A 72,089-nucleotide genomic window follows, 5' to 3' on the forward strand; every position below is an offset into this window, starting at 1 on the left:
CGATTGGACCTAGGGTTAGGGTTATGTTGAGGGCTAGGGTTAGAGAGACGGTTAGGGTTACGATTGGACCTAGGGTTAGGGTTATGTTGAGGGCCAGGGTTAGAGATCCGCTTAGTATTACGATTGGACCTAGGGTTAGGGTTATGTTGAGGCCTAGGGTTAGAGATCCGGTTAGGGTTACGATTGGACCTAGGGTTAGGGTTATGTTGAGGGCTAGGGTTAGAGATCCGGTTAGAGTTACGATTGGACCTAGGGTAGGGTTATGTTGAGGGCTAGGGTTAGAGAGACGGTTAGGGTTACGATTGGACCTAGGGTTAGGGTTAGTTGAGGTCTAGGGTTAGAGATCCGGTTAGGGTTACGATTGGACCTAGGGTTAGGGTTATGTTGAGGGCTAGGGTTAGAGATCCAGTTAGGGTTACGATTGGACCTAGGGTTAGGGTTATGTTGAGGGCTAGGGATAGAGAGACGGTTAGGGTTACGATTGGACCTAGGGTTAGGGTTATGTTGAGGGCCAGGGTTAGAGATCAGCTTAGTATTACGATTGGACCTAGGGTTAGGGTTATGTTGAGGCCTAGGGTTAGAGATCCGGTTAGGGTTACGATTGGACCTAGGGTTAGGGTTATGTTGAGGGCTAGGGTTAGAGATCAGGTTAGTATTACGATTGGACCTAGGGTTAGGGTTATGTTGAGGGCTAGGGTTACAGATCCGGTTAGGGTTACGAATGGACCTAGGGTAGGGTTATGTTGAGGGCTAGGGTTAGAGATCCGGTTAGGGTTACGATTGGACCTAGGGTTAGGGTTATGTTGAGGGCTAGGGTTAGAGATCCGGTTAGGGTTGCGATTGGACCTAGGGTAGGGTTATGTTGAGGGCTAGGGTTAGAGAGACGGTTAGGGTTACGATTGGACCTAGGGTTAGGGTTATGTTGAGGTCTAGGGTTAGAGATCCGGTTAGGGTTATGATTGGACCTAGGGTTAGGGTTATGTTGAGGGCTAGGGTTAGAGATCCGGTTAGGGTTACGATTGGACCTAGGGTTAGGGTTATGTTGAGGGCTAGGGTTAGAGAGACGGTTAGGGTTACGATTGGACCTAGGGTTAGGGTTATGTTGAGGGCCAGGGTTAGAGATCAGCTTAGTATTACGATTGGACCTAGGGTTAGGGTTATGTTGAGGCCTAGGGTTAGAGATCCGGTTAGGGTTACGATTGGACCTAGGGTTAGGGTTATGTTGAGGGCTAGGGTTAGAGATCCGGTTAGGGTTGCAATTGGACCTAGGGTTAAGGTTATATTGAGGGCTAGTGTTAGAGAGACGGTTAGGGTTACGATTGGACCTAGGGTTAGGGTTATGTTGATGCCTAAGGTTAGAGATCAGGTTAGTATTACGATTGGACCTAGGGTTAGGGTTATGTTGAGGGCTAGGGTTACAGATCCGGTTAGGGTTACGATTGGACCTAGGGTAGGGTTATGTTGAGGGCTAGGGTTAGAGATCCGGTTAGGGTTACGATTGGACCTAGGGTTAGGGTTATGTTGAGGGCTAGGGTTAGAGATCCGGTTAGGGTTACGATTGGACCTAGGGTTAGGGTTATGTTGAGGGATAGGGTTAGAGATCCGGTTAGGGTTACGATTGGACCTAGGGTTAGGGTTATGTTGAGGGCTAGGGATAGAGAGACGGTTAGGGTTACGATTGGACCTAGTGTTAGGGTTATGTTGAGGGCCAGGGTTAGAGATCAGCTTAGTATTACGATTGGACCTAGGGTTAGGGTTATGTTGAGGGCTAGGGTTAGAGATCCGTTTAGGGTTAAGAATGTACCTAGGGTTATAGTGATGTTGAGGGCTAGGATATTCCAGCAGTGAAAACACACATTTCCATAAAGACTTTGAAGCAGCAAGCAAAAGCCTAGTGGCTGAGTGTTCTTTCAGAGAGAAACATGCATTTCATCCTTCTGGAGTGAATTTTCATGCTGGAGTTCATATGCATTTTATACTGTGCAGAATGTAGCTACCTGCTGGGGGTTGTGTCATAGAAGCACCTTTTCTCCAGGAGTTTATTGGAACATTCATTGTTTGACTAAGTTATTTAGGGTTGGTTTTGGAAGTTCTTTCAACCTTGGCCAAATCCCGCTTCGTACGCAAGTTTTTAATAGCGCTGTTTCCAAGTGTCCACAAAGAGCTGCTGCTTGAAACTGTCCACATGCACATCTCGTATACTGGTGTGCTCGTTTCACTACCTGGATTTTGGTTTCCTCTTCTTTCTTTGAAATGACAAGTCTTCATTCAGCATTCTACACACACCTTGTACCAGCTTCAGTTTGAAGCATGTTGGTGCTCTCAAAACGCTGTGTAACCTATGTAGAGTGTGTTACTCTCCAGCACTGAATACACAACTTAGAGCTCCTTTCACCACAGACACGCAAACACATCTTTTTGTGAAAGTCCTACTTCAGGTCCCTTGGGAATGTAAGGGTTTCATGGAGAACATGAAGTCAATCATGCTTTTGCACTCTACTACCAATAGAAATGACCTCTTGCACATGCCTGACTGAGTTTCACTGCAAAATGCCCTTGTTTTCTGGTTTCTTGAATGTTCTCAACACATTAGGAGAAAGAGCGTGTTTGAGCAAGATCGATGCAGTGTGCGTTTCCCTAGATTTCAAGTGATTTGGGAAATATAATCCTTATTTTTCCACATTGTGAAAGAAACATGAGGCTTGCAAGAGATTGAAAAAATGCATCCCAAAACGTACTCCAGCGGTGAAAGCACACGTTTCTACAAAGACTTTGAAGTAGCAAGTAAAAGCCAATGGCTGAGTGTTCTTTCAGAGAGAAACATACACATTTCATCCTTCTGGAGTGAATTTTCAGCCTGGAATTCATATGCATTTGTACCGTGCAGAATGTAACTACCTGCTCGGGGGTTGTGTCATAGAAGCAACTTTCCTGCAGGAGCTTATTGGAACATTCATTGTTTGGCTAACTTCTTTGGGTTGGTTTTGGAAGGTCTTTCAACTTTAGCCAAATCCGCTTTCTTACGAAATTTTTTCACAGCCTTGTTTCCAAGAGCCCACAAAGAACTGCTGCTTAAAACTCTCCACATGCACATCTCCCATACTGGTGTGCTCGTTTCACTACCTGGATTTTGGTTTCCTCTTCTTTCTTTGAAATTACAAGCCCTCTTTCTGCATGCTACACACACCTTGTAGCAGTTTCAGTTTGCAGCATATTGGTGCTCTTAAAACGCTGAGTAACCTGTGTAGAGTGTGTCAATCTCCAGCACTGAATACACAACTTAGAGCTCCTTTCACCACAGACACGCAAACACATCTTTTTGTAAAAGTCCTACTTCTTTACTCTTGGAAATGTAAGGGTTTCATCGAGAACTTGAAGTCAATCATGCTTTTGCACTCTGCAACCAATAGGAATGAACTCTTGTACATACCCGTCTGAATTTCAGTGCAAAATGCCCTTCTTTTCTGGTTTGTTGAAAGTTCACAACACATTAGGAGATAGAGCGTGTTTGAAGAAGACTGATGCAGTGTGCGTTTTCCTGGATTTCTAGTGATTTGGGAAACATAATCCGTGTTTTCCCACATTGTCTAAGAAACAACATGAGGCTTGCAAGAGATTGAAACAATGCATCCTAAAACTTATTCCAGCAGTGAAAACACACGTTTCTACAAAGACTTGGAAGGAGCAAGCAAAAGAATAGTGGCTGAGTGTCCTTTCAGAGAGAAACACATGCATTTCATCCTTCTGGAGTGAGTTTTCTTGCTGGAATTCATATGCATTTTGTACTGTGCAGAATGTAGCTACCTGCTCGGGGGTTGTGTCATAGATGCACCTTTCCTGCAGGAGCTTATTGGAACTTTCATTGTTTGGCTAAGTTATTTAGGGTTGGTTTTGGAAGGTCTTTCAACTTTGACCAAATGCGCTTTGTACGAAAGTTTTTCACAGCCCTGTTTCCAAGTGTCCACAAAGAGCTGCTGCTTGAAAGTGTCCACATGCACATCTCCCATACTGGTGTGCTCGTTTCACTACCTGGATTTTGGTTTCCTCTTCTTTCTTTGAAATGACAAGTCTTCATTCAGCATGCTACACACACCTTGTAGCAGTTTCAGTTTGAAGCATGTTGGTGCTCTCAAAACGCTGTGTATCCTGTGTAGAGTGTGTCACTCTACAGCACTGAATACACAACTTAGAGCTCCTTTCAACACAGACACGCAAACACGTCTTTTTGGGAAAGTCCTAACTCAGGTAAGTTGGAAATGTAATGGTTTCATCGAAAACATGAAGACAATCATGCTTTTGAACTCTGCAACCGAAAGAAATGGCTTTTTGTACATGCCATTCTGAATTTCACTGCAAAATGCCCTTCTTTTCTGGTTTGTTGAAAGTTCAAAACACTTTAGGAGATAGAACGTGTTTGAAGAAGACTGATGCAGTGTGGGTTTTCCTGGATTTCAAGTGATTCGGGATACATACTCCTTGTTTTTCGACATTGTCTAAGAAACAACATGAGGCTTGCAAGAGATTGAAAAAATGCATCCTAAAACTTATGCCTGCAGTGAAAACACACGTTTCTACAAAGACTTGGAAGGAGCAAGCAAAAGAATAGTGGCTGAGAGTTCTTTCAGAGAGAAACACACGTATTTCATCCTTCTGTAGAGACGGTTAGGGTTACGATTGGACCTAGGGTTAGGGTTATGTTGAGGTCTACGGTTAGAGATCCGGTTAGGGTTACGATTGGACCTAGGGTTAGGGTTACGTTGAGGGCTAGTGTTAGAGAGAAGGGTTAGGGTTTCGTTTGGACCTAGGGTTAGGGTTATGTTGAGGGCCAGGGTTAGAGATCAGCTTAGTATTACGATTGGACCTAGGGTTAGGGTTATGTTGAGGGCTAGGGTTAGAGAGAAGGGTTAGGGTTACGATTGGACCTAGGGTTAGGGTTATGTTGAGGGCTAGGGTTAGAGAGACGGTTAGGGTTACGATTGGACCTAGGGTTAGGGTTATGTTGAGGGCCAGGGTTAGAGATCAGCTTAGTATTACGATTGGACCTAGGGTTAGGGTTATGTTGAGGGCCAGGGTGAGAGATCCGGTTAGGGTTACGATTGGACCTAGGGTTAGGGTTATGTTGAGGGCTAGGGTTAGAGATCCGTTTAGGGTTAAGAATGTACCTAGGGTTATAGTGATGTTGAGGGCTAGGATATTCCAGCAGTGAAAACACACATTTCCATAAAGACTTTGAAGCAGCAAGCAAAAGCCTAGTGGCTGAGTGTTCTTTCAGAGAGAAACATGCATTTCATCCTTCTGGAGTGAATTTTCATGCTGGAGTTCATATGCATTTTATACTGTGCAGAATGTAGCTACCTGCTGGGGGTTGTGTCATAGAAGCACCTTTTCTGCAGGAGTTTATTGGAACATTCATTGTTTGACTAAGTTATTTAGGGTTGGTTTTGGAAGTTCTTTCAACCTTGGCCAAATCCCGCTTCGTACGCAAGTTTTTAATAGCGCTGTTTCCAAGTGTCCACAAAGAGCTGCTGCTTGAAACTGTCCACGTGCACATCTCGTATACTGGTGTGCTCGTTTCACTACCTGGATTTTGGTTTCCTCTTCTTTCTTTGAAATGACAAGTCTTCATTCAGCATTCTACACACACCTTGTACCAGCTTCAGTTTGAAGCATGTTGGTGCTCTCAAAACGCTGTGTAACCTATGTAGAGTGTGTTACTCTCCAGCACTGAATACACAACTTAGAGCTCCTTTCACCACAGACACGCAAACACATCTTTTTGTGAAAGTCCTACTTCAGGTCCCTTGGGAATGTAAGGGTTTCATGGAGAACATGAAGTCAATCATGCTTTTGCACTCTACTACCAATAGAAATGACCTCTTGTACATGCCTGACTGAGTTTCACTGCAAAATGCCCTTGTTTTCTGGTTTCTTGAATGTTCTCAACACATTAGGAGAAAGAGCGTGTTTGAGCAAGATCGATGCAGTGTGCGTTTCCCTAGATTTCAAGTGATTTGGGAAATATAATCCTTATTTTTCCACATTGTGAAAGAAACATGAGGCTTGCAAGAGATTGAAAAAATGCATCCCAAAACGTACTCCAGCGGTGAAAGCACACGTTTCTACAAAGACTTTGAAGTAGCAAGTAAAAGCCAATGGCTGAGTGTTCTTTCAGAGAGAAACATACACATTTCATCCTTCTGGAGTGAATTTTCAGCCTGGAATTCATATGCATTTGTACCGTGCAGAATGTAACTACCTGCTCGGGGGTTGTGTCATAGAAGCAACTTTCCTGCAGGAGCTTATTGGAACATTCATTGTTTGGCTAACTTCTTTGGGTTGGTTTTGGAAGGTCTTTCAACTTTAGCCAAATCCGCTTTCTTACGAAATTTTTTCACAGCCTTGTTTCCAAGAGCCCACAAAGAACTGCTGCTTAAAACTCTCCACATGCACATCTCCCATACTGGTGTGCTCGTTTCACTACCTGGATTTTGGTTTCCTCTTCTTTCTTTGAAATTACAAGCCCTCTTTCTGCATGCTACACACACCTTGTAGCAGTTTCAGTTTGCAGCATATTGGTGCTCTTAAAACGCTGAGTAACCTGTGTAGAGTGTGTCAATCTCCAGCACTGAATACACAACTTAGAGCTCCTTTCACCACAGACACGCAAACACATCTTTTTGTAAAAGTCCTACTTCTTTACTCTTGGAAATGTAAGGGTTTCATCGAGAACTTGAAGTCAATCATGCTTTTGCACTCTGCAACCAATAGGAATGAACTCTTGTACATACCCGTCTGAATTTCAGTGCAAAATGCCCTTCTTTTCTGGTTTGTTGAAAGTTCACAACACATTAGGAGATAGAGCGTGTTTGAAGAAGACTGATGCAGTGTGCGTTTTCCTGGATTTCTAGTGATTTGGGAAACATAATCCGTGTTTTCCCACATTGTCTAAGAAACAACATGAGGCTTGCAAGAGATTGAAACAATGCATCCTAAAACTTATTCCAGCAGTGAAAACACACGTTTCTACAAAGACTTGGAAGGAGCAAGCAAAAGAATAGTGGCTGAGTGTCCTTTCAGAGAGAAACACATGCATTTCATCCTTCTGGAGTGAGTTTTCTTGCTGGAATTCATATGCATTTTGTACTGTGCAGAATGTAGCTACCTGCTCGGGGGTTGTGTCATAGATGCACCTTTCCTGCAGGAGCTTATTGGAACTTTCATTGTTTGGCTAAGTTATTTAGGGTTGGTTTTGGAAGGTCTTTCAACTTTGGCCAAATGCGCTTTGTACGAAAGTTTTTCACAGCCCTGTTTCCAAGTGTCCACAAAGAGCTGCTGCTTGAAAGTGTCCACATGCACATCTCCCATACTGGTGTGCTCGTTTCACTACCTGGATTTTGGTTTCCTCTTCTTTCTTTGAAATGACAAGTCTTCATTCAGCATGCTACACACACCTTGTAGCAGTTTCAGTTTGAAGCATGTTGGTGCTCTCAAAACGCTGTGTATCCTGTGTAGAGTGTGTCACTCTACAGCACTGAATACACAACTTAGAGCTCCTTTCAACACAGACACGCAAACACGTCTTTTTGGGAAAGTCCTAACTCAGGTAAGTTGGAAATGTAATGGTTTCATCGAAAACATGAAGACAATCATGCTTTTGAACTCTGCAACCGAAAGAAATGGCTTTTTGTACATGCCATTCTGAATTTCACTGCAAAATGCCCTTCTTTTCTGGTTTGTTGAAAGTTCAAAACACTTTAGGAGATAGAACGTGTTTGAAGAAGACTGATGCAGTGTGCGTTTTCCTGGATTTCAAGTGATTCGGGATACATACTCCTTGTTTTTCGACATTGTCTAAGAAACAACATGAGGCTTGCAAGAGATTGAAAAAATGCATCCTAAAACTTATGCCTGCAGTGAAAACACACGTTTCTACAAAGACTTGGAAGGAGCAAGCAAAAGAATAGTGGCTGAGAGTTCTTTCAGAGAGAAACACACGTATTTCATCCTTCTGTAGAGACGGTTAGGGTTACGATTGGACCTAGGGTTAGGGTTATGTTGAGGTCTAGGTTTAGAGATCCGGTTAGGGTTACGATTGGACCTAGGGTTAGGGTTACGTTGAGGGCTAGTGTTAGAGAGAAGGGTTAGGGTTTCGTTTGGACCTAGGGTTAGGGTTATGTTGAGGGCCAGGGTTAGAGATCAGCTTAGTATTACGATTGGACCTAGGGTTAGGGTTATGTTGAGGGCTAGGGTTAGAGAGAAGGGTTAGGGTTACGTTTGGACCTAGGGTTAGGGTTATGTTGAGGGCTAGGGTTAGAGATCCGGTTAGGGTTACGATTGGACCTAGGGTTAGGGTTATGTTGAGGGCTAGGGTTAGAGAGACGGTTAGGGTTACGATTGGACCTAGGGTTAGGGTTATGTTGAGGGCCAGGGTTAGAGATCAGCTTAGTATTACGATTGGACCTAGGGTTAGGGTTATGTTGAGGGCCAGGGTGAGAGATCCGGTTAGGGTTACGATTGGACCTAGGGTTAGGGTTATGTTGAGGGCTAGGGTTAGAGATCCGTTTAGGGTTAAGAATGTACCTAGGGTTATAGTGATGTTGAGGGCTAGGATATTCCAGCAGTGAAAACACACATTTCCATAAAGACTTTGAAGCAGCAAGCAAAAGCCTAGTGGCTGAGTGTTCTTTCAGAGAGAAACATGCATTTCATCCTTCTGGAGTGAATTTTCATGCTGGAGTTCATATGCATTTTATACTGTGCAGAATGTAGCTACCTGCTGGGGGTTGTGTCATAGAAGCACCTTTTCTGCAGGAGTTTATTGGAACATTCATTGTTTGACTAAGTTATTTAGGGTTGGTTTTGGAAGTTCTTTCAACCTTGGCCAAATCCCGCTTCGTACGCAAGTTTTTAATAGCGCTGTTTCCAAGTGTCCACAAAGAGCTGCTGCTTGAAACTGTCCACATGCACATCTCGTATACTGGTGTGCTCGTTTCACTACCTGGATTTTGGTTTCCTCTTCTTTCTTTGAAATGACAAGTCTTCATTCAGCATTCTACACACACCTTGTACCAGCTTCAGTTTGAAGCATGTTGGTGCTCTCAAAACGCTGTGTAACCTATGTAGAGTGTGTTACTCTCCAGCACTGAATACACAACTTAGAGCTCCTTTCACCACAGACACGCAAACACATCTTTTTGTGAAAGTCCTACTTCAGGTCCCTTGGGAATGTAAGGGTTTCATGGAGAACATGAAGTCAATCATGCTTTTGCACTCTACTACCAATAGAAATGACCTCTTGTACATGCCTGACTGAGTTTCACTGCAAAATGCCCTTGTTTTCTGGTTTCTTGAATGTTCTCAACACATTAGGAGAAAGAGCGTGTTTGAGCAAGATCGATGCAGTGTGCGTTTCCCTAGATTTCAAGTGATTTGGGAAATATAATCCTTATTTTTCCACATTGTGAAAGAAACATGAGGCTTGCAAGAGATTGAAAAAATGCATCCCAAAACGTACTCCAGCGGTGAAAGCACACGTTTCTACAAAGACTTTGAAGTAGCAAGTAAAAGCCAATGGCTGAGTGTTCTTTCAGAGAGAAACATACACATTTCATCCTTCTGGAGTGAATTTTCAGCCTGGAATTCATATGCATTTGTACCGTGCAGAATGTAACTACCTGCTCGGGGGTTGTGTCATAGAAGCAACTTTCCTGCAGGAGCTTATTGGAACATTCATTGTTTGGCTAACTTCTTTGGGTTGGTTTTGGAAGGTCTTTCAACTTTAGCCAAATCCGCTTTCTTACGAAATTTTTTCACAGCCTTGTTTCCAAGAGCCCACAAAGAACTGCTGCTTAAAACTCTCCACATGCACATCTCCCATACTGGTGTGCTCGTTTCACTACCTGGATTTTGGTTTCCTCTTCTTTCTTTGAAATTACAAGCCCTCTTTCTGCATGCTACACACACCTTGTAGCAGTTTCAGTTTGCAGCATATTGGTGCTCTTAAAACGCTGAGTAACCTGTGTAGAGTGTGTCAATCTCCAGCACTGAATACACAACTTAGAGCTCCTTTCACCACAGACACGCAAACACATCTTTTTGTAAAAGTCCTACTTCTTTACTCTTGGAAATGTAAGGGTTTCATCGAGAACTTGAAGTCAATCATGCTTTTGCACTCTGCAACCAATAGGAATGAACTCTTGTACATACCCGTCTGAATTTCAGTGCAAAATGCCCTTCTTTTCTGGTTTGTTGAAAGTTCACAACACATTAGGAGATAGAGCGTGTTTGAAGAAGACTGATGCAGTGTGCGTTTTCCTGGATTTCTAGTGATTTGGGAAACATAATCCGTGTTTTCCCACATTGTCTAAGAAACAACATGAGGCTTGCAAGAGATTGAAACAATGCATCCTAAAACTTATTCCAGCAGTGAAAACACACGTTTCTACAAAGACTTGGAAGGAGCAAGCAAAAGAATAGTGGCTGAGTGTCCTTTCAGAGAGAAACACATGCATTTCATCCTTCTGGAGTGAGTTTTCTTGCTGGAATTCATATGCATTTTGTACTGTGCAGAATGTAGCTACCTGCTCGGGGGTTGTGTCATAGATGCACCTTTCCTGCAGGAGCTTATTGGAACTTTCATTGTTTGGCTAAGTTATTTAGGGTTGGTTTTGGAAGGTCTTTCAACTTTGGCCAAATGCGCTTTGTACGAAAGTTTTTCACAGCCCTGTTTCCAAGTGTCCACAAAGAGCTGCTGCTTGAAAGTGTCCACATGCACATCTCCCATACTGGTGTGCTCGTTTCACTACCTGGATTTTGGTTTCCTCTTCTTTCTTTGAAATGACAAGTCTTCATTCAGCATGCTACACACACCTTGTAGCAGTTTCAGTTTGAAGCATGTTGGTGCTCTCAAAACGCTGTGTATCCTGTGTAGAGTGTGTCACTCTACAGCACTGAATACACAACTTAGAGCTCCTTTCAACACAGACACGCAAACACGTCTTTTTGGGAAAGTCCTAACTCAGGTAAATTGGAAATGTAATGGTTTCATCGAAAACATGAAGACAATCATGCTTTTGAACTCTGCAACCGAAAGAAATGGCTTTTTGTACATGCCATTCTGAATTTCACTGCAAAATGCCCTTCTTTTCTGGTTTGTTGAAAGTTCAAAACACTTTAGGAGATAGAACGTGTTTGAAGAAGACTGATGCAGTGTGCGTTTTCCTGGATTTCAAGTGATTCGGGATACATACTCCTTGTTTTTCGACATTGTCTAAGAAACAACATGAGGCTTGCAAGAGATTGAAAAAATGCATCCTAAAACGTATGCCTGCAGTGAAAACACACGTTTCTACAAAGACTTGGAGGAGCAAGCAAAAGAATAGTGGCTGAGAGTTCTTTCAGAGAGAAACACACGTATTTCATCCTTCTGTAGAGACGATTAGGGTTACGATTGGACCTAGGGTTAGGGTTATGTTGAGGTCTAGGTTTAGAGATCCGGTTAGGGTTACGATTGGACCTAGGGTTAGGGTTATGTTGAGGGCTAGTGTTAGAGAGAAGGGTTAGGGTTATGTTTGGACCTAGGGTTAGGGTTATGTTGAGGGCCAGGGTTAGAGATCAGCTTAGTATTACGATTGGACCTAGGGTTAGGGTTATGTTGAGGGCTAGGGTTAGAGAGAAGGGTTAGGGTTACGTTTGGACCTAGGGTTAGGGTTATGTTGAGGGCTAGGGTTAGAGATCCGGTTAGGGTTACGATTGGACCTAGGGTTAGGGTTATGTTGAGGGCTAGGGTTAGAGAGACGGTTAGGGTTACGATTGGACCTAGGGTTATGGTTATGTTGAGGGCCAGGGTTAGAGATCAGCTTAGTATTACGATTGGACCTAGGGTTAGGGTTATGTTGAGGGCCAGGGTGAGAGATCCGGTTAGGGTTACGATTGGACCTAGGGTTAGGGTTATGTTGAGGGCTAGGGTTAGAGATCCGTTTAGGGTTAAGAATGTACCTAGGGTTATAGTGATGTTGAGGGCTAGGATATTCCAGCAGTGAAAACACACATTTCCATAAAGACTTTGAAGCAGCAAGCAAAAGCCTAGTGGCTGAGTGTTCTTTCAGAGAGAAACATGCATTTCATCCTTCTGGAGTGAATTTTCATGCTGGAGTTCATATGCATTTTATACTGTGCAGAATGTAGCTACCTGCTGGGGGTTGTGTCATAGAAGCACCTTTTCTGCAGGAGTTTATTGGAACATTCATTGTTTGACTAAGTTATTTAGGGTTGGTTTTGGAAGTTCTTTCAACCTTGGCCAAATCCCGCTTCGTACGCAAGTTTTTAATAGCGCTGTTTCCAAGTGTCCACAAAGAGCTGCTGCTTGAAACTGTCCACATGCACATCTCGTATACTGGTGTGCTCGTTTCACTACCTGGATTTTGGTTTCCTCTTCTTTCTTTGAAATGACAAGTCTTCATTCAGCATTCTACACACACCTTGTACCAGCTTCAGTTTGAAGCATGTTGGTGCTCTCAAAACGCTGTGTAACCTATGTAGAGTGTGTTACTCTCCAGCACTGAATACACAACTTAGAGCTCCTTTCACCACAGACACGCAAACACATCTTTTTGTGAAAGTCCTACTTCAGGTCCCTTGGGAATGTAAGGGTTTCCTGGAGAACATGAAGTCAATCATGCTTTTGCACTCTACTACCAATAGAAATGACCTCTTGTACATGCCTGACTGAGTTTCACTGCAAAATGCCCTTGTTTTCTGGTTTCTTGAATGTTCTCAACACATTAGGAGAAAGAGCGTGTTTGAGCAAGATCGATGCAGTGTGCGTTTCCCTAGATTTCAAGTGATTTGGGAAATATAATCCTTATTTTTCCACATTGTGAAAGAAACATGAGGCTTGCAAGAGATTGAAAAAATGCATCCCAAAACGTACTCCAGCGGTGAAAGCACACGTTTCTACAAAGACTTTGAAGTAGCAAGTAAAAGCCAATGGCTGAGTGTTCTTTCAGAGAGAAACATACACATTTCATCCTTCTGGAGTGAATTTTCAGCCTGGAATTCATATGCATTTGTACCGTGCAGAATGTAACTACCTGCTCGGGGGTTGTGTCATAGAAGCAACTTTCCTGCAGGAGCTTATTGGAACATTCATTGTTTGGCTAACTTCTTTGGGTTGGTTTTGGAAGGTCTTTCAACTTTAGCCAAATCCGCTTTCTTACGAAATTTTTTCACAGCCTTGTTTCCAAGAGCCCACAAAGAACTGCTGCTTAAAACTCTCCACATGCACATCTCCCATACTGGTGTGCTCGTTTCACTACCTGGATTTTGGTTTCCTCTTCTTTCTTTGAAATTACAAGCCCTCTTTCTGCATGCTACACACACCTTGTAGCAGTTTCAGTTTGCAGCATATTGGTGCTCTTAAAACGCTGAGTAACCTGTGTAGAGTGTGTAAATCTCCAGCACTGAATACACAACTTAGAGCTCCTTTCACCACAGACACGCAAACACATCTTTTTGTAAAAGTCCTACTTCTTTACTCTTGGAAATGTAAGGGTTTCATCGAGAACTTGAAGTCAATCATGCTTTTGCACTCTGCAACCAATAGGAATGAACTCTTGTACATACCCGTCTGAATTTCAGTGCAAAATGCCCTTCTTTTCTGGTTTGTTGAAAGTTCACAACACATTAGGAGATAGAGCGTGTTTGAAGAAGACTGATGCAGTGTGCGTTTTCCTGGATTTCTAGTGATTTGGGAAACATAATCCGTGTTTTCCCACATTGTCTAAGAAACAACATGAGGCTTGCAAGAGATTGAAACAATGCATCCTAAAACTTATTCCAGCAGTGAAAACACACGTTTCTACAAAGACTTGGAAGGAGCAAGCAAAAGAATAGTGGCTGAGTGTCCTTTCAGAGAGAAACACATGCATTTCATCCTTCTGGAGTGAGTTTTCTTGCTGGAATTCATATGCATTTTGTACTGTGCAGAATGTAGCTACCTGCTCGGGGGTTGTGTCATAGATGCACCTTTCCTGCAGGAGCTTATTGGAACTTTCATTGTTTGGCTAAGTTATTTAGGGTTGGTTTTGGAAGGTCTTTCAACTTTGGCCAAATCCGCTTTGTACGAAAGTTTTTCACAGCCCTGTTTCCAAGTGTCCACAAAGAGCTGCTGCTTGAAAGTGTCCACATGCACATCTCCCATACTGGTGTGCTCGTTTCACTACCTGGATTTTGGTTTCCTCTTCTTTCTTTGAAATGACAAGTCTTCATTCAGCATGCTACACACACCTTGTAGCAGTTTCAGTTTGAAGCATGTTGGTGCTCTCAAAACGCTGTGTATCCTGTGTAGAGTGTGTCACTCTACAGCACTGAATACACAACTTAGAGCTCCTTTCAACACAGACACGCAAACACGTCTTTTTGGGAAAGTCCTAACTCAGGTAAGTTGGAAATGTAATGGTTTCATCGAAAACATGAAGACAATCATGCTTTTGAACTCTGCAACCGAAAGAAATGGCTTTTTGTACATGCCATTCTGAATTTCACTGCAAAATGCCCTTCTTTTCTGGTTTGTTGAAAGTTCAAAACACTTTAGGAGATAGAACGTGTTTGAAGAAGACTGATGCAGTGTGGGTTTTCCTGGATTTCAAGTGATTCGGGATACATACTCCTTGTTTTTCGACATTGTCTAAGAAACAACATGAGGCTTGCAAGAGATTGAAAAAATGCATCCTAAAACTTATGCCTGCAGTGAAAACACACGTTTCTACAAAGACTTGGAAGGAGCAAGCAAAAGAATAGTGGCTGAGAGTTCTTTCAGAGAGAAACACACGTATTTCATCCTTCTGTAGAGACGGTTAGGGTTACGATTGGACCTAGGGTTAGGGTTATGTTGAGGTCTACGGTTAGAGATCCGGTTAGGGTTACGATTGGACCTAGGGTTAGGGTTACGTTGAGGGCTAGTGTTAGAGAGAAGGGTTAGGGTTACGTTTGGACCTAGGGTTAGGGTTATGTTGAGGGCCAGGGTTAGAGATCAGCTTAGTATTACGATTGGACCTAGGGTTAGGGTTATGTTGAGGGCTAGGGTTAGAGAGAAGGGTTAGGGTTACGTTTGGACCTAGGGTTAGGGTTATGTTGAGGGCTAGGGTTAGAGATCCGGTTAGGGTTACGATTGGAACTAGGGTTAGGGTTATGTTGAGGGCTAGGGTTAGAGATCCGGTTAGGGTTACGATTGGACCTAGGGTTAGGGTTATGTTGAGGGCCAGGGTTAGAGATCAGCTTAGTATTACGATTGGACCTAGGGTTAGGGTTATGTTGAGGGCCAGGGTAAGAGATCCGGTTAGGGTTACGATTGGACCTAGGGTTAGGGTTATGTTGAGGGCTAGGGTTAGAGATCCGTTTAGGGTTAAGAATGTACCTAGGGTTATAGTGATGTTGAGGGCTAGGATATTCCAGCAGTGAAAACACACATTTCCATAAAGACTTTGAAGCAGCAAGCAAAAGCCTAGTGGCTGAGTGTTCTTTCAGAGAGAAACATGCATTTCATCCTTCTGGAGTGAATTTTCATGCTGGAGTTCATATGCATTTTATACTGTGCAGAATGTAGCTACCTGCTGGGGGTTGTGTCATAGAAGCACCTTTTCTGCAGGAGTTTATTGGAACATTCATTGTTTGACTAAGTTATTTAGGGTTGGTTTTGGAAGTTCTTTCAACCTTGGCCAAATCCCGCTTCGTACGCAAGTTTTTAATAGCGCTGTTTCCAAGTGTCCACAAAGAGCTGCTGCTTGAAACTGTCCACATGCACATCTCGTATACTGGTGTGCTCGTTTCACTACCTGGATTTTGGTTTCCTCTTCTTTCTTTGAAATGACAAGTCTTCATTCAGCATTCTACACACACCTTGTACCAGCTTCAGTTTGAAGCATGTTGGTGCTCTCAAAACGCTGTGTAACCTATGTAGAGTGTGTTACTCTCCAGCACTGAATACACAACTTAGAGCTCCTTTCACCACAGACACGCAAACACATCTTTTTGTGAAAGTCCTACTTCAGGTCCCTTGGGAATGTAAGGGTTTCCTGGAGAACATGAAGTCAATCATGCTTTTGCACTCTACTACCAATAGAAATGACCTCTTGTACATGCCTGACTGAGTTTCACTGCAAAATGCCCTTGTTTTCTGGTTTCTTGAATGTTCTCAACACATTAGGAGAAAGAGCGTGTTTGAGCAAGATCGATGCAGTGTGCGTTTCCCTAGATTTCAAGTGATTTGGGAAATATAATCCTTATTTTTCCACATTGTGAAAGAAACATGAGGCTTGCAAGAGATTGAAAAAATGCATCCCAAAACGTACTCCAGCGGTGAAAGCACACGTTTCTACAAAGACTTTGAAGTAGCAAGTAAAAGCCAATGGCTGAGTGTTCTTTCAGAGAGAAACATACACATTTCATCCTTCTGGAGTGAATTTTCAGCCTGGAATTCATATGCATTTGTACCGTGCAGAATGTAACTACCTGCTCGGGGGTTGTGTCATAGAAGCAACTTTCCTGCAGGAGCTTATTGGAACATTCATTGTTTGGCTAACTTCTTTGGGTTGGTTTTGGAAGGTCTTTCAACTTTAGCCAAATCCGCTTTCTTACGAAATTTTTTCACAGCCTTGTTTCCAAGAGCCCACAAAGAACTGCTGCTTAAAACTCTCCACATGCACATCTCCCATACTGGTGTGCTCGTTTCACTACCTGGATTTTGGTTTCCTCTTCTTTCTTTGAAATTACAAGCCCTCTTTCTGCATGCTACACACACCTTGTAGCAGTTTCAGTTTGCAGCATATTGGTGCTCTTAAAACGCTGAGTAACCTGTGTAGAGTGTGTCAATCTCCAGCACTGAATACACAACTTAGAGCTCCTTTCACCACAGACACGCAAACACATCTTTTTGTAAAAGTCCTACTTCTTTACTCTTGGAAATGTAAGGGTTTCATCGAGAACTTGAAGTCAATCATGCTTTTGCACTCTGCAACCAATAGGAATGAACTCTTGTACATACCCGTCTGAATTTCAGTGCAAAATGCCCTTCTTTTCTGGTTTGTTGAAAGTTCACAACACATTAGGAGATAGAGCGTGTTTGAAGAAGACTGATGCAGTGTGCGTTTTCCTGGATTTCTAGTGATTTGGGAAACATAATCCGTGTTTTCCCACATTGTCTAAGAAACAACATGAGGCTTGCAAGAGATTGAAACAATGCATCCTAAAACTTATTCCAGCAGTGAAAACACACGTTTCTACAAAGACTTGGAAGGAGCAAGCAAAAGAATAGTGGCTGAGTGTCCTTTCAGAGAGAAACACATGCATTTCATCCTTCTGGAGTGAGTTTTCTTGCTGGAATTCATATGCATTTTGTACTGTGCAGAATGTAGCTACCTGCTCGGGGGTTGTGTCATAGATGCACCTTTCCTGCAGGAGCTTATTGGAACTTTCATTGTTTGGCTAAGTTATTTAGGGTTGGTTTTGGAAGGTCTTTCAACTTTGGCCAAATCCGCTTTGTACGAAAGTTTTTCACAGCCCTGTTTCCAAGTGTCCACAAAGAGCTGCTGCTTGAAAGTGTCCACATGCACATCTCCCATACTGGTGTGCTCGTTTCACTACCTGGATTTTGGTTTCCTCTTCTTTCTTTGAAATGACAAGTCTTCATTCAGCATGCTACACACACCTTGTAGCAGTTTCAGTTTGAAGCATGTTGGTGCTCTCAAAACGCTGTGTATCCTGTGTAGAGTGTGTCACTCTACAGCACTGAATACACAACTTAGAGCTCCTTTCAACACAGACACGCAAACACGTCTTTTTGGGAAAGTCCTAACTCAGGTAAATTGGAAATGTAATGGTTTCATCGAAAACATGAAGACAATCATGCTTTTGAACTCTGCAACCGAAAGAAATGGCTTTTTGTACATGCCATTCTGAATTTCACTGCAAAATGCCCTTCTTTTCTGGTTTGTTGAAAGTTCAAAACACTTTAGGAGATAGAACGTGTTTGAAGAAGACTGATGCAGTGTGCGTTTTCCTGGATTTCAAGTGATTCGGGATACATACTCCTTGTTTTTCGACATTGTCTAAGAAACAACATGAGGCTTGCAAGAGATTGAAAAAATGCATCCTAAAACGTATGCCTGGAGTGAAAACACACGTTTCTACAAAGACTTGGAGGAGCAAGCAAAAGAATAGTGGCTGAGAGTTCTTTCAGAGAGAAACACACGTATTTCATCCTTCTGTAGAGACGATTAGGGTTACGATTGGACCTAGGGTTAGGGTTATGTTGAGGTCTAGGTTTAGAGATCCGGTTAGGGTTACGATTGGACCTAGGGTTAGGGTTATGTTGAGGGCTAGTGTTAGAGAGAAGGGTTAGGGTTACGTTTGGACCTAGGGTTAGGGTTATGTTGAGGGCCAATGTTAGAGATCAGCTTAGTATTACGATTGGACCTAGGGTTAGGGTTATGTTGAGGGCTAGGGTTAGAGAGAAGGGTTAGGGTTACGATTGGACCTAGGGTTAGGGTTATGTTGAGGTCTAGGGTTAGAGATCCGGTCAGGGTTACGATTGGACCTAGGGTTAGGGTTATGTTGAGGGCTAGGGTTAGAGAGACGGTTAGGGTTACGATTGGACCTAGGGTTAGGGTTATGTTGAGGGCCAGGGTTAGAGATCCGCTTAGTATTACGATTGGACCTAGGGTTAGGGTTATGTTGAGGCCTAGGGTTAGAGATCCGGTTAGGGTTACGATTGGACCTAGGGTTAGGGTTATGTTGAGGGCTAGGGTTAGAGATCCGGTTAGGGTTACGATTGGACCTAGGGTAGGGTTATGTTGAGGGCTAGGGTTAGAGAGACGGTTAGGGTTACGATTGCACCTAGGGTTAGGGTTATGTTGAGGTCTAGGGTTAGAGATCCGGTTAGGGTTACGATTGGACCTAGGGTTAGGGTTATGTTGAGGGCTAGGGTTAGAGATCCAGTTAGGGTTACGATTGGACCTAGGGTTAGGGTTATGTTGAGGGCTAGGGATAGAGAGACGGTTAGGGTTACGATTGGACCTATGGTTAGGGTTATGTTGAGGGCCAGGGTTAGAGATCAGCTTAGTATTACGATTGGACCTAGGGTTAGGGTTATGTAGAGGCCTAGGGTTAGAGATCCGGTTAGGGTTACGATTGGACCTAGGGTTAGGGTTATGTTGAGGGCTAGGGTTAGAGATCAGGTTAGTATTACGATTGGACCTAGGGTTAGGGTTATGTTGAGGGCTAGGGTTACAGATCCGGTTAGGGTTACGAATGGACCTTGGGTAGGGTTATGTTGAGGGCTAGGGTTAGAGATCCGGTTAGGGTTACGATTGGACCTAGGGTTAGGGTTATGTTGAGGGCTAGGGTTAGAGATCCGTTTAGGGTTACGTTTGGACCTAGGGTAGGGTTATGTTGAGGGCTAGGGTTAGAGAGACGGTTAGGGTTACGATTGGACCTAGGGTTAGGGTTATGTTGAGGTCTAGGGTTAGAGATCCGGTTAGGGTTACGATTGGACCTAGGGTTAGGGTTATGTTGAGGGCTAGGGTTAGAGATCCGGTTAGGGTTACGATTGGACCTAGGGTTAGGGTTATGTTGAGGGCTAGGGATAGAGAGACGGTTAGGGTTACGATTGGACCTAGGGTTAGGGTTATGTTGAGGGCCAGGGTTAGAGATCAGCTTAGTATTACGATTGGACCTAGGGTTAGGGTTATGTTGAGGCCTAGGGTTAGAGATCCGGTTAGGGTTACGATTGGACCTAGGGTTAGGGTTATGTTGAGGGCTAGGGTTAGAGATCCGGTTAGGGTTACAATTGGACCTAGGGTTAGGGTTATATTGAGGGCTAGTGTTAGAGAGACGGTTAGGGTTACGATTGGACCTAGGGTTAGGGTTATGTTGATGCCTAAGGTTAGAGATCAGGTTAGTATTACGGTTGGACCTAGGGTTAGGGTTATGTTGAGGGCTAGGGTTACAGATCCGGTTAGGGTTACGATTGGACCTAGGGTAGGGTTATGTTGAGGGCTAGGGTTAGAGATCCGGTTAGGGTTACGATTGGAACTAGGGTTAGGGTTATGTTGAGGGCTAGGGTTAGAGATCCGGTTAGGGTTACGATTGGACCTAGGGTTAGGGTTATGTTGAGGGCTAGGGATAGAGAGACGGTTAGGGTTACGATTGGACCTAGGGTTAGGGTTATGTTGAGGGCCAGGGTTAGAGATCAGCTTAGTATTACGATTGGACCTAGGGTTAGGGTTATGTTGAGGGCTAGGGTTAGAGATCCTTTTAGGGTTAAGAATGTACCTAGGGTTATAGTGATGTTGAGGGCTAGGATATTCCAGCAGTGAAAACACACATTTCCATAAAGACTCTGAAGCAGCAAGCAAAAGCCTAGTGGCTGAGTGTTCTTTCAGAGAGAAACATGCATTTCATCCTTCTGGAGTGAATTTTCATGCTGGAGTTCATATGCATTTTATACTGTGCAGAATGTAGCTACCTGCTGGGGGTTGTGTCATAGAAGCACCTTTTCTGCAGGAGTTTATTGGAACATTCATTGTTTGACTAAGTTATTTAGGGTTGGTTTTGGAAGGTCTTTCAACCTTGGCCAAATCCCGCTTCGTACGCAAGTTTTTAATAGCGCTGTTTCCAAGTGTCCACAAAGAGCTGCTGCTTGAAACTGTCCACATGCACATCTCGTATACTGGTGTGCTCGTTTCACTACCTGGATTTTGGTTTCCTCTTCTTTCTTTGAAATGACAAGTCTTCATTCAGCATTCTACACACACCTTGTACCAGCTTCAGTTTGAAGCATGTTGGTGCTCTCAAAACGCTGTGTAACCTATGTAGAGTGTGTTACTCTCCAGCACTGAATACACAACTTAGAGCTCCTTTCACCACAGACACGCAAACACATCTTTTTGTGAAAGTCCTACTTCAGGTCCCTTGGGAATGTAAGGGTTTCATGGAGAACATGAAGTCAATCATGCTTTTGCACTCTACTACCAATAGAAATGACCTCTTGTACATGCCTGACTGAGTTTCACTGCAAAATGCCCTTGTTTTCTGGTTTCTTGAATGTTCTCAACACATTAGGAGAAAGAGCGTGTTTGAGCAAGATCGATGCAGTGTGCGTTTCCCTAGATTTCAAGTGATTTGGGAAATATAATCCTTATTTTTCCACATTGTGAAAGAAACATGAGGCTTGCAAGAGATTGAAAAAATGCATCCCAAAACGTACTCCAGCGGTGAAAGCACACGTTTCTACAAAGACTTTGAAGTAGCAAGTAAAAGCCAATGGCTGAGTGTTCCTTCAGAGAGAAACATACACATTTCATCCTTCTGGAGTGAATTTTCAGCCTGGAATTCATATGCATTTGTACCGTGCAGAATGTAACTACCTGCTCGGGGGTTGTGTCATAGAAGCAACTTTCCTGCAGGAGCTTATTGGAACATTCATTGTTTGGCTAACTTCTTTGGGTTGGTTTTGGAAGGTCTTTCAACTTTAGCCAAATCCGCTTTCTTACGAAATTTTTTCACAGCCTTGTTTCCAAGAGCCCACAAAGAACTGCTGCTTAAAACTCTCCACATGCACATCTCCCATACTGGTGTGCTCGTTTCACTACCTGGATTTTGGTTTCCTCTTCTTTCTTTGAAATTACAAGCCCTCTTTCTGCATGCTACACACACCTTGTAGCAGTTTCAGTTTGCAGCATATTGGTGCTCTTAAAACGTGAGTAACCTGTGTAGAGTGTGTCAATCTCCAGCACTGAATACACAACTTAGAGCTCCTTTCACCACAGACACGCAAACACATCTTTTTGTAAAAGTCCTACTTCTTTACTCTTGGAAATGTAAGGGTTTCATCGAGAACTTGAAGTCAATCATGCTTTTGCACTCTGCAACCAATAGGAATGAACTCTTGTACATACCCGTCTGAATTTCAGTGCAAAATGCCCTTCTTTTCTGGTTTGTTGAAAGTTCACAACACATTAGGAGATAGAGCGTGTTTGAAGAAGACTGATGCAGTGTGCGTTTTCCTGGATTTCTAGTGATTTGGGAAACATAATCCGTGTTTTCCCACATTGTCTAAGAAACAACATGAGGCTTGCAAGAGATTGAAACAATGCATCCTAAAACTTATTCCAGCAGTGAAAACACACGTTTCTACAAAGACTTGGAAGGAGCAAGCAAAAGAATAGTGGCTGAGTGTCCTTTCAGAGAGAAACACATGCATTTCATCCTTCTGGAGTGAGTTTTCTTGCTGGAATTCATATGCATTTTGTACTGTGCAGAATGTAGCTACCTGCTCGGGTGTTCTGTCATAGATGCACCTTTCCTGCAGGAGCTTATTGGAACTTTCATTGTTTGGCTAAGTTATTTAGGGTTGGTTTTGGAAGGTCTTTCAACTTTGGCCAAATCCGCTTTGTACGAAAGTTTTTCACAGCCCTGTTTCCAAGTGTCCACAAAGAGCTGCTGCTTGAAAGTGTCCACATGCACATCTCCCATACTGGTGTGCTCGTTTCACTACCTGGATTTTGGTTTCCTCTTCTTTCTTTGAAATGACAAGTCTTCATTCAGCATGCTACACACACCTTGTAGCAGTTTCAGTTTGAAGCATGTTGGTGCTCTCAAAACGCTGTGTATCCTGTGTAGAGTGTGTCACTCTACAGCACTGAATACACAACTTAGAGCTCCTTTCAACACAGACACGCAAACACGTCTTTTTGGGAAAGTCCTAACTCAGGTAAATTGGAAATGTAATGGTTTCATCGAAAACATGAAGACAATCATGCTTTTGAACTCTGCAACCGAAAGAAATGGCTTTTTGTACATGCCATTCTGAATTTCACTGCAAAATGCCCTTCTTTTCTGGTTTGTTGAAAGTTCAAAACACTTTAGGAGATAGAACGTGTTTGAAGAAGACTGATGCAGTGTGCGTTTTCCTGGATTTCAAGTGATTCGGGATACATACTCCTTGTTTTTCGACATTGTCTAAGAAACAACATGAGGCTTGCAAGAGATTGAAAAAATGCATCCTAAAACTTATGCCTGCAGTGAAAACACACGTTTCTACAAAGACTTGGAAGGAGCAAGCAAAAGAATAGTGGCTGACAGTTCTTTCAGAGAGAAACACACGTATTTCATCCTTCTGTAGAGACGGTTAGGGTTACGATTGGACCTAGGGTTAGGGTTATGTTGAGGTCTAGGGTTAGAGATCCGGTTAGGGTTACGATTGGACCTAGGGTTAGGGTTATGTTGAGGGCTAGGGTTAGAGAGAAGGGTTAGGGTTACGTTTGGACCTAGGGTTAGGGTTATGTTGAGGGCCAATGTTAGAGATCAGCTTAGTATTACGATTGGACCTAGGGTTAGGGTTATGTTGAGGGCTAGGGTTAGAGAGAAGGGTTAGGGTTACGATTGGACCTAGGGTTAGGGTTATGTTGAGGTCTAGGGTTAGAGATCCGGTCAGGGTTACGATTGGACCTAGGGTTAGGGTTATGTTGAGGGCTAGGGTTAGAGAGACGGTTAGGGTTACGATTGGACCTAGGGTTAGGGTTATGTTGAGGGCCAGGGTTAGAGATCAGCTTAGTATTACGATTGGACCTAGGGTTAGGGTTATGTTGAGGCCTAGGGTTAGAGATCGGGTTAGGGTTACGATTGGACCTAGGGTTAGGGTTATGTTGAGGGCTAGGGTTAGAGATCCGGTTAGGGTTACGATTGGACCTAGGGTAGGGTTATGTTGAGGGCTAGGGTTAGAGAGACGGTTAGGGTTACGATTGGACCTAGGGTTAGGGTTATGTTGAGGTCTAGGGTTAGAGATCCGGTTAGGGTTACGATTGGACCTAGGGTTAAGGTTATGTTGAGGGCTAGGGTTAGAGATCCGGTTAGGGTTACGATTGGACCTAGGGTTAGGGTTATGTTGAGGGCTAGGGATAGAGAGACGTTTAGGGTTACGATTGGACCTAGGGTTAGGGTTATGTTGAGGGCCAGGGTTAGAGATCAGCTTAGTATTACGATTGGACCTAGGGTTAGGGTTATGTTGAGGCCTAGGGTTAGAGATCCGGTTAGGGTTACGATTGGACCTAGGGTTAGGGTTATGTTGAGGGCTAGGGTTAGAGATCAGGTTAGTATTACGATTGGACCTAGGGTTAGGGTTATGTTGAGGGCTAGGGTTACAGATCCGGTTAGGGTTACGATTGGACCTAGGGTAGGGTTATGTTGAGGGCTAGGGTTAGAGATCCGGTTAGGGTTACAATTGGACCTAGGGTTAGGGTTATGTTGAGGGCTAGGGTTAGAGATCCGGTTAGGGTTACGATTGGACCTAGGGTAGGGTTATGTTGAGGGCTAGGGTTAGAGAGATGGTTAGGGTTACGATTGGACCTAGGGTTAGGGTTATGTTGAGGTCTAGGGTTAGAGATCCGGTTAGGGTTACGATTGGACCTAGGGTTAGGGTTATGTTGAGGGCCAGGGTTAGAGATCAGCTTAGTATTACGATTGGACCTAGGGTTAGGGTTATGTTGAGGCCTAGGGTTAGAGATCCGGTTAGGGTTACGATTGGACCTAGGGTTAGGGTTATGTTGAGGGCTAGGGTTAGAGAGACGGTTAGGGTTACGATTGGACCTAGCGTTAGGGTTATGTTGAGGTCTAGGGTTAGAGATCCGGTTAGGGTTACGATTGGACCTAGGGTTAAGGTTATGTTGAGGGCTAGGGTTAGAGATCCGGTTAGGGTTACGATTGGACCTAGGGTTAGGGTTATGTTGAGGGCTAGGGATAGAGAGACGGTTAGGGTTACGATTGGACCTAGGGTTAGGGTTATGTTGAGGGCCAGGGTTAGAGATCAGCTTAGAATTACGATTTGACCTAGGGTTAGGGTTATGTTGAGGCCTAGGGTTAGAGATCCGGTTAGGGTTACGATTGGACCTAGGGTTAGGGTTATGTTGAGGGCTAGGGTTAGAGATCAGGTTAGTATTACGATTGGACCTAGGGTTAGGGTTATGTTGAGGGCTAGGGTTACAGATCCGGTTAGGGTTACGATTGGACCTAGGGTAGGGTTATGTTGAGGGCTAGGGTTAGAGATCCGGTTAGGGTTACAATTGGACCTAGGGTTAGGGTTATGTTGAGGGCTAGGGTTAGAGATCCGGTTAGGGTTACGATTGGACCTAGGGTAGGGTCATGTTGAGGGCTAGGGTTAGAGAGATGGTTAGGGTTACGATTGGACCTAGGGTTAGGGTTATGTTGAGGTCTAGGGTTAGAGATCCGGTTAGGGTTACGATTGGACCTAGGGTTAGGGTTATGTTGAGGGCCAGGGTTAGAGATCAGCTTAGTATTACGATTGGACCTAGGGTTAGGGTTATGTTGAGGCCTAGGGTTAGAGATCCGGTTAGGGTTACGATTGGACCTAGGGTTAGGGTTATGTTGAGGGCTAGGGTTAGAGATCCGGTTAGGGTTACAATTGGACCTAGGGTTAGGGTTATATTGAGGGCTAGGGTTAGAGAGACGGTTAGGGTTACGATTGGACCTAGGGTTAGGGTTATGTTGATGCCTAAGGTTAGAGATCAGGTTAGTATTACAATTGGACCTAGGGTTAGGGTTATGTTGAGGGCTAGGGTTACAGATCCGGTTAGGATTACGATTGGACCTAGGGTAGGGTTATGTTGAGGGCTAGGGTTAGAGATCCGGTTAGGGTTATGATTGGACCTAGGGTTAGGGTTATGTTGAGGGCTAGGGTTAGAGATCCGGTTAGGGTTACGATTGGACCTAGGGTTAGGGTTATGTTGAGGCCTAGGGTTAGAGATCCGGTTAGGGTTACGATTGGACCTAGGGTTAGGGTTATGTTGAGGGCCAGGGTTAGAGATCAGCTTAGTATTACGATTGGACCTAGGGTTAGGGTTTTGTTGAGGGCTAGGGTTAGAGATCCGTTTAGGGTTAAGAATGTACCTAGGGTTATAGTGATGTTGAGGGCTAGGATATTCCAGCAGTGAAAACACACATTTCCATAAAGACTTTGAAGCAGCAATCAAAAGCCTAGTGGCTGAGTGTTCTTTCAGAGAGAAACATGCATTTCATCCTTCTGGAGTGAATTTTCATGCTGGAGTTCATATGCATTTTATACTGTGCAGAATGTAGCTACCTGCTGGGGGTTGTGTCATAGAAGCACCTTTTCTGCAGGAGTTTATTGGAACATTCATTGTTTGACTAAGTTATTTAGGGTTGGTTTTGGAAGGTCTTTCAACCTTGGCCAAATCCCGCTTCGTACGCAAGTTTTTAATAGCGCTGTTTCCAAGTGTCCACAAAGAGCTGCTGCTTGAAACTGTCCACATGCACATCTCGTATACTGGTGTGCTCGTTTCACTACCTGGATTTTGGTTTCCTCTTCTTTCTTTGAAATGACAAGTCTTCATTCAGCATTCTACACACACCTTGTACCAGCTTCAGTTTGAAGCATGTTGGTGCTCTCAAAACGCTGTGTAACCTATGTAGAGTGTGTTACTCTCCAGCACTGAATACACAACTTAGAGCTCTTTCACCACAGACACGCAAACACATCTTTTTGTGAAAGTCCTACTTCAGGTCCCTTGGGAATGTAAGGGTTTCATGGAGAACATGAAGTCAATCATGCTTTTGCACTCTACTACCAATAGAAATGACCTCTTGTACATGCCTGACTGAGTTTCACTGCAAAATGCCCTTGTTTTCTGGTTTCTTGAATGTTCTCAACACATTAGGAGAAAGAGCGTGTTTGAGCAAGATCGATGCAGTGTGCGTTTCCCTAGATTTCAAGTGATTTGGGAAATATAATCCTTATTTTTCCACATTGTGAAAGAAACATGAGGCTTGCAAGAGATTGAAAAAATGCATCCCAAAACGTACTCCAGCGGTGAAAGCACACGTTTCTACAAAGACTTTGAAGTAGCAAGTAAAAGCCAATGGCTGAGTGTTCCTTCAGAGAGAAACATACACATTTCATCCTTCTGGAGTGAATTTTCAGCCTGGAATTCATATGCATTTGTACCGTGCAGAATGTAACTACCTGCTCGGGGGTTGTGTCATAGAAGCAACTTTCCTGCAGGAGCTTATTGGAACATTCATTGTTTGGCTAACTTCTTTGGGTTGGTTTTGGAAGGTCTTTCAACTTTAGCCAAATCCGCTTTCTTACGAAATTTTTTCACAGCCTTGTTTCCAAGAGCCCACAAAGAACTGCTGCTTAAAACTCTCCACATGCACATCTCCCATACTGGTGTGCTCGTTTCACTACCTGGATTTTGGTTTCCTCTTCTTTCTTTGAAATTACAAGCCCTCTTTCTGCATGCTACACACACCTTGTAGCAGTTTCAGTTTGCAGCATATTGGTGCTCTTAAAACGTGAGTAACCTGTGTAGAGTGTGTCAATCTCCAGCACTGAATACACAACTTAGAGCTCCTTTCACCACAGACACGCAAACACATCTTTTTGTAAAAGTCCTACTTCTTTACTCTTGGAAATGTAAGGGTTTCATCGAGAACTTGAAGTCAATCATGCTTTTGCACTCTGCAACCAATAGGAATGAACTCTTGTACATACCCGTCTGAATTTCAGTGCAAAATGCCCTTCTTTTCTGGTTTGTTGAAAGTTCACAACACATTAGGAGATAGAGCGTGTTTGAAGAAGACTGATGCAGTGTGCGTTTTCCTGGATTTCTAGTGATTTGGGAAACATAATCCGTGTTTTCCCACATTGTCTAAGAAACAACATGAGGCTTGCAAGAGATTGAAACAATGCATCCTAAAACTTATTCCAGCAGTGAAAACACACGTTTCTACAAAGACTTGGAAGGAGCAAGCAAAAGAATAGTGGCTGAGTGTCCTTTCAGAGAGAAACACATGCATTTCATCCTTCTGGAGTGAGTTTTCTTGCTGGAATTCATATGCATTTTGTACTGTGCAGAATGTAGCTACCTGCTCGGGTGTTCTGTCATAGATGCACCTTTCCTGCAGGAGCTTATTGGAACTTTCATTGTTTGGCTAAGTTATTTAGGGTTGGTTTTGGAAGGTCTTTCAACTTTGGCCAAATCCGCTTTGTACGAAAGTTTTTCACAGCCCTGTTTCCAAGTGTCCACAAAGAGCTGCTGCTTGAAAGTGTCCACATGCACATCTCCCATACTGGTGTGCTCGTTTCACTACCTGGATTTTGGTTTCCTCTTCTTTCTTTGAAATGACAAGTCTTCATTCAGCATGCTACACACACCTTGTAGCAGTTTCAGTTTGAAGCATGTTGGTGCTCTCAAAACGCTGTGTATCCTGTGTAGAGTGTGTCACTCTACAGCACTGAATACACAACTTAGAGCTCCTTTCAACACAGACACGCAAACACGTCTTTTTGGGAAAGTCCTAACTCAGGTAAATTGGAAATGTAATGGTTTCATCGAAAACATGAAGACAATCATGCTTTTGAACTCTGCAACCGAAAGAAATGGCTTTTTGTACATGCCATTCTGAATTTCACTGCAAAATGCCCTTCTTTTCTGGTTTGTTGAAAGTTCAAAACACTTTAGGAGATAGAACGTGTTTGAAGAAGACTGATGCAGTGTGCGTTTTCCTGGATTTCAAGTGATTCGGGATACATACTCCTTGTTTTTCGACATTGTCTAAGAAACAACATGAGGCTTGCAAGAGATTGAAAAAATGCATCCTAAAACTTATGCCTGCAGTGAAAACACACGTTTCTACAAAGACTTGGAAGGAGCAAGCAAAAGAATAGTGGCTGAGAGTTCTTTCAGAGAGAAACACACGTATTTCATCCTTCTGTAGAGACGGTTAGGGTTACGATTGGACCTAGGGTTAGGGTTATGTTGAGGTCTAGGGTTAGAGATCCGGTTAGGGTTACGATTGGACCTAGGGTTAGGGTTATGTTGAGGGCTAGGGTTAGAGAGAAGGGTTAGGGTTACGTTTGGACCTAGGGTTAGGGTTATGTTGAGGGCCAATGTTAGAGATCAGCTTAGTATTACGATTGGAACTAGGGTTAGGGTTATGTTGAGGGCTAGGGTTAGAGAGAAGGGTTAGGGTTACGATTGGACCTAGGGTTAGGGTTATGTTGAGGTCTAGGGTTAGAGATCCGGTCAGGGTTACGATTGGACCTAGGGTTAGGGTTATGTTGAGGGCTAGGGTTAGAGAGACGGTTAGGGTTACGATTGGACCTAGGGTTAGGGTTATGTTGAGGGCCAGGGTTAGAGATCAGCTTAGTATTACGATTGGACCTAGGGTTAGGGTTATGTTGAGGCCTAGGGTTAGAGATCGGGTTAGGGTTACGATTGGACCTAGGGTTAGGGTTATGTTGAGGGCTAGGGTTAGAGATCCGGTTAGGGTTACGATTGGACCTAGGGTAGGGTTATGTTGAGGGCTAGGGTTAGAGAGACGGTTAGGGTTACGATTGGACCTAGGGTTAGGGTTATGTTGAGGTCTAGGGTTAGAGATCCGGTTAGGGTTACGATTGGACCTAGGGTTAAGGTTATGTTGAGGGCTAGGGTTAGAGATCCGGTTAGGGTTACGATTGGACCTAGGGTTAGGGTTATGTTGAGGGCTAGGGATAGAGAGACGTTTAGGGTTACGATTGGACCTAGGGTTAGGGTTATGTTGAGGGCCAGGGTTAGAGATCAGCTTAGTATTACGATTGGACCTAGGGTTAGGGTTATGTTGAGGCCTAGGGTTAGAGATCCGGTTAGGGTTACGATTGGACCTAGGGTTAGGGTTATGTTGAGGGCTAGGGTTACAGATCCGGTTAGGGTTACGATTGGACCTAGGGTAGGGTTATGTTGAGGGCTAGGGTTAGAGATCCGGTTAGGGTTACAATTGGACCTAGGGTTAGGGTTATGTTGAGGGCTAGGGTTAGAGATCCGGTTAGGGTTACGATTGGACCTAGGGTAGGGTTATGTTGAGGGCTAGGGTTAGAGAGATGGTTAGGGTTACGATTGGACCTAGGGTTAGGGTTATGTTGAGGTCTAGGGTTAGAGATCCGGTTAGGGTTACGATTGGACCTAGGGTTAAGGTTATGTTGAGGGCTAGGGTTAGAGATCCGGTTAGGGTTACGATTGGACCTAGGGTTAGGGTTATGTTGAGGGCTAGGGATAGAGAGACGGTTAGGGTTACGATTGGACCTAGGGTTAGGGTTATGTTGAGGGCCAGGGTTAGAGATCAGCTTAGAATTACGATTGGACCTAGGGTTAGGGTTATGTTGAGGCCTAGGGTTAGAGATCCGGTTAGGGTTACGATTGGACCTAGGGTTAGGGTTATGTTGAGGGCTAGGGTTAGAGATCAGGTTAGTATTACGATTGGACCTAGGGTTAGGGTTATGTTGAGGGCTAGGGTTACAGATCCGGTTAGGGTTACGATTGGACCTAGGGTAGGGTTATGTTGAGGGCTAGGGTTAGAGATCCGGTTAGGGTTACAATTGGACCTAGGGTTAGGGTTATGTTGAGGGCTAGGGTTAGAGATCCGGTTAGGGTTACGATTGGACCTAGGGTAGGGTCATGTTGAGGGCTAGGGTTAGAGAGATGGTTAGGGTTACGATTGGACCTAGGGTTAGGGTTATGTTGAGGTCTAGGGTTAGAGATCCGGTTAGGGTTACGATTGGACCTAGGGTTAGGGTTATGTTGAGGGCCAGGGTTAGAGATCAGCTTAGTATTACGATTGGACCTAGGGTTAGGGTTATGTTGAGGCCTAGGGTTAGAGATCCGGTTAGGGTTACGATTGGACCTAGGGTTAGGGTTATGTTGAGGGCTAGGGTTAGAGATCCGGTTAGGGTTACAATTGGACCTAGGGTTAGGGTTATATTGAGGGCTAGGGTTAGAGAGACGGTTAGGGTTACGATTGGACCTAGGGTTAGGGTTATGTTGATGCCTAAGGTTAGAGATCAGGTTAGTATTACAATTGGACCTAGGGTTAGGGTTATGTTGAGGGCTAGGGTTACAGATCCGGTTAGGATTACGATTGGACCTAGGGTAGGGTTATGTTGAGGGCTAGGGTTAGAGATCCGGTTAGGGTTATGATTGGACCTAGGGTTAGGGTTATGTTGAGGGCTAGGGTTAGAGATCCGGTTAGGGTTACGATTGGACCTAGGGTTAGGGTTATGTTGAGGGCTAGGGTTAGAGATCCGGTTAGGGTTACGATTGGACCTAGGGTTAGGGTTATGTTGAGGGCCAGGGTTAGAGATCAGCTTAGTATTACGATTGGACCTAGGGTTAGGGTTTTGTTGAGGGCTAGGGTTAGAGATCCGTTTAGGGTTAAGAATGTACCTAGGGTTATAGTGATGTTGAGGGCTAGGATATTCCAGCAGTGAAAACACACATTTCCATAAAGACTTTGAAGCAGCAATCAAAAGCCTAGTGGCTGAGTGTTCTTTCAGAGAGAAACATGCATTTCATCCTTCTGGAGTGAATTTTCATGCTGGAGTTCATATGCATTTTATACTGTGCAGAATGTAGCTACCTGCTGGGGGTTGTGTCATAGAAGCACCTTTTCTGCAGGAGTTTATTGGAACATTCATTGTTTGACTAAGTTATTTAGGGTTGGTTTTGGAAGGTCTTTCAACCTTGGCCAAATCCCGCTTCGTACGCAAGTTTTTAATAGCGCTGTTTCCAAGTGTCCACAAAGAGCTGCTGCTTGAAACTGTCCACATGCACATCTCGTATACTGGTGTGCTCGTTTCACTACCTGGATTTTGGTTTCCTCTTCTTTCTTTGAAATGACAAGTCTTCATTCAGCATTCTACACACACCTTGTACCAGCTTCAGTTTGAAGCATGTTGGTGCTCTCAAAACGCTGTGTAACCTATGTAGAGTGTGTTACTCTCCAGCACTGAATACACAACTTAGAGCTCCTTTCACCACAGACACGCAAACACATCTTTTTGTGAAAGTCCTACTTCAGGTCCCTTGGGAATGTAAGGGTTTCACGGAGAACATGAAGTCAATCATGCTTTTGCACTCTACTACCAATAGAAATGACCTCTTGTACATGCCTGACTGAGTTTCACTGCAAAATGCCCTCGTTTTCTGGTTTCTTGAATGTTCTCAACACATTAGGAGAAAGAGCGTGTTTGAGCAAGATCGATGCAGTGTGCGTTTCCCTAGATTTCAAGTGATTTGGGAAATATAATCCTTATTTTTCCACATTGTGAAAGAAACATGAGGCTTGCAAGAGATTGAAAAAATGCATCCCAAAACGTACTCCAGCGGTGAAAGCACACGTTTCTACAAAGACTTTGAAGTAGCAAGTAAAAGCCAATGGCTGAGTGTTCTTTCAGAGAGAAACATACACATTTCATCCTTCTGGAGTGAATTTTCAGCCTGGAATTCATATGCATTTGTACCGTGCAGAATGTAACTACCTGCTCGGGGGTTGTGTCATAGAAGCAACTTTCCTGCAGGAGCTTATTGGAACATTCATTGTTTGGCTAACTTCTTTGGGTTGGTTTTGGAAGGTCTTTCAACTTTAGCCAAATCCGCTTTCTTACGAAATTTTTTCACAGCCTTGTTTCCAAGAGCCCACAAAGAACTGCTGCTTAAAACTCTCCACATGCACATCTCCCATACTGGTGTGCTCGTTTCACTACCTGGATTTTGGTTTCCTCTTCTTTCTTTGAAATTACAAGCCCTCTTTCTGCATGCTACACACACCTTGTAGCAGTTTCAGTTTGCAGCATATTGGTGCTCTTAAAACGCTGAGTAACCTGTGTAGAGTGTGTCAATCTCCAGCACTGAATACACAACTTAGAGCTCCTTTCACCACAGACACGCAAACACATCTTTTTGTAAAAGTCCTACTTCTTTACTCTTGGAAATGTAAGGGTTTCATCGAGAACTTGAAGTCAATCATGCTTTTGCACTCTGCAACCAATAGGAATGAACTCTTGTACATACCCGTCTGAATTTCAGTGCAAAATGCCCTTCTTTTCTGGTTTGTTGAAAGTTCACAACACATTAGGAGATAGAGCGTGTTTGAAGAAGACTGATGCAGTGTGCGTTTTCCTGGATTTCTAGTGATTTGGGAAACATAATCCGTGTTTTCCCACATTGTCTAAGAAACAACATGAGGCTTGCAAGAGATTGAAACAATGCATCCTAAAACTTATTCCAGCAGTGAAAACACACGTTTCTACAAAGACTTGGAAGGAGCAAGCAAAAGAATAGTGGCTGAGTGTCCTTTCAGAGAGAAACACATGCATTTCATCCTTCTGGAGTGAGTTTTCTTGCTGGAATTCATATGCATTTTGTACTGTGCAGAATGTAGCTACCTGCTCGGGGGTTGTGTCATAGATGCACCTTTCCTGCAGGAGCTTATTGGAACTTTCATTGTTTGGCTAAGTTATTTAGGGTTGGTTTTGGAAGGTCTTTCAACTTTGGCCAAATCCGCTTTGTACGAAAGTTTTTCACAGCCCTGTTTCCAAGTGTCCACAAAGAGCTGCTGCTTGAAAGTGTCCACATGCACATCTCCCATACTGGTGTGCTCGTTTCACTACCTGGATTTTGGTTTCCTCTTCTTTCTTTGAAATGACAAGTCTTCATTCAGCATGCTACACACACCTTGTAGCAGTTTCAGTTTGAAGCATGTTGGTGCTCTCAAAACGCTGTGTATCCTGTGTAGAGTGTGTCACTCTACAGCACTGAATACACAACTTAGAGCTCCTTTCAACACAGACACGCAAACACGTCTTTTTGGGAAAGTCCTAACTCAGGTAAATTGGAAATGTAATGGTTTCATCGAAAACATGAAGACAATCATGCTTTTGAACTCTGCAACTGAAAGAAATGGCTTTTTGTACATGCCATTCTGAATTTCACTGCAAAATGCCCTTCTTTTCTGGTTTGTTGAAAGTTCAAAACACTTTAGGAGATAGAACGTGTTTGAAGAAGACTGATGCAGTGTGCGTTTTCCTGGATTTCAAGTGATTCGGGATACATACTCCTTGTTTTTCGACATTGTCTAAGAAACAACATGAGGCTTGCAAGAGATTGAAAAAATGCATCCTAAAACTTATGCCTGCAGTGAAAACACACGTTTCTACAAAGACTTGGAAGGAGCAAGCAAAAGAATAGTGGCTGAGAGTTCTTTCAGAGAGAAACACACGTATTTCATCCTTCTGTAGAGACGGTTAGGGTTACGATTGGACCTAGGGTTAGGGTTATGTTGAGGTCTAGGGTTAGAGATCCGGTTAGGGTTACGATTGGACCTAGGGTTAGGGTTATGTTGAGGGCTAGGGTTAGAGAGAAGGGTTAGGGTTACGTTTGGACCTAGGGTTAGGGTTATGTTGAGGGCCAATGTTAGAGATCAGCTTAGTATTACGATTGGACCTAGGGTTAGGGTTATGTTGAGGGCTAGGGTTAGAGAGAAGGGTTAGGGTTACGATTGGACCTAGGGTTAGGGTTATGTTGAGGTCTAGGGTTAGAGATCCGGTCAGGGTTACGATTGGACCTAGGGTTAGGGTTATGTTGAGGGCTAGGGTTAGAGAGACGGTTAGGGTTACGATTGGACCTAGGGTTAGGGTTATGTTGAGGGCCAGGGTTAGAGATCAGCTTAGTATTACGATTGGACCTAGGGTTAGGGTTATGTTGAGGCCTAGGGTTAGAGATCCGGTTAGGGTTACGATTGGACCTAGGGTTAGGGTTATGTTGAGGGCCAGGGTTAGAGATCAGCTTAGTATTACTATTGGACCTAGTGTTAGGGTTATGTTGAGGCCTAGGGTTAGAGATCCGGTTAGGGTTACGGTTGGACCTAGGGTTAGGGTTATGTTGAGGGCTAGGGATAGAGAGACGGTTAGGGTTACGATTGGACCTAGGGTTAGGGTTATGTTGAGGGCCAGGGTTAGAGATCAGCTTAGTATTACGATTGGACCTAGGGTTAGGGTTATGTTGAGGCCTAGGGTTAGAGATCCGGTTAGGGTTACGATTGGACCTAGGGTTAGGGTTATGTTGAGGGCTAGGGTTAGAGATCAGGTTAGTATTACGATTGGACCTAGGGTTAGGGTTATGTTGAGGGCTAGGGTTACAGATCCGGTTAGGGTTACGATTGGACCTAGGGTAGGGTTATGTTGAGGGCTAGGGTTAGAGATCCGGTTAGGGTTACGATTGGACCTAGGGTTAGGGTTATGTTGAGGGCTAGGGTTAGAGATCCGGTTAGGGTTACGATTGGACCTAGGTTTAGGGTTATGTTGAGGGCTAGGGATAGAGAGACGGTTAGGGTTACGATTGGACCTAGGGTTAGGGTTATGTTGAGGCCTAGGGTTAGAGATCCGGTTAGGGTTACGGTTGGACCTAGGGTTAGGGTTATGTTGAGGGCTAGGGTTAGAGATCCGTTTAGGGTTAAGAATGTACCTAGGGTTATAGTGATGTTGAGGGCTAGGATATTCCAGCAGTGAAAACACACATTTCTATAAAGACTTTGATGCAGCAAGCAAAAGCCTAGTGGCTGAGTGTTCTTTCAGATAGAAACATGCATTTCATCCTTCTGGAGTGAATTTTCATGCTGGAGTTCATATGCATTTTATACTGTGCAGAATGTAGCTACCTGCTGGGGGTTGTGTCATAGAAGCACCTTTTCTGCAGGAGTTTATTGGAACATTCATTGTTTGGCTAAGTTATTTAGGGTTGGTTTTGGAAGGTCTTTCAACCTTGGCCAAATCCCGCTTCGTACGCAAGTTTTTAATAGCGCTGTTTCCAAGTGTCCACAAAGAGCTGCTGCTTGAAACTGTCCACATGCACATCTCGTATACTGGTGTGCTCGTTTCACTACCTGGATTTTGGTTTCCTCTTCTTTCTTTGAAATGACAAGTCTTCATTCAGCATTCTACACACACCTTGTACCAGCTTCAGTTTGAAGCATGTTGGTGCTCTCAAAACGCTGTGTAACCTATGTAGAGTGTGTTACTCTCCAGCACTGAATACACAACTTAGAGCTCCTTTCACCACAGACACGCAAACACATCTTTTTGTGAAAGTCCTACTTCAGGTCCCTTGGGAATGTAAGGGTTTCCTGGAGAACATGAAGTCAATCATGCTTTTGCACTCTACTACCAATAGAAATGACCTCTTGTACATGCCTGACTGAGTTTCACTGCAAAATGCCCTTGTTTTCTGGTTTCTTGAATGTTCTCAACACATTAGGAGAAAGAGCGTGTTTGAGCAAGATCGATGCAGTGTGCGTTTCCCTAGATTTCAAGTGATTTGGGAAATATAATCCTTATTTTTCCACATTGTGAAAGAAACATGAGGCTTGCAAGAGATTGAAAAAATGCATCCCAAAACGTACTCCAGCGGTGAAAGCACACGTTTCTACAAAGACTTTGAAGTAGCAAGTAAAAGCCAATGGCTGAGTGTTCTTTCAGAGAGAAACATACACATTTCATCCTTCTGGAGTGAATTTTCAGCCTGGAATTCATATGCATTTGTACCGTGCAGAATGTAACTACCTGCTCGGGGGTTGTGTCATAGAAGCAACTTTCCTGCAGGAGCTTATTGGAACATTCATTGTTTGGCTAACTTCTTTGGGTTGGTTTTGGAAGGTCTTTCAACTTTAGCCAAATCCGCTTTCTTACGAAATTTTTTCACAGCCTTGTTTCCAAGAGCCCACAAAGAACTGCTGCTTAAAACTCTCCACATGCACATCTCCCATACTGGTGTGCTCGTTTCACTACCTGGATTTTGGTTTCCTCTTCTTTCTTTGAAATTACAAGCCCTCTTTCTGCATGCTACACACACCTTGTAGCAGTTTCAGTTTGCAGCATATTGGTGCTCTTAAAACGCTGAGTAACCTGTGTAGAGTGTGTCAATCTCCAGCACTGAATACACAACTTAGAGCTCCTTTCACCACAGACACGCAAACACATCTTTTTGTAAAAGTCCTACTTCTTTACTCTTGGAAATGTAAGGGTTTCATCGAGAACTTGAAGTCAATCATGCTTTTGCACTCTGCAACCAATAGGAATGAACTCTTGTACATACCCGTCTGAATTTCAGTGCAAAATGCCCTTCTTTTCTGGTTTGTTGAAAGTTCACAACACATTAGGAGATAGAGCGTGTTTGAAGAAGACTGATGCAGTGTGCGTTTTCCTGGATTTCTAGTGATTTGGGAAACATAATCCGTGTTTTCCCACATTGTCTAAGAAACAACATGAGGCTTGCAAGAGATTGAAACAATGCATCCTAAAACTTATTCCAGCAGTGAAAACACACGTTTCTACAAAGACTTGGAAGGAGCAAGCAAAAGAATAGTGGCTGAGTGTCCTTTCAGAGAGAAACACATGCATTTCATCCTTCTGGAGTGAGTTTTCTTGCTGGAATTCATATGCATTTTGTACTGTGCAGAATGTAGCTACCTGCTCGGGGGTTGTGTCATAGATGCACCTTTCCTGCAGGAGCTTATTGGAACTTTCATTGTTTGGCTAAGTTATTTAGGGTTGGTTTTGGAAGGTCTTTCAACTTTGGCCAAATCCGCTTTGTACGAAAGTTTTTCACAGCCCTGTTTCCAAGTGTCCACAAAGAGCTGCTGCTTGAAAGTGTCCACATGCACATCTCCCATACTGGTGTGCTCGTTTCACTACCTGGATTTTGGTTTCCTCTTCTTTCTTTGAAATGACAAGTCTTCATTCAGCATGCTACACACACCTTGTAGCAGTTTCAGTTTGAAGCATGTTGGTGCTCTCAAAACGCTGTGTATCCTGTGTAGAGTGTGTCACTCTACAGCACTGAATACACAACTTAGAGCTCCTTTCAACACAGACACGCAAACACGTCTTTTTGGGAAAGTCCTAACTCAGGTAAATTGGAAATGTAATGGTTTCATCGAAAACATGAAGACAATCATGCTTTTGAACTCTGCAACCGAAAGAAATGGCTTTTTGTACATGCCATTCTGAATTTCACTGCAAAATGCCCTTCTTTTCTGGTTTGTTGAAAGTTCAAAACACTTTAGGAGATAGAACGTGTTTGAAGAAGACTGATGCAGTGTGCGTTTTCCTGGATTTCAAGTGATTCGGGATACATACTCCTTGTTTTTCGACATTGTCTAAGAAACAACATGAGGCTTGCAAGAGATTGAAAAAATGCATCCTAAAACTTATGCTTGCAGTGAAAACACACGTTTCTACAAAGACTTGGAAGGAGCAAGCAAAAGAATAGTGGCTGAGAGTTCTTTCAGAGAGAAACACACGTATTTCATCCTTCTGTAGAGACGGTTAGGGTTACGATTGGACCTAGGGTTAGGGTTATGTTGAGGTCTAGGGTTAGAGATCCGGTTAGGGTTACGATTGGACCTAGGGTTAGGGTTATGTTGAGGGCTAGGGTTAGAGAGAAGGGTTAGGGTTACGTTTGGACCTAGGGTTAGGGTTATGTTGAGGGCCAATGTTAGAGATCAGCTTAGTATTACGATTGGACCTAGGGTTAGGGTTATGTTGAGGGCTAGGGTTAGAGAGAAGGGTTAGGGTTACGATTGGACCTAGGGTTAGGGTTATGTTGAGGTCTAGGGTTAGAGATCTGGTTAGGGTTACGATTGGACCTAGGGTTAGGGTTATGTTGAGGGCTAGGGTTAGAGAGAAGGGTTAGGGTTACGTTTGGACCTAGGGTTAGGGTTATGTTGAGGGCCAATGTTAGAGATCAGCTTAGTATTACGATTGGACCTAGGGTTAGGGTTATGTTGAGGGCTAGGGTTAGAGAGAAGGGTTAGGGTTACGATTGGACCTAGGGTTAGGGTTATGTTGAGGTCTAGGGTTAGAGATCCGGTCAGGGTTACGATTGGACCTAGGGTTAGGGTTATGTTGAGGGCTAGGGTTAGAGAGACGGTTAGGGTTACGATTGGACCTAGGGTTAGGGTTATGTTGAGGGCCAGGGTTAGAGATCCGCTTAGTATTACGATTGGACCTAGGGTTAGGGTTATGTTGAGGCCTAGGGTTAGAGATCCGGTTAGGGTTACGATTGGACCTAGGGTTAGGGTTATGTTGAGGGCTAGCGTTAGAGATCCGGTTAGGGTTACGATTGGACCTAGGGTAGGGTTATGTTGAGGGCTAGGGTTAGAGAGACGGTTAGGGTTACGATTGGACCTAGGGTTAGGGTTATGTTGAGGTCTAGGGTTAGAGATCCGCTTAGGGTTACGATTGGACCTAGGGTTAGGGTTATGTTGAGGGCTAGGGTTAGAGATCCGCTTAGGGTTACGATTGGACCTTGGGTTAGGGTTATGTTGAGGGCTAGGGATAGAGAGACGGTTAGGGTTACGATTGGACCTAGGGTTAGGGTTATGTTGAGGGCCAGGGTTAGAGATCAGCTTAGTATTACGATTGGACCTAGGGTTAGGGTTATGTTGAGGCCTAGGGTTAGAGATCCGGTTAGGGTTACGATTGGACCTAGGGTTAGGGTTATGTTGAGGGCTAGGGTTAGAGATCAGGTTAGTATTACGATTGGACCTAGGGTTAGGGTTATGTTGAGGGCTAGGGTTACAGATCCGGTTAGGGTTACGATTGGACCTAGGGTAGGGTTATGTTGAGGGCTAGGGTTAGAGATCCGGTTAGGGTTACGATTGGACCTAGGGTTAGGGTTATGTTGAGGGCTAGGGTTAGAGATCCGGTTAGGGTTACGATTGGACCTAGGGTAGGGTTATGTTGAGGGCTAGGGTTAGAGAGACGGTTAGGGTTACGATTGGACCTAGGGTTAGGGTTATGTTGAGGTCTAGGGTTAGAGATCCGGTTAGGGTTACGATTGGACCTAGGGTTAGGGTTATGTTGAGGGCTAGGATTAGAGATCCGGTTAGGGTTACGATTGGACCTAGGGTTAGGGTTATGTTGAGGGCTAGGGATAGAGAGACAGTTAGGGTTACGATTGGACCTAGGGTTAGGGTTATGTTGAGGGCCAGGGTTAGAGATCAGCTTAGTATTACGATTGGACCTAGGGTTAGGGTTATGTTGAGGCCTAGGGATAGAGATCCGGTTAGGGTTACGATTGGACCTAGGGTTAGGGTTATGTTGAGGGCTAGGGTTAGAGATCCGGTTAGGGTTACAATTGGACCTAGGGTTAGGGTTATATTGAGGGCTAGGGTTAAAGAGACGGTTAGGGTAACGATTGGACCTAAGGTTAGGGTTATGTTGATGCCTAAGGTTAGAGATCAGGTTAGTATTACGATTGGACCTAGGGTTTGGGTTATGTTGAGGCCTAGGGTTAGAGATCCGGTTAGGGTTACGATTGGACCTAGGGTTAGGGTTATGTTGAGGGCTAGGGTTAGAGATCAGGTTAGTATTACGATTGGACCTAGGGTTAGGGTTATGTTGAGGGCTAGGGTTACAGATCCGGTTAGGGTTACGATTGGACCTAGGGTAGGGTTATGTTGAGGGCTAGGGTTAGAGATCCGGTTAGGGTTACGATTGGACCTAGGGTTAGGGTTATGTTGAGGGCTAGGGTTAGAGATCCGGTTAGGGTTACGATTGGACCTAGGTTTAGGGTTATGTTGAGGGCTAGGGTTAGAGAGACGGTTAGGGTTACGATTGGACCTAGGGTTAGGGTTATGTTGAGGGCTAGGGTTAGAGATCCGGTTAGGGTTACGATTGGACCTAGGGTAGGGTTATGTTGAGGGCTAGGGATAGAGAGACGGTTAGGGTTACGATTGGACCTAGTGTTAGGGTTATGTTGAGGGCCAGGGTTAGAGATCAGCTTAGTATTACTATTGGACCTAGTGTTAGGGTTATGTTGAGGCCTAGCGTTAGAGATCCGGTTAGGGTTACGGTTGGACCTAGGGTTAGGGTTATGTTGAGGGCTAGGGTTAGAGATCCGTTTAGGGTTAAGAATGTACCTAGGGTTATAGTGATGTTGAGGGCTAGGATATTCCAGCAGTGAAAACACACATTTCTATAAAGACTTTGAAGCAGCAAGCAAAAGCCTAGTGGCTGAGTGTTCTTTCAGAGAGAAACATGCATTTCATCCTTCTGGAGTGAATTTTCATGCTGGAGTTCATATGCATTTTATACTGTGCAGAATGTAGCTACCTGCTGGGGGTTGTGTCATAGAAGCACCTTTTCTGCAGGAGTTTATTGGAACATTCATTGTTTGGCTAAGTTATTTAGGGTTGGTTTGGAAGGTCTTTCAACCTTGGCCAAATCCCGCTTCGTACGCAAGTTTTTAATAGCGCTGTTTCCAAGTGTCCACAAAGAGCTGCTGCTTGAAACTGTCCACATGCACATCTCGTATACTGGTGTGCTCGTTTCACTACCTGGATTTTGGTTTCCTCTTCTTTCTTTGAAATGACAAGTCTTCATTCAGCATTCTACACACACCTTGTACCAGCTTCAGTTTGAAGCATGTTGGTGCTCTCAAAACGCTGTGTAACCTATGTAGAGTGTGTTACTCTCCAGCACTGAATACACAACTTAGAGCTCCTTTCACCACAGACACGCAAACACATCTTTTTGTGAAAGTCCTACTTCAGGTCCCTTGGGAATGTAAGGGTTTCCTGGAGAACATGAAGTCAATCATGCTTTTGCACTCTACTACCAATAGAAATGACCTCTTGTACATGCCTGACTGAGTTTCACTGCAAAATGCCCTTGTTTTCTGGTTTCTTGAATGTTCTCAACACATTAGGAGAAAGAGCGTGTTTGAGCAAGATCGATGCAGTGTGTGTTTCCCTAGATTTCAAGTGATTTGGGAAATATAATCCTTATTTTTCCACATTGTGAAAGAAACATGAGGCTTGCAAGAGATTGAAAAAATGCATCCCAAAACGTATTCCAGCGGTGAAAGTACACGTTTCTACAAAGACTTTGAAGTAGCAAGTAAAAGCCAATGGCTGAGTGTTCTTTCAGAGAGAAACATACACATTTCATCCTTCTGGAGTGAATTTTCAGCCTGGAATTCATATGCATTTGTACCGTGCAGAATGTAACTACCTGCTCGGGGGTTGTGTCATAGAAGCAACTTTCCTGCAGGAGCTTATTGGAACATTCATTGTTTGGCTAACTTCTTTGGGTTGGTTTTGGAAGGTCTTTCAACTTTAGCCAAATCCGCTTTCTTACGAAATTTTTTCACAGCCTTGTTTCCAAGAGCCCACAAAGAACTGCTGCTTAAAACTCTCCACATGCACATCTCCCATACTGGTGTGCTCGTTTCACTACCTGGATTTTGGTTTCCTCTTCTTTCTTTGAAATTACAAGCCCTCTTTCTGCATGCTACACACACCTTGTAGCAGTTTCAGTTTGCAGCATATTGGTGCTCTTAAAACGCTGAGTAACCTGTGTAGAGTGTGTCAATCTCCAGCACTGAATACACAACTTAGAGCTCCTTTCACCACAGACACGCAAACACATCTTTTTGTAAAAGTCCTACTTCTTTACTCTTGGAAATGTAAGGGTTTCATCGAGAACTTGAAGTCAATCATGCTTTTGCACTCTGCAACCAATAGGAATGAACTCTTGTACATACCCGTCTGAATTTCAGTGCAAAATGCCCTTCTTTTCTGGTTTGTTGAAAGTTCACAACACATTAGGAGATAGAGCGTGTTTGAAGAAGACTGATGTAGTGTGCGTTTTCCTGGATTTCTAGTGATTTGGGAAACATAATCCGTGTTTTCCCACATTGTCTAAGAAACAACATGAGGCTTGCAAGAGATTGAAACAATGCATCCTAAAACTTATTCCAGCAGTGAAAACACACGTTTCTACAAAGACTTGGAAGGAGCAAGCAAAAGAATAGTGGCTGAGTGTCCTTTCAGAGAGAAACACATGCATTTCATCCTTCTGGAGTGAGTTTCTTGCTGGAATTCATATGCATTTTGTACTGTGCAGAATGTAGCTACCTGCTCGGGTGTTGTGTCATAGATGCACCTTTCCTGCAGGAGCTTATTGGAACTTTCATTGTTTGGCTAAGTTATTTAGGGTTGGTTTTGGAAGGTCTTTCAACTTTGGCCAAATCCGCTTTGTACGAAAGTTTTTCACAGCCCTGTTTCCAAGTGTCCACAAAGAGCTGCTGCTTGAAAGTGTCCACATGCACATCTCCCATACTGGTGTGCTCGTTTCACTACCTGGATTTTGGTTTCCTCTTCTTTCTTTGAAATGACAAGTCTTCATTCAGCATGCTACACACACCTTGTAGCAGTTTCAGTTTGAAGCATGTTGGTGCTCTCAAAACGCTGTGTATCCTGTGTAGAGTGTGTCACTCTACAGCACTGAATACACAACTTAGAGCTCCTTTCAACACAGACACGCAAACACGTCTTTTTGAGAAAGTCCTAACTCAGGTAAATTGGAAATGTAATGGTTTCATCGAAAACATGAAGACAATCATGCTTTTGAACTCTGCAACCGAAAGAAATGGCTTTTTGTACATGCCATTCTGAATTTCACTGCAAAATGCCCTTCTTTTCTGGTTTGTTGAAAGTTCAAAACACTTTAGGAGATAGAACGTGTTTGAAGAAGACTGATGCAGTGTGCGTTTTCCTGGATTTCAAGTGATTCGGGATACATACTCCTTGTTTTTCGACATTGTCTAAGAAACAACATGAGGCTTGCAAGAGATTGAAAAAATGCATCCTAAAACTTATGCCTGCAGTGAAAACACACGTTTCTACAAAGACTTGGAAGGAGCAAGCAAAAGAATAGTGGCTGAGAGTTCTTTCAGAGAGAAACACACGTATTTCATCCTTCTGTAGAGACGGTTAGGGTTACGATTGGACCTAGGGTTAGGGTTATGTTGAGGTCTAGGGTTAGAGATCCGGTTAGGGTTACGATTGGACCTAGGGTTAGGGTTATGTTGAGGGCTAGGGTTAGAGAGAAGGGTTAGGGTTACGTTTGGACCTAGGGTTAGGGTTATGTTGAGGGCCAATGTTAGAGATCAGCTTAGTATTACGATTGGACCTAGGGTTAGGGTTATGTTGAGGGCTAGGGTTAGAGAGAAGGGTTAGGGTTACGATTGGACCTAGGGTTAGGGTTATGTTGAGGTCTAGGGTTAGAGATCCGGTCAGGGTTACGATTGGACCTAGGGTTAGGGTTATGTTGAGGGCTAGGGTTAGAGAGACGGTTAGGGTTACGATTGGACCTAGGGTTAGGGTTATGTTGAGGGCCAGGGTTAGAGATCCGCTTAGTATTACGATTGGACCTAGGGTTAGGGTTATGTTGAGGCCTAGGGTTAGAGATCCGGTTAGGGTTACGATTGGACCTAGGGTTAGGGTTATGTTGAGGTCTAGGGTTAGAGATCCGGTTGGGGTTACGATTGGACCTAGGGTTAGGGTTATGTTGAGGGCTAGGGTTAGAGATCCGGTTAGGGTTACGATTGGACCTAGGGTTAGGGTTATGTTGAGGGCTAGGGATAGAGAGACGGTTAGGGTTACGATTGGACCTAGGGTTAGGGTTATGTTGAGGGCCAGGGTTAGAGATCAGCTTAGTATTACGATTGGACCTAGGGTTAGGGTTATGTTGATGCCTAGGGTTAGAGATCCGGTTAGGGTTACGATTGGACCTAGGGTTAGGGTTATGTTGAGGGCTAGGGTTAGAGATCAGGTTAGTATTACGATTGGACCTAGGGTTAGGGTTATGTTGAGGGCTAGGGTTACAGATCCGGTTAGGGTTACGATTGGACCTAGGGTAGGGTTATGTTGAGGGCTAGGGTTAGAGATCCGGTTAGGGTTACGATTGGACCTAGGGTTAGGGTTATGTTGAGGGCTAGGGTTAGAGATCCGGTTAGGGTTACGATTGGACCTAGGGTTAGGATTATGTTGAGGGCTAGGGATAGAGAGACGGTTAGGGTTACGATTGGACCTAGGGTTAGGGTTATGTTGAGGGCCAGGGTTAGAGATCAGCTTAGTATTACTATTGGACCTAGTGTTAGGGTTATGTTGAGGCCTAGGGTTAGAGATCCGGTTAGGGTTACGATTGGACCTAGGGTTAGGGTTATGTTGAGGGCCAGGGTTAGAGATCAGCTTAGTATTACTATTGGACCTAGTGTTAGGGTTATGTTGAGGTCTAGGGTTAGAGATCCGGTTAGGGTTACGGTTGGACCTAGGGTTAGGGTTATGTTGAGGGCTAGGTTTAGAGATCCGTTTAGGGTTAAGAATGTACCTAGGGTTATAGTGATGTTGAGGGCTAGGATATTCCAGCAGTGAAAACACACATTTCTATAAAGACTTTGAAGCAGCAAGCAAAAGCCTAGTGGCTGAGTGTTCTTTCAGAGAGAAACATGCATTTCATCCTTCTGGAGTGAATTTTCATGCTGGAGTTCATATGCATTTTATACTGTGCAGAATGTAGCTACCTGCTGGGGGTTGTGTCATAGAAGCACCTTTTCTGCAGGAGTTTATTGGAACATTCATTGTTTGGCTAAGTTATTTAGGGTTGGTTTTGGAAGGTCTTTCAACCTTGGCCAAATCCCGCTTCGTACGCAAGTTTTTAATAGCGCTGTTTCCAAGTGTCCACAAAGAGCTGCTGCTTGAAACTGTCCACATGCACATCTCGTATACTGGTGTGCTCGTTTCACTACCTGGATTTTGGTTTCCTCTTCTTTCTTTGAAATGACAAGTCTTCATTCAGCATTCTACACACACCTTGTACCAGCTTCAGTTTGAAGCATGTTGGTGCTCTCAAAACGCTGTGTAACCTATGTAGAGTGTGTTACTCTCCAGCACTGAATACACAACTTAGAGCTCCTTTCACCACAGACACGCAAACACATCTTTTTGTGAAAGTCCTACTTCAGGTCCCTTGGGAATGTAAGGGTTTCCTGGAGAACATGAAGTCAATCATGCTTTTGCACTCTACTACCAATAGAAATGACCTCTTGTACATGCCTGACTGAGTTTCACTGCAAAATGCCCTTGTTTTCTGGTTTCTTGAATGTTCTCAACACATTAGGAGAAAGAGCGTGTTTGAGCAAGATCGATGCAGTGTGCGTTTCCCTAGATTTCAAGTGATTTGGGAAATATAATCCTTATTTTTCCACATTGTGAAAGAAACATGAGGCTTGCAAGAGATTGAAAAAACGCATCCCAAAACGTACTCCAGCGGTGAAAGCACACGTTTCTACAAAGACTTTGAAGTAGCAAGTAAAAGCCAATGGCTGAGTGTTCTTTCAGAGAGAAACATACACATTTCATCCTTCTGGAGTGAATTTTCAGCCTGGAATTCATATGCATTTGTACCGTGCAGAATGTAACTACCTGCTCGGGGGTTGTGTCATAGAAGCAACTTTCCTGCAGGAGCTTATTGGAACATTCATTGTTTGGCTAACTTCTTTGGGTTGGTTTTGGAAGGTCTTTCAACTTTAGCCAAATCCGCTTTCTTACGAAATTTTTTCACAGCCTTGTTTCCAAGAGCCCACAAAGAACTGCTGCTTAAAACTCTCCACATGCACATCTCCCATACTGGTGTGCTCGTTTCACTACCTGGATTTTGGTTTCCTCTTCTTTCTTTGAAATTACAAGCCCTCTTTCTGCATGCTACACACACCTTGTAGCAGTTTCAGTTTGCAGCATATTGGTGCTCTTAAAACGCTGAGTAACCTGTGTAGAGTGTGTCAATCTCCAGCACTGAATACACAACTTAGAGCTCCTTTCACCACAGACACGCAAACACATCTTTTTGTAAAAGTCCTACTTCTTTACTCTTGGAAATGTAAGGGTTTCATCGAGAACTTGAAGTCAATCATGCTTTTGCACTCTGCAACCAATAGGAATGAACTCTTGTACATACCCGTCTGAATTTCAGTGCAAAATGCCCTTCTTTTCTGGTTTGTTGAAAGTTCACAACACATTAGGAGATAGAGCGTGTTTGAAGAAGACTGATGCAGTGTGCGTTTTCCTGGATTTCTAGTGATTTGGGAAACATAATCCGTGTTTTCCCACATTGTCTAAGAAACAACATGAGGCTTGCAAGAGATTGAAACAATGCATCCTAAAACTTATTCCAGCAGTGAAAACACACGTTTCTACAAAGACTTGGAAGGAGCAAGCAAAAGAATAGTGGCTGAGTGTCCTTTCAGAGAGAAACACATGCATTTCATCCTTCTGGAGTGAGTTTTCTTGCTGGAATTCATATGCATTTTGTACTGTGCAGAATGTAGCTACCTGCTCGGGGGTTGTGTCATAGATGCACCTTTCCTGCAGGAGCTTATTGGAACTTTCATTGTTTGGCTAAGTTATTTAGGGTTGGTTTTGGAAGGTCTTTCAACTTTGGCCAAATCCGCTTTGTACGAAAGTTTTTCACAGCCCTGTTTCCAAGTGTCCACAAAGAGCTGCTGCTTGAAAGTGTCCACATGCACATCTCCCATACTGGTGTGCTCGTTTCACTACCTGGATTTTGGTTTCCTCTTCTTTCTTTGAAATGACAAGTCTTCATTCAGCATGCTACACACACCTTGTAGCAGTTTCAGTTTGAAGCATGTTGGTGCTCTCAAAACGCTGTGTATCCTGTGTAGAGTGTGTCACTCTACAGCACTGAATACACAACTTAGAGCTCCTTTCAACACAGACACGCAAACACGTCTTTTTGGGAAAGTCCTAACTCAGGTAAATTGGAAATGTAATGGTTTCATCGAAAACATGAAGACAATCATGCTTTTGAACTCTGCAACCGAAAGAAATGGCTTTTTGTACATGCCATTCTGAATTTCACTGCAAAATGCCCTTCTTTTCTGGTTTGTTGAAAGTTCAAAACACTTTAGGAGATAGAACGTGTTTGAAGAAGACTGATGCAGTGTGCGTTTTCCTGGATTTCAAGTGATTCGGGATACATACTCCTTGTTTTTCGACATTGTCTAAGAAACAACATGAGGCTTGCAAGAGATTGAAAAAATGCATCCTAAAACTTATGCCTGCAGTGAAAACACACGTTTCTACAAAGACTTGGAAGGAGCAAGCAAAAGAATAGTGGCTGAGAGTTCTTTCAGAGAGAAACACACGTATTTCATCCTTCTGTAGAGACGGTTAGGGTTACGATTGGACCTAGGGTTAGGGTTATGTTGAGGTCTAGGGTTAGAGATCCGGTTAGGGTTACGATTGGACCTAGGGTTAGGGTTATGTTGAGGGCTAGGGTTAGAGAGAAGGGTTAGGGTTACGTTTGGACCTAGGGTTAGGGTTATGTTGAGGGCCAATGTTAGAGATCAGCTTAGTATTACGATTGGACCTAGGGTTAGGGTTATGTTGAGGGCTAGGGTTAGAGAGAAGGGTTAGGGTTACGATTGGACCTAGGGTTAGGGTTATGTTGAGGTCTAGGGTTAGAGATCCGGTCAGGGTTACGATTGGACCTAGGGTTAGGGTTATGTTGAGGGCTAGGGTTAGAGAGACGGTTAGGGTTACGATTGGACCTAGGGTTAGGGTTATGTTGAGGGCCAGGGTTAGAGATCCGCTTAGTATTACGATTGGACCTAGGGTTAGGGTTATGTTGAGGCCTAGGGTTAGAGATCCGGTTAGGGTTACGATTGGACCTAGGGTTAGGGTTATGTTGAGGTCTAGGGTTAGAGATCCGGTTGGGGTTACGATTGGACCTAGGGTTAGGGTTATGTTGAGGGCTAGGGTTAGAGATCCGGTTAGGGTTACGATTGGACCTAGGGTTAGGGTTATGTTGAGGGCTAGGGATAGAGAGACGGTTAGGGTTACGATTGGACCTAGGGTTAGGGTTATGTTGAGGGCCAGGGTTAGAGATCAGCTTAGTATTACGATTGGACCTAGGGTTAGGGTTATGTTGAGGCCTAGGGTTAGAGATCCGGTTAGGGTTACGATTGGACCTAGGGTTAGGGTTATGTTGAGGGCTAGGGTTAGAGATCAGGTTAGTATTACGATTGGACCTAGGGTTAGGGTTATGTTGAGGGCTAGGGTTACAGATCCGGTTAGGGTTACGATTGGACCTAGGGTAGGGTTATGTTGAGGGCTAGGGTTAGAGATCCGGTTAGGGTTACGATTGGACCTAGGGTTAGGGTTATGTTGAGGGCTAGGGTTAGAGATCGGTTCGGGTTACGATTGGACCTAGGGTTAGGGTTATGTTGAGGGCTAGGGATAGAGAGACGGTTAGGGTTACGATTGGACCTAGGGTTAGGGTTATGTTGAGGGCCAGGGTTAGAGATCAGCTTAGTATTACTATTGGACCTAGTGTTAGGGTTATGTTGAGGGCTAGGGGTAGAGAGAAGGGTTAGGGTTACGATTGGACCTAGGGTTAGGGTTATGTTGAGGGCCAATGTTAGAGATCAGCTTAGTATTACGATTGGACCTAGGGTTAGGGTTATGTTGAGGGCTAGGGGTAGAGAGAAGGGTTAGGGTTACGATTGGACCTAGGGTTAGGGTTATGTTGAGGTCTAGGGTTAGAGATCCGGTCAGGGTTACGCTTGGACCTAGGGTTAGGGTTATGTTGAGGGCTAGGGTTAGAGAGACGGTTAGGGTTACGATTGGACCTAGGGTTAGGGTTATGTTGAGGTCTAGGGTTAGAGATCCGGTCAGGGTTACGATTGGACCTAGGGTTAGGGTTATGTTGAGGTCTAGGGTTAGAGATCCGGTCAGGGTTACGATTGGACCTAGGGTTAGGGTTATGTTGAGGGCCAGGGTTAGAGATCCGCTTAGTATTACGATTGGACCTAGGGTTAGGGTTATGTTGAGGCCTAGGGTTAGAGATCCGTTTAGGGTTAAGAATGTACCTAGGGTTATAGTGATGTTGAGGGCTAGGATATTCCAGCAGTGAAAACACACATTTCTATAAAGACTTTGAAGTAGCAAGCAAAAGCCTAGTGGCTGAGTGTTCTTTCAGATAGAAACATGCATTTCATCCTTCTGGAGTGAATTTTCATGCTGGAGTTCATATGCATTTTATACTGTGCAGAATGTAGCTACCTGCTGGGGGTTGTGTCATAGAAGCACCTTTTCTGCAGGAGTTTATTGGAACATTCATTGTTTGGCTAAGTTATTTAGGGTTGGTTTTGGAAGGTCTTTCAACCTTGGCCAAATCCCGCTTCGTACGCAAGTTTTTAATAGCGCTGTTTCCAAGTGTCCACAAAGAGCTGCTGCTTGAAACTGTCCACATGCACATCTCGTATACTGGTGTGCTCGTTTCACTACCTGGATTTTGGTTTCCTCTTCTTTCTTTGAAATGACAAGTCTTCATTCAGCATTCTACACACACCTTGTACCAGCTTCAGTTTGAAGCATGTTGGTGCTCTCAAAACGCTGTGTAACCTATGTAGAGTGTGTTACTCTCCAGCACTGAATACACAACTTAGAGCTCCTTTCACCACAGACACGCAAACACATCTTTTTGTGAAAGTCCTACTTCAGGTCCCTTGGGAATGTAAGGGTTTCCTGGAGAACATGAAGTCAATCATGCTTTTGCACTCTACTACCAATAGAAATGACCTCTTGTACATGCCTGACTGAGTTTCACTGCAAAATGCCCTTGTTTTCTGGTTTCTTGAATGTTCTCAACACATTAGGAGAAAGAGCGTGTTTGAGCAAGATCGATGCAGTGTGCGTTTCCCTAGATTTCAAGTGATTTGGGAAATATAATCCTTATTTTTCCACATTGTGAAAGAAACATGAGGCTTGCAAGAGATTGAAAAAACGCATCCCAAAACGTACTCCAGCGGTGAAAGCACACGTTTCTACAAAGACTTTGAAGTAGCAAGTAAAAGCCAATGGCTGAGTGTTCTTTCAGAGAGAAACATACACATTTCATCCTTCTGGAGTGAATTTTCAGCCTGGAATTCATATGCATTTGTACCGTGCAGAATGTAACTACCTGCTCGGGGGTTGTGTCATAGAAGCAACTTTCCTGCAGGAGCTTATTGGAACATTCATTGTTTGGCTAACTTCTTTGGGTTGGTTTTGGAAGGTCTTTCAACTTTAGCCAAATCCGCTTTCTTACGAAATTTTTTCACAGCCTTGTTTCCAAGAGCCCACAAAGAACTGCTGCTTAAAACTCTCCACATGCACATCTCCCATACTGGTGTGCTCGTTTCACTACCTGGATTTTGGTTTCCTCTTCTTTCTTTGAAATTACAAGCCCTCTTTCTGCATGCTACACACACCTTGTAGCAGTTTCAGTTTGCAGCATATTGGTGCTCTTAAAACGCTGAGTAACCTGTGTAGAGTGTGTCAATCTCCAGCACTGAATACACAACTTAGAGCTCCTTTCACCACAGACACGCAAACACATCTTTTTGTAAAAGTCCTACTTCTTTACTCTTGGAAATGTAAGGGTTTCATCGAGAACTTGAAGTCAATCATGCTTTTGCACTCTGCAACCAATAGGAATGAACTCTTGTACATACCCGTCTGAATTTCAGTGCAAAATGCCCTTCTTTTCTGGTTTGTTGAAAGTTCACAACACATTAGGAGATAGAGCGTGTTTGAAGAAGACTGATGCAGTGTGCGTTTTCCTGGATTTCTAGTGATTTGGGAAACATAATCCGTGTTTTCCCACATTGTCTAAGAAACAACATGAGGCTTGCAAGAGATTGAAACAATGCATCCTAAAACTTATTCCAGCAGTGAAAACACACGTTTCTACAAAGACTTGGAAGGAGCAAGCAAAAGAATAGTGGCTGAGTGTCCTTTCAGAGAGAAACACATGCATTTCATCCTTCTGGAGTGAGTTTTCTTGCTGGAATTCATATGCATTTTGTACTGTGCAGAATGTAGCTACCTGCTCGGGGGTTGTGTCATAGATGCACCTTTCCTGCAGGAGCTTATTGGAACTTTCATTGTTTGGCTAAGTTATTTAGGGTTGGTTTTGGAAGGTCTTTCAACTTTGGCCAAATCCGCTTTGTACGAAAGTTTTTCACAGCCCTGTTTCCAAGTGTCCACAAAGAGCTGCTGCTTGAAAGTGTCCACATGCACATCTCCCATACTGGTGTGCTCGTTTCACTACCTGGATTTTGGTTTCCTCTTCTTTCTTTGAAATGACAAGTCTTCATTCAGCATGCTACACACACCTTGTAGCAGTTTCAGTTTGAAGCATGTTGGTGCTCTCAAAACGCTGTGTATCCTGTGTAGAGTGTGTCACTCTACAGCACTGAATACACAACTTAGAGCTCCTTTCAACACAGACACGCAAACACGTCTTTTTGGGAAAGTCCTAACTCAGGTAAATTGGAAATGTAATGGTTTCATCGAAAACATGAAGACAATCATGCTTTTGAACTCTGCAACCGAAAGAAATGGCTTTTTGTACATGCCTTTCTGAATTTCACTGCAAAATGCCCTTCTTTTCTGGTTTGTTGAAAGTTCAAAACACTTTAGGAGATAGAACGTGTTTGAAGAATACTGATGCAGTGTGCGTTTTCCTGGATATCAAGTGATTCGGGATACATACTCCTTGTTTTTCGACATTGTCTAAGAAACAACATGAGGCTTGCAACAGATTGAAAAAATGCATCCAAAAACTTATGCCTGCAGTGAAAACACACGTTTCTACAAAGACTTGGAAGGAGCAAGCAAAAGAATAGTGGCTGAGAGTTCTTTCAGAGAGAAACACACGTATTTCATCCTTCTGTAGAGACGGTTAGGGTTACGATTGGACCTAGGGTTAGGGTTATGTTGAGGTCTAGGGTTAGAGATCCGGTTAGGGTTACGATTGGACCTAGGGTTAGGGTTATGTTGAGGGCTAGGGTTAGAGAGAAGGGTTAGGGTTACGTTTGGACCTAGGGTTAGGGTTATGTTGAGGGCCAATGTTAGAGATCAGCTTAGTATTACGATTGGACCTAGGGTTAGGGTTATGTTGAGGGCTAGGGTTAGAGAGAAGGGTTAGGGTTACGATTGGACCTAGGGTTAGGGTTATGTTGAGGTCTAGGGTTAGAGATCCGGTCAGGGTTACGATTGGACCTAGGGTTAGGGTTATGTTGAGGGCTAGGGTTAGAGAGACGGTTAGGGTTATGATTGGACCTAGGGTTAGGGTTATGTTGAGGGCCAGGGTTAGAGATCAGCTTAGTATTACGATTGGACCTAGGGTTAGGGTTATGTTGAGGCCTAGGGTTAGAGATCCGGTTAGGGTTACGATTGGACCTAGGGTTAGGGTTATGTTGAGGGCTAGGGTTAAAGATCAGGTTAGTATTACGATTGGACCTAGGGTTAGGGTTATGTTGAGGGCTAGGGTTACAGATCCGGTTAGGGTTACGATTGGACCTAAGGTAGGGTTATGTTGAGGGCTAGGGTTAGAGATCCGGTTAGGGTTACGATTGGACCTAGGGTTAGGGTTATGTTGAGGGCTAGGGTTAGAGATCCGGTTAGGGTTACGATTGGACCTAGGGTTAGGGTTATGTTGAGGTCTAGGTATAGAGAGACGGTTAGGGTTACGATTGGACCTAGCGTTAGGGTTATGTTGAGGGCCAGGGTTAGAGATCAGCTTAGTATTACTATTGGACCTAGTGTTAGGGTTATGTTGAGGCCTAGGGTTAGAGATCCGGTTAGGGTTACGGTTGGACCTAGGGTTAGGGTTATGTTGAGGGCTAGGGTTAGAGATCCGTTTAGGGTTAAGAATGTACCTAGGGTTATAGTGATGTTGAGGGCTAGGATATTCCAGCAGTGAAAACACACATTTCTATAAAGACTTTGAAGCAGCAAGCAAAAGCCTAGTGGCTGAGTGTTCTTTCAGAGAGAAACATGCATTTCATCCTTCTGGAGTGAATTTTCATGCTGGAGTTCATATGCATTTTATACTGTGCAGAATGTAGCTACCTGCTGGGGGTTGTGTCATAGAAGCACCTTTTCTGCAGGAGTTTATTGGAACATTCATTGTTTGGCTAAGTTATTTAGGGTTGGTTTTGGAAGGTCTTTCAACCTTGGCCAAATCCCGCTTCGTACGCAAGTTTTTAATAGCGCTGTTTCCAAGTGTCCACAAAGAGCTGCTGCTTGAAACTGTCCACATGCACATCTCGTATACTGGTGTGCTCGTTTCACTACCTGGATTTTGGTTTCCTCTTCTTTCTTTGAAATGACAAGTCTTCATTCAGCATTCTACACACACCTTGTACCAGCTTCAGTTTGAAGCATGTTGGTGCTCTCAAAACGCTGTGTAACCTATGTAGAGTGTGTTACTCTCCAGCACTGAATACACAACTTAGAGCTCCTTTCACCACAGACACGCAAACACATCTTTTTGTGAAAGTCCTACTTCAGGTCCCTTGGGAATGTAAGGGTTTCCTGGAGAACATGAAGTCAATCATGCTTTTGCACTCTACTACCAATAGAAATGACCTCTTGTACATGCCTGACTGAGTTTCACTGCAAAATGCCCTTGTTTTCTGGTTTCTTGAATGTTCTCAACACATTAGGAGAAAGAGCGTGTTTGAGCAAGATCGATGCAGTGTGCGTTTCCCTAGATTTCAAGTGATTTGGGAAATATAATCCTTATTTTTCCACATTGTGAAAGAAACATGAGGCTTGCAAGAGATTGAAAAAATGCATCCCAAAACGTACTCCAGCGGTGAAAGCACACGTTTCTACAAAGACTTTGAAGTAGCAAGTAAAAGCCAATGGCTGAGTGTTCTTTCAGAGAGAAACATACACATTTCATCCTTCTGGAGTGAATTTTCAGCCTGGAATTCATATGCATTTGTACCGTGCAGAATGTAACTACCTGCTCGGGGGTTGTGTCATAGAAGCAACTTTCCTGCAGGAGCTTATTGGAACATTCATTGTTTGGCTAACTTCTTTGGGTTGGTTTTGGAAGGTCTTTCAACTTTAGCCAAATCCGCTTTCTTACGAAATTTTTTCACAGCCTTGTTTCCAAGAGCCCACAAAGAACTGCTGCTTAAAACTCTCCACATGCACATCTCCCATACTGGTGTGCTCGTTTCACTACCTGGATTTTGGTTTCCTCTTCTTTCTTTGAAATTACAAGCCCTCTTTCTGCATGCTACACACACCTTGTAGCAGTTTCAGTTTGCAGCATATTGGTGCTCTTAAAACGCTGAGTAACCTGTGTAGAGTGTGTCAATCTCCAGCACTGAATACACAACTTAGAGCTCCTTTCACCACAGACACGTAAACACATCTTTTTGTAAAAGTCCTACTTCTTTACTCTTGGAAATGTAAGGGTTTCATCGAGAACTTGAAGTCAATCATGCTTTTGCACTCTGCAACCAATAGGAATGAACTCTTGTACATACCCGTCTGAATTTCAGTGCAAAATGCCCTTCTTTTCTGGTTTGTTGAAAGTTCACAACACATTAGGAGATAGAGCGTGTTTGAAGAAGACTGATGCAGTGTGCGTTTTCCTGGATTTCTAGTGATTTGGGAAACATAATCCGTGTTTTCCCACATTGTCTAAGAAACAACATGAGGCTTGCAAGAGATTGAAACAATGCATCCTAAAACTTATTCCAGCAGTGAAAACACACGTTTCTACAAAGACTTGGAAGGAGCAAGCAAAAGAATAGTGGCTGAGTGTCCTTTCAGAGAGAAACACATGCATTTCATCCTTCTGGAGTGAGTTTTCTTGCTGGAATTCATATGCATTTTGTACTGTGCAGAATGTAGCTACCTGCTCGGGGGTTGTGTCATAGATGCACCTTTCCTGCAGGAGCTTATTGGAACTTTCATTGTTTGGCTAAGTTATTTAGGGTTGGTTTTGGAAGGTCTTTCAACTTTGGCCAAATCCGCTTTGTACGAAAGTTTTTCACAGCCCTGTTTCCAAGTGTCCACAAAGAGCTGCTGCTTGAAAGTGTCCACATGCACATCTCCCATACTGGTGTGCTCGTTTCACTACCTGGATTTTGGTTTCCTCTTCTTTCTTTGAAATGACAAGTCTTCATTCAGCATGCTACACACACCTTGTAGCAGTTTCAGTTTGAAGCATGTTGGTGCTCTCAAAACGCTGTGTATCCTGTGTAGAGTGTGTCACTCTACAGCACTGAATACACAACTTAGAGCTCCTTTCAACACAGACACGCAAACACGTCTTTTTGGGAAAGTCCTAACTCAGGTAAATTGGAAATGTAATGGTTTCATCGAAAACATGAAGACAATCATGCTTTTGAACTCTGCAACCGAAAGAAATGGCTTTTTGTACATGCCATTCTGAATTTCACTGCAAAATGCCCTTCTTTTCTGGTTTGTTGAAAGTTCAAAACACTTTAGGAGATAGAACGTGTTTGAAGAAGACTGATGCAGTGTGCGTTTTCCTGGATTTCAAGTGATTCGGGATACATACTCCTTGTTTTTCGACATTGTCTAAGAAACAACATGAGGCTTGCAAGAGATTGAAAAAATGCATCCTAAAAATTATGCCTGCAGTGAAAACACACGTTTCTACAAAGACTTGGAAGGAGCAAGCAAAAGAATAGTGGCTGAGAGTTCTTTCAGAGAGAAACACACGTATTTCATCCTTCTGTAGAGACGGTTAGGGTTACGATTGGACCTAGGGTAGGGTTATGTTGAGGGCTAGGGTTAGAGAGACGGTTAGGGTTACGATTGGACCTAGGGTTAGGGTTATGTTGAGGTCTAGGGTTAGAGATCCGGTTAGGGTTACGATTGGACCTAGGGTTAGGGTTATGTTGAGGCCTAGGGTTAGAGATCCGGTTAGGGTTACGATTGGACCTAGCGTAGGGTTATGTTGAGGGCTAGGGATAGAGAGACGGTTAGGGTTACGATTAGACCTAGGGTTAAGGTTATGTTGAGGGCCAGGGTTAGAGATCAGCTTAGTATTACGATTGGACCTAGGGTTAGGGTTATGTTGAGGCCTAGGGTTAGAGATCCAGTTAGGGTTACGATTGGATCTAGGGTTAGGGTTATGTTGAGGGCTAGGGTTAGAGATCCGGTTAGGGTTACGATTGGACCTAGGGTTAGGGTTATATTGAGGGCTCGGGTTAGAGAGACGGTTAGGGTTACGATTGGACCTAGGGTTAGGGTTATGTTGAGGCCTAAGGTTAGAGATCAGGTTAGTATTACGATTGGACCTAGGGTTAGGGTTATGTTGAGGGCCAGGGTTAGAGATCAGCTTAGTATTACTATTGGACCTAGTTTTAGGGTTATGTTGAGGCCTAGGGTTAGAGATCCGGTTAGGGTTACGGTTGGACCTAGGGTTAGGGTTATGTTGAGGGCTAGGGTTAGAGATCCGTTTAGGGTTAAGAATGTACCTAGGGTTATAGTGATGTTGAGGGCTAGGATATTCCAGCAGTGAAAACACACATTTCTATAAAGACTTTGAAGCAGCAAGCAAAAGCCTAGTGGCTGAGTGTTCTTTCAGAGAGAAACATGCATTTCATCCTTCTGGAGTGAATTTTCATGCTGGAGTTCATATGCATTTTATACTGTACAGAATGTAGCTACCTGCTGGGGGTTGTGTCATAGATGCACCTTTCCTGCAGGAGCTTATTGGAACTTTCATTGTTTGGCTAAGTTATTTAGGGTTGGTTTTGGAAGGTCTTTCAACTTTGGCCAAATCCGCTTTGTACGAAAGTTTTTCACAGCCCTGTTTCCAAGTGTCCACAAAGAGCTGCTGCTTGAAAGTGTCCACATGCACATCTCCCATACTGGTGTGCTCGTTTCACTACCTGGATTTTGGTTTCCTCTTCTTTCTTTGAAATGACAAGTCTTCATTCAGCATGCTACACACACCTTGTAGCAGTTTCAGTTTGAAGCATGTTGGTGCTCTCAAAACGCTGTGTATCCTGTGTAGAGTGTGTCACTCTACAGCACTGAATACACAACTTAGAGCTCCTTTCAACACAGACACGCAAACACGTCTTTTTGGGAAAGTCCTAACTCAGGTAAATTGGAAATGTAATGGTTTCATCGAAAACATGAAGACAATCATGCTTTTGAACTCTGCAACCGAAAGAAATGGCTTTTTGTACATGCCATTCTGAATTTCACTGCAAAATGCCCTTCTTTTCTGGTTTGTTGAAAGTTCAAAACACTTTAGGAGATAGAACGTGTTTGAAGAAGACTGATGCAGTGTGCGTTTTCCTGGATTTCAAGTGATTCGGGATACATACTCCTTGTTTTTCGACATTGTCTAAGAAACAACATGAGGCTTGCAAGAGATTGAAAAAATGCATCCTAAAAATTATGCCTGCAGTGAAAACACACGTTTCTACAAAGACTTGGAAGGAGCAAGCAAAAGAATAGTGGCTGAGAGTTCTTTCAGAGAGAAACACACGTATTTCATCCTTCTGTAGAGACGGTTAGGGTTACGATTGGACCTAGGGTAGGGTTATGTTGAGGGCTAGGGTTAGAGAGACGGTTAGGGTTACGATTGGACCTAGGGTTAGGGTTATGTTGAGGTCTAGGGTTAGAGATCCGGTTAGGGTTACGATTGGACCTAGGGTTAGGGTTATGTTGAGGCCTAGGGTTAGAGATCCGGTTAGGGTTACGATTGGACCTAGCGTAGGGTTATGTTGAGGGCTAGGGATAGAGAGACGGTTAGGGTTACGATTAGACCTAGGGTTAAGGTTATGTTGAGGGCCAGGGTTAGAGATCAGCTTAGTATTACGATTGGACCTAGGGTTAGGGTTATGTTGAGGCCTAGGGTTAGAGATCCAGTTAGGGTTACGATTGGATCTAGGGTTAGGGTTATGTTGAGGGCTAGGGTTAGAGATCCGGTTAGGGTTACGATTGGACCTAGGGTTAGGGTTATATTGAGGGCTCGGGTTAGAGAGACGGTTAGGGTTACGATTGGACCTAGGGTTAGGGTTATGTTGAGGCCTAAGGTTAGAGATCAGGTTAGTATTACGATTGGACCTAGGGTTAGGGTTATGTTGAGGGCCAGGGTTAGAGATCAGCTTAGTATTACTATTGGACCTAGTTTTAGGGTTATGTTGAGGCCTAGGGTTAGAGATCCGGTTAGGGTTACGGTTGGACCTAGGGTTAGGGTTATGTTGAGGGCTAGGGTTAGAGATCCGTTTAGGGTTAAGAATGTACCTAGGGTTATAGTGATGTTGAGGGCTAGGATATTCCAGCAGTGAAAACACACATTTCTATAAAGACTTTGAAGCAGCAAGCAAAAGCCTAGTGGCTGAGTGTTCTTTCAGAGAGAAACATGCATTTCATCCTTCTGGAGTGAATTTTCATGCTGGAGTTCATATGCATTTTATACTGTGCAGAATGTAGCTACCTGCTGGGGGTTGTGTCATAGAAGCACCTTTTCTGCAGGAGTTTATTGGAACATTCATTGTTTGGCTAAGTTATTTAGGGTTGGTTTTGGAAGGTCTTTCAACCTTGGCCAAATCCCGCTTCGTACGCAAGTTTTTAATAGCGCTGTTTCCAAGTGTCCACAAAGAGCTGCTGCTTGAAACTGTCCACATGCACATCTCGTATACTGGTGTGCTCGTTTCACTACCTGGATTTTGGTTTCCTCTTCTTTCTTTGAAATGACAAGTCTTCATTCAGCATTCTACACACACCTTGTACCAGCTTCAGTTTGAAGCATGTTGGTGCTCTCAAAACGCTGTGTAACCTATGTAGAGTGTGTTACTCTCCAGCACTGAATACACAACTTAGAGCTCCTTTCACCACAGACACGCAAACACATCTTTTTGTGAAAGTCCTACTTCAGGTCCCTTGGGAATGTAAGGGTTTCCTGGAGAACATGAAGTCAATCATGCTTTTGCACTCTACTACCAATAGAAATGACCTCTTGTACATGCCTGACTGAGTTTCACTGCAAAATGCCCTTGTTTTCTGGTTTCTTGAATGTTCTCAACACATTAGGAGAAAGAGCGTGTTTGAGCAAGATCGATGCAGTGTGCGTTTCCCTAGATTTCAAGTGATTTGGGAAATATAATCCTTATTTTTCCACATTGTGAAAGAAACATGAGGCTTGCAAGAGATTGAAAAAATGCATCCCAAAACGTACTCCAGCGGTGAAAGCACACGTTTCTACAAAGACTTTGAAGTAGCAAGTAAAAGCCAATGGCTGAGTGTTCTTTCAGAGAGAAACATACACATTTCATCCTTCTGGAGTGAATTTTCAGCCTGGAATTCATATGCATTTGTACCGTGCAGAATGTAACTACCTGCTCGGGGGTTGTGTCATAGAAGCAACTTTCCTGCAGGAGCTTATTGGAACATTCATTGTTTGGCTAACTTCTTTGGGTTGGTTTTGGAAGGTCTTTCAACTTTAGCCAAATCCGCTTTCTTACGAAATTTTTTCACAGCCTTGTTTCCAAGAGCCCACAAAGAACTGCTGCTTAAAACTCTCCACATGCACATCTCCCATACTGGTGTGCTCGTTTCACTACCTGGATTTTGGTTTCCTCTTCTTTCTTTGAAATTACAAGCCCTCTTTCTGCATGCTACACACACCTTGTAGCAGTTTCAGTTTGCAGCATATTGGTGCTCTTAAAACGCTGAGTAACCTGTGTAGAGTGTGTCAATCTCCAGCACTGAATACACAACTTAGAGCTCCTTTCACCACAGACACGCAAACACATCTTTTTGTAAAAGTCCTACTTCTTTACTCTTGGAAATGTAAGGGTTTCATCGAGAACTTGAAGTCAATCATGCTTTTGCACTCTGCAACCAATAGGAATGAACTCTTGTACATACCCGTCTGAATTTCAGTGCAAAATGCCCTTCTTTTCTGGTTTGTTGAAAGTTCACAACACATTAGGAGATAGAGCGTGTTTGAAGAAGACTGATGCAGTGTGCGTTTTCCTGGATTTCTAGTGATTTGGGAAACATAATCCGTGTTTTCCCACATTGTCTAAGAAACAACATGAGGCTTGCAAGAGATTGAAACAATGCATCCTAAAACTTATTCCAGCAGTGAAAACACACGTTTCTACAAAGACTTGGAAGGAGCAAGCAAAAGAATAGTGGCTGAGTGTCCTTTCAGAGAGAAACACATGCATTTCATCCTTCTGGAGTGAGTTTTCTTGCTGGAATTCATATGCATTTTGTACTGTGCAGAATGTAGCTACCTGCTCGGGGGTTGTGTCATAGATGCACCTTTCCTGCAGGAGCTTATTGGAACTTTCATTGTTTGGCTAAGTTATTTAGGGTTGGTTTTGGAAGGTCTTTCAACTTTGGCCAAATCCGCTTTGTACGAAAGTTTTTCACAGCCCTGTTTCCAAGTGTCCACAAAGAGCTGCTGCTTGAAAGTGTCCACATGCACATCTCCCATACTGGTGTGCTCGTTTCACTACCTGGATTTTGGTTTCCTCTTCTTTCTTTGAAATGACAAGTCTTCATTCAGCATGCTACACACACCTTGTAGCAGTTTCAGTTTGAAGCATGTTGGTGCTCTCAAAACGCTGTGTATCCTGTGTAGAGTGTGTCACTCTACAGCACTGAATACACAACTTAGAGCTCCTTTCAACACAGACATGCAAACACGTCTTTTTGGGAAAGTCCTAACTCAGGTAAATTGGAAATGTAATGGTTTCATCGAAAACATGAAGACAATCATGCTTTTGAACTCTGCAACCGAAAGAAATGGCTTTTTGTACATGCCATTCTGAATTTCACTGCAAAATGCCCTTCTTTTCTGGTTTGTTGAAAGTTCAAAACACTTTAGGAGATAGAACGTGTTTGAAGAAGACTGATGCAGTGTGCGTTTTCCTGGATTTCAAGTGATTCGGGATACATACTCCTTGTTTTTCGACATTGTCTAAGAAACAACATGAGGCTTGCAAGAGATTGAAAAAATGCATCCTAAAACTTATGCCTGCAGTGAAAACACACGTTTCTACAAAGACTTGGAAGGAGCAAGCAAAAGAATAGTGGCTGAGAGTTCTTTCAGAGAGAAACACACGTATTTCATCCTTCTGTAGAGACGGTTAGGGTTACGATTGGACCTAGGGTTAGGGTTATGTTGAGGTCTAGGGTTAGAGATCCGGTTAGGGTTACGATTGGACCTAGGGTTAGGGTTATGTTGAGGGCTAGGGTTAGAGAGAAGGGTTAGGGTTACGTTTGGACCTAGGGTTAGGGTTATGTTGAGGGCCAATGTTAGAGATCAGCTTAGTATTACGATTGGACCTAGGGTTAGGGTTATGTTGAGGGCTAGGGTTAGAGAGAAGGGTTAGGGTTACGATTGGACCTAGGGTTAGGGTTATGTTGAGGTCTAGGGTTAGAGATCCGGTCAGGGTTACGATTGGACCTAGGGTTAGGGTTATGTTGAGGGCTAGGGTTAGAGAGACGGTTAGGGTTATGATTGGACCTAGGGTTAGGGTTATGTTGAGGGCTAGGGTTAGAGATCCGGTTAGGGTTACGATTGGACCTAGGGTTAGGGTTATGTTGAGGGCTAGGGTTAGAGATCCGGTTAGGGTTACGATTGGACCTAGGGTTAGGGTTATGTTGAGGTCTAGGTATAGAGAGACGGTTAGGGTTACGATTGGACCTAGCGTTAGGGTTATGTTGAGGGCCAGGGTTAGAGATCAGCTTAGTATTACTATTGGACCTAGTGTTAGGGTTATGTTGAGGCCTAGGGTTAGAGATCCGGTTAGGGTTACGGTTGGACCTAGGGTTAGGGTTATGTTGAGGGCTAGGGTTAGAGATCCGTTTAGGGTTAAGAATGTACCTAGGGTTATAGTGATGTTGAGGGCTAGGATATTCCAGCAGTGAAAACACACATTTCTATAAAGACTTTGAAGCAGCAAGCAAAAGCCTAGTGGCTGAGTGTTCTTTCAGAGAGAAACATGCATTTCATCCTTCTGGAGTGAATTTTCATGCTGGAGTTCATATGCATTTTATACTGTGCAGAATGTAGCTACCTGCTGGGGGTTGTGTCATAGAAGCACCTTTTCTGCAGGAGTTTATTGGAACATTCATTGTTTGGCTAAGTTATTTAGGGTTGGTTTTGGAAGGTCTTTCAACCTTGGCCAAATCCCGCTTCGTACGCAAGTTTTTAATAGCGCTGTTTCCAAGTGTCCACAAAGAGCTGCTGCTTGAAACTGTCCACATGCACATCTCGTATACTGGTGTGCTCGTTTCACTACCTGGATTTTGGTTTCCTCTTCTTTCTTTGAAATGACAAGTCTTCATTCAGCATTCTACACACACCTTGTACCAGCTTCAGTTTGAAGCATGTTGGTGCTCTCAAAACGCTGTGTAACCTATGTAGAGTGTGTTACTCTCCAGCACTGAATACACAACTTAGAGCTCCTTTCACCACAGACACGCAAACACATCTTTTTGTGAAAGTCCTACTTCAGGTCCCTTGGGAATGTAAGGGTTTCCTGGAGAACATGAAGTCAATCATGCTTTTGCACTCTACTACCAATAGAAATGACCTCTTGTACATGCCTGACTGAGTTTCACTGCAAAATGCCCTTGTTTTCTGGTTTCTTGAATGTTCTCAACACATTAGGAGAAAGAGCGTGTTTGAGCAAGATCGATGCAGTGTGCGTTTCCCTAGATTTCAAGTGATTTGGGAAATATAATCCTTATTTTTCCACATTGTGAAAGAAACATGAGGCTTGCAAGAGATTGAAAAAATGCATCCCAAAACGTACTCCAGCGGTGAAAGCACACGTTTCTACAAAGACTTTGAAGTAGCAAGTAAAAGCCAATGGCTGAGTGTTCTTTCAGAGAGAAACATACACATTTCATCCTTCTGGAGTGAATTTTCAGCCTGGAATTCATATGCATTTGTACCGTGCAGAATGTAACTACCTGCTCGGGGGTTGTGTCATAGAAGCAACTTTCCTGCAGGAGCTTATTGGAACATTCATTGTTTGGCTAACTTCTTTGGGTTGGTTTTGGAAGGTCTTTCAACTTTAGCCAAATCCGCTTTCTTACGAAATTTTTTCACAGCCTTGTTTCCAAGAGCCCACAAAGAACTGCTGCTTAAAACTCTCCACATGCACATCTCCCATACTGGTGTGCTCGTTTCACTACCTGGATTTTGGTTTCCTCTTCTTTCTTTGAAATTACAAGCCCTCTTTCTGCATGCTACACACACCTTGTAGCAGTTTCAGTTTGCAGCATATTGGTGCTCTTAAAACGCTGAGTAACCTGTGTAGAGTGTGTCAATCTCCAGCACTGAATACACAACTTAGAGCTCCTTTCACCACAGACACGTAAACACATCTTTTTGTAAAAGTCCTACTTCTTTACTCTTGGAAATGTAAGGGTTTCATCGAGAACTTGAAGTCAATCATGCTTTTGCACTCTGCAACCAATAGGAATGAACTCTTGTACATACCCGTCTGAATTTCAGTGCAAAATGCCCTTCTTTTCTGGTTTGTTGAAAGTTCACAACACATTAGGAGATAGAGCGTGTTTGAAGAAGACTGATGCAGTGTGCGTTTTCCTGGATTTCTAGTGATTTGGGAAACATAATCCGTGTTTTCCCACATTGTCTAAGAAACAACATGAGGCTTGCAAGAGATTGAAACAATGCATCCTAAAACTTATTCCAGCAGTGAAAACACACGTTTCTACAAAGACTTGGAAGGAGCAAGCAAAAGAATAGTGGCTGAGTGTCCTTTCAGAGAGAAACACATGCATTTCATCCTTCTGGAGTGAGTTTTCTTGCTGGAATTCATATGCATTTTGTACTGTGCAGAATGTAGCTACCTGCTCGGGGGTTGTGTCATAGATGCACCTTTCCTGCAGGAGCTTATTGGAACTTTCATTGTTTGGCTAAGTTATTTAGGGTTGGTTTTGGAAGGTCTTTCAACTTTGGCCAAATCCGCTTTGTACGAAAGTTTTTCACAGCCCTGTTTCCAAGTGTCCACAAAGAGCTGCTGCTTGAAAGTGTCCACATGCACATCTCCCATACTGGTGTGCTCGTTTCACTACCTGGATTTTGGTTTCCTCTTCTTTCTTTGAAATGACAAGTCTTCATTCAGCATGCTACACACACCTTGTAGCAGTTTCAGTTTGAAGCATGTTGGTGCTCTCAAAACGCTGTGTATCCTGTGTAGAGTGTGTCACTCTACAGCACTGAATACACAACTTAGAGCTCCTTTCAACACAGACACGCAAACACGTCTTTTTGGGAAAGTCCTAACTCAGGTAAGTTGGAAATGTAATGGTTTCATCGAAAACATGAAGACAATCATGCTTTTGAACTCTGCAACCGAAAGAAATGGCTTTTTGTACATGCCATTCTGAATTTCACTGCAAAATGCCCTTCTTTTCTGGTTTGTTGAAAGTTCAAAACACTTTAGGAGATAGAACGTGTTTGAAGAAGACTGATGCAGTGTGCGTTTTCCTGGATTTCAAGTGATTCGGGATACATACTCCTTGTTTTTCGACATTGTCTAAGAAACAACATGAGGCTTGCAAGAGATTGAAAAAATGCATCCTAAAACTTATGCCTGCAGTGAAAACACACGTTTCTACAAAGACTTGGAAGGAGCAAGCAAAAGAATAGTGGCTGAGAGTTCTTTCAGAGAGAAACACACGTATTTCATCCTTCTGTAGAGACGGTTAGGGTTACGATTGGACCTAGGGTTAGGGTTATGTTGAGGTCTAGGTATAGAGAGACGGTTAGGGTTACGATTGGACCTAGCGTTAGGGTTATGTTGAGGGCCAGGGTTAGAGATCAGCTTAGTATTACTATTGGACCTAGTGTTAGGGTTATGTTGAGGCCTAGGGTTAGAGATCCGGTTAGGGTTACGGTTGGACCTAGGGTTAGGGTTATGTTGAGGGCTAGGGTTAGAGATCCGTTTAGGGTTAAGAATGTACCTAGGGTTATAGTGATGTTGAGGGCTAGGATATTCCAGCAGTGAAAACACACATTTCTATAAAGACTTTGAAGCAGCAAGCAAAAGCCTAGTGGCTGAGTGTTCTTTCAGAGAGAAACATGCATTTCATCCTTCTGGAGTGAATTTTCATGCTGGAGTTCATATGCATTTTATACTGTGCAGAATGTAGCTACCTGCTGGGGGTTGTGTCATAGAAGCACCTTTTCTGCAGGAGTTTATTGGAACATTCATTGTTTGGCTAAGTTATTTAGGGTTGGTTTTGGAAGGTCTTTCAACCTTGGCCAAATCCCGCTTCGTACGCAAGTTTTTAATAGCGCTGTTTCCAAGTGTCCACAAAGAGCTGCTGCTTGAAACTGTCCACATGCACATCTCGTATACTGGTGTGCTCGTTTCACTACCTGGATTTTGGTTTCCTCTTCTTTCTTTGAAATGACAAGTCTTCATTCAGCATTCTACACACACCTTGTACCAGCTTCAGTTTGAAGCATGTTGGTGCTCTCAAAACGCTGTGTAACCTATGTAGAGTGTGTTACTCTCCAGCACTGAATACACAACTTAGAGCTCCTTTCACCACAGACACGCAAACACATCTTTTTGTGAAAGTCCTACTTCAGGTCCCTTGGGAATGTAAGGGTTTCCTGGAGAACATGAAGTCAATCATGCTTTTGCACTCTACTACCAATAGAAATGACCTCTTGTACATGCCTGACTGAGTTTCACTGCAAAATGCCCTTGTTTTCTGGTTTCTTGAATGTTCTCAACACATTAGGAGAAAGAGCGTGTTTGAGCAAGATCGATGCAGTGTGCGTTTCCCTAGATTTCAAGTGATTTGGGAAATATAATCCTTATTTTTCCACATTGTGAAAGAAACATGAGGCTTGCAAGAGATTGAAAAAATGCATCCCAAAACGTACTCCAGCGGTGAAAGCACACGTTTCTACAAAGACTTTGAAGTAGCAAGTAAAAGCCAATGGCTGAGTGTTCTTTCAGAGAGAAACATACACATTTCATCCTTCTGGAGTGAATTTTCAGCCTGGAATTCATATGCATTTGTACCGTGCAGAATGTAACTACCTGCTCGGGGGTTGTGTCATAGAAGCAACTTTCCTGCAGGAGCTTATTGGAACATTCATTGTTTGGCTAACTTCTTTGGGTTGGTTTTGGAAGGTCTTTCAACTTTAGCCAAATCCGCTTTCTTACGAAATTTTTTCACAGCCTTGTTTCCAAGAGCCCACAAAGAACTGCTGCTTAAAACTCTCCACATGCACATCTCCCATACTGGTGTGCTCGTTTCACTACCTGGATTTTGGTTTCCTCTTCTTTCTTTGAAATTACAAGCCCTCTTTCTGCATGCTACACACACCTTGTAGCAGTTTCAGTTTGCAGCATATTGGTGCTCTTAAAACGCTGAGTAACCTGTGTAGAGTGTGTCAATCTCCAGCACTGAATACACAACTTAGAGCTCCTTTCACCACAGACACGTAAACACATCTTTTTGTAAAAGTCCTACTTCTTTACTCTTGGAAATGTAAGGGTTTCATCGAGAACTTGAAGTCAATCATGCTTTTGCACTCTGCAACCAATAGGAATGAACTCTTGTACATACCCGTCTGAATTTCAGTGCAAAATGCCCTTCTTTTCTGGTTTGTTGAAAGTTCACAACACATTAGGAGATAGAGCGTGTTTGAAGAAGACTGATGCAGTGTGCGTTTTCCTGGATTTCTAGTGATTTGGGAAACATAATCCGTGTTTTCCCACATTGTCTAAGAAACAACATGAGGCTTGCAAGAGATTGAAACAATGCATCCTAAAACTTATTCCAGCAGTGAAAACACACGTTTCTACAAAGACTTGGAAGGAGCAAGCAAAAGAATAGTGGCTGAGTGTCCTTTCAGAGAGAAACACATGCATTTCATCCTTCTGGAGTGAGTTTTCTTGCTGGAATTCATATGCATTTTGTACTGTGCAGAATGTAGCTACCTGCTCGGGGGTTGTGTCATAGATGCACCTTTCCTGCAGGAGCTTATTGGAACTTTCATTGTTTGGCTAAGTTATTTAGGGTTGGTTTTGGAAGGTCTTTCAACTTTGGCCAAATCCGCTTTGTACGAAAGTTTTTCACAGCCCTGTTTCCAAGTGTCCACAAAGAGCTGCTGCTTGAAAGTGTCCACATGCACATCTCCCATACTGGTGTGCTCGTTTCACTACCTGGATTTTGGTTTCCTCTTCTTTCTTTGAAATGACAAGTCTTCATTCAGCATGCTACACACACCTTGTAGCAGTTTCAGTTTGAAGCATGTTGGTGCTCTCAAAACGCTGTGTATCCTGTGTAGAGTGTGTCACTCTACAGCACTGAATACACAACTTAGAGCTCCTTTCAACACAGACACGCAAACACGTCTTTTTGGGAAAGTCCTAACTCAGGTAAATTGGAAATGTAATGGTTTCATCGAAAACATGAAGACAATCATGCTTTTGAACTCTGCAACCGAAAGAAATGGCTTTTTGTACATGCCATTCTGAATTTCACTGCAAAATGCCCTTCTTTTCTGGTTTGTTGAAAGTTCAAAACACTTTAGGAGATAGAACGTGTTTGAAGAAGACTGATGCAGTGTGCGTTTTCCTGGATTTCAAGTGATTCGGGATACATACTCCTTGTTTTTCGACATTGTCTAAGAAACAACATGAGGCTTGCAAGAGATTGAAAAAATGCATCCTAAAAATTATGCCTGCAGTGAAAACACACGTTTCTACAAAGACTTGGAAGGAGCAAGCAAAAGAATAGTGGCTGAGAGTTCTTTCAGAGAGAAACACACGTATTTCATCCTTCTGTAGAGACGGTTAGGGTTACGATTGGACCTAGGGTAGGGTTATGTTGAGGGCTAGGGTTAGAGAGACGGTTAGGGTTACGATTGGACCTAGGGTTAGGGTTATGTTGAGGTCTAGGGTTAGAGATCCGGTTAGGGTTACGATTGGACCTAGGGTTAGGGTTATGTTGAGGCCTAGGGTTAGAGATCCGGTTAGGGTTACGATTGGACCTAGCGTAGGGTTATGTTGAGGGCTAGGGATAGAGAGACGGTTAGGGTTACGATTAGACCTAGGGTTAAGGTTATGTTGAGGGCCAGGGTTAGAGATCAGCTTAGTATTACGATTGGACCTAGGGTTAGGGTTATGTTGAGGCCTAGGGTTAGAGATCCAGTTAGGGTTACGATTGGATCTAGGGTTAGGGTTATGTTGAGGGCTAGGGTTAGAGATCCGGTTAGGGTTACGATTGGACCTAGGGTTAGGGTTATATTGAGGGCTCGGGTTAGAGAGACGGTTAGGGTTACGATTGGACCTAGGGTTAGGGTTATGTTGAGGCCTAAGGTTAGAGATCAGGTTAGTATTACGATTGGACCTAGGGTTAGGGTTATGTTGAGGGCCAGGGTTAGAGATCAGCTTAGTATTACTATTGGACCTAGTTTTAGGGTTATGTTGAGGCCTAGGGTTAGAGATCCGGTTAGGGTTACGGTTGGACCTAGGGTTAGGGTTATGTTGAGGGCTAGGGTTAGAGATCCGTTTAGGGTTAAGAATGTACCTAGGGTTATAGTGATGTTGAGGGCTAGGATATTCCAGCAGTGAAAACACACATTTCTATAAAGACTTTGAAGCAGCAAGCAAAAGCCTAGTGGCTGAGTGTTCTTTCAGAGAGAAACATGCATTTCATCCTTCTGGAGTGAATTTTCATGCTGGAGTTCATATGCATTTTATACTGTGCAGAATGTAGCTACCTGCTGGGGGTTGTGTCATAGAAGCACCTTTTCTGCAGGAGTTTATTGGAACATTCATTGTTTGGCTAAGTTATTTAGGGTTGGTTTTGGAAGGTCTTTCAACCTTGGCCAAATCCCGCTTCGTACGCAAGTTTTTAATAGCGCTGTTTCCAAGTGTCCACAAAGAGCTGCTGCTTGAAACTGTCCACATGCACATCTCGTATACTGGTGTGCTCGTTTCACTACCTGGATTTTGGTTTCCTCTTCTTTCTTTGAAATGACAAGTCTTCATTCAGCATTCTACACACACCTTGTACCAGCTTCAGTTTGAAGCATGTTGGTGCTCTCAAAACGCTGTGTAACCTATGTAGAGTGTGTTACTCTCCAGCACTGAATACACAACTTAGAGCTCCTTTCACCACAGACACGCAAACACATCTTTTTGTGAAAGTCCTACTTCAGGTCCCTTGGGAATGTAAGGGTTTCCTGGAGAACATGAAGTCAATCATGCTTTTGCACTCTACTACCAATAGAAATGACCTCTTGTACATGCCTGACTGAGTTTCACTGCAAAATGCCCTTGTTTTCTGGTTTCTTGAATGTTCTCAACACATTAGGAGAAAGAGCGTGTTTGAGCAAGATCGATGCAGTGTGCGTTTCCCTAGATTTCAAGTGATTTGGGAAATATAATCCTTATTTTTCCACATTGTGAAAGAAACATGAGGCTTGCAAGAGATTGAAAAAATGCATCCCAAAACGTACTCCAGCGGTGAAAGCACACGTTTCTACAAAGACTTTGAAGTAGCAAGTAAAAGCCAATGGCTGAGTGTTCTTTCAGAGAGAAACATACACATTTCATCCTTCTGGAGTGAATTTTCAGCCTGGAATTCATATGCATTTGTACCGTGCAGAATGTAACTACCTGCTCGGGGGTTGTGTCATAGAAGCAACTTTCCTGCAGGAGCTTATTGGAACATTCATTGTTTGGCTAACTTCTTTGGGTTGGTTTTGGAAGGTCTTTCAACTTTAGCCAAATCCGCTTTCTTACGAAATTTTTTCACAGCCTTGTTTCCAAGAGCCCACAAAGAACTGCTGCTTAAAACTCTCCACATGCACATCTCCCATACTGGTGTGCTCGTTTCACTACCTGGATTTTGGTTTCCTCTTCTTTCTTTGAAATTACAAGCCCTCTTTCTGCATGCTACACACACCTTGTAGCAGTTTCAGTTTGCAGCATATTGGTGCTCTTAAAACGCTGAGTAACCTGTGTAGAGTGTGTCAATCTCCAGCACTGAATACACAACTTAGAGCTCCTTTCACCACAGACACGCAAACACATCTTTTTGTAAAAGTCCTACTTCTTTACTCTTGGAAATGTAAGGGTTTCATCGAGAACTTGAAGTCAATCATGCTTTTGCACTCTGCAACCAATAGGAATGAACTCTTGTACATACCCGTCTGAATTTCAGTGCAAAATGCCCTTCTTTTCTGGTTTGTTGAAAGTTCACAACACATTAGGAGATAGAGCGTGTTTGAAGAAGACTGATGCAGTGTGCGTTTTCCTGGATTTCTAGTGATTTGGGAAACATAATCCGTGTTTTCCCACATTGTCTAAGAAACAACATGAGGCTTGCAAGAGATTGAAACAATGCATCCTAAAACTTATTCCAGCAGTGAAAACACACGTTTCTACAAAGACTTGGAAGGAGCAAGCAAAAGAATAGTGGCTGAGTGTCCTTTCAGAGAGAAACACATGCATTTCATCCTTCTGGAGTGAGTTTTCTTGCTGGAATTCATATGCATTTTGTACTGTGCAGAATGTAGCTACCTGCTCGGGGGTTGTGTCATAGATGCACCTTTCCTGCAGGAGCTTATTGGAACTTTCATTGTTTGGCTAAGTTATTTAGGGTTGGTTTTGGAAGGTCTTTCAACTTTGGCCAAATCCGCTTTGTACGAAAGTTTTTCACAGCCCTGTTTCCAAGTGTCCACAAAGAGCTGCTGCTTGAAAGTGTCCACATGCACATCTCCCATACTGGTGTGCTCGTTTCACTACCTGGATTTTGGTTTCCTCTTCTTTCTTTGAAATGACAAGTCTTCATTCAGCATGCTACACACACCTTGTAGCAGTTTCAGTTTGAAGCATGTTGGTGCTCTCAAAACGCTGTGTATCCTGTGTAGAGTGTGTCACTCTACAGCACTGAATACACAACTTAGAGCTCCTTTCAACACAGACATGCAAACACGTCTTTTTGGGAAAGTCCTAACTCAGGTAAATTGGAAATGTAATGGTTTCATCGAAAACATGAAGACAATCATGCTTTTGAACTCTGCAACCGAAAGAAATGGCTTTTTGTACATGCCATTCTGAATTTCACTGCAAAATGCCCTTCTTTTCTGGTTTGTTGAAAGTTCAAAACACTTTAGGAGATAGAACGTGTTTGAAGAAGACTGATGCAGTGTGCGTTTTCCTGGATTTCAAGTGATTCGGGATACATACTCCTTGTTTTTCGACATTGTCTAAGAAACAACATGAGGCTTGCAAGAGATTGAAAAAATGCATCCTAAAACTTATGCCTGCAGTGAAAACACACGTTTCTACAAAGACTTGGAAGGAGCAAGCAAAAGAATAGTGGCTGAGAGTTCTTTCAGAGAGAAACACACGTATTTCATCCTTCTGTAGAGACGGTTAGGGTTACGATTGGACCTAGGGTTAGGGTTATGTTGAGGTCTAGGGTTAGAGATCCGGTTAGGGTTACGA

This window comes from Miniopterus natalensis, unplaced genomic scaffold (genome assembly GCF_054644295.1).
Source record: "Miniopterus natalensis isolate mMinNat1 unplaced genomic scaffold, mMinNat1.hap1 Scaffold_60, whole genome shotgun sequence".
Classification (NCBI taxonomy): domain Eukaryota; kingdom Metazoa; phylum Chordata; class Mammalia; order Chiroptera; family Miniopteridae; genus Miniopterus; species Miniopterus natalensis.